Source organism: Xyrauchen texanus, chromosome 42 (assembly GCF_025860055.1).
Source record: "Xyrauchen texanus isolate HMW12.3.18 chromosome 42, RBS_HiC_50CHRs, whole genome shotgun sequence".
NCBI classification, from domain to species: Eukaryota; Metazoa; Chordata; class Actinopteri; order Cypriniformes; family Catostomidae; genus Xyrauchen; species Xyrauchen texanus.
The window spans coordinates 31,863,324-31,935,412 of NC_068317.1; the positions used below are offsets into that span (position 1 = coordinate 31,863,324).

Genomic DNA, 72,089 nt, shown 5'->3' on the forward strand with positions numbered 1-72,089 from the left:
AAATATACTAAAAATGCCTAGTATCCTGATAACACATGCTAGCATCGCCTAGCAACGTACTAAAACATGTTAGCATCATGCTAACACAAACATAACACCTACAGGCTACCATCATGAAAAACACATGCTAGCAACATTCTATGACCATTATTTTAGTGCTTAGCAACAAGTTAGAAAATGCTATTTAACGCATTTTGCCACGGCAAGCACCACTCACATTTTCTTCAGGAAATGTACCTATCTAGTTAGGCATGTAATTTAACCCATGGAGACCCAGCGTAGCTGACTCTGATCTGATCCACAACAACAAATTTGGAGGGAAAAAAATGAAATCTGAAGTCACACAACAGACCACTCAAAGCAGGATGTGCTCCATAAAAAGAGCCGCTTCCTAAAAACATGTTTGAAGAGGGAAAATGAAAAGATATCACCACGGTTGGGTCTCTGAGGGTTACAGAGATCTGCATGATGTATTGAGATTACTCCAGACCGTATCATTAGTTTAATTATCTGTTTATATTTGCAGATTGGTTTTGTTTGGTCTTGTTTAGTTTGGTTTGGACTGGTCTTGTTTTGTTTGGTTTTGTCTTGTTTTGTTTGGTCTTATTTAGTTTGGTTTGGACTGGTCTTGTTTTGTTTGGTCTTGTTTAGTTTGGTTTGGACTGGTCTTGTTTTGTTTGGTCTTGTTTAGTTTGGTTTGAACTGGTCTCATTTTGTTTGGATTTGTCTTGTTTTGTTTGGTCTTGTTTAGTTTGGTTTGGTCTGGTCTCATTTTGTTTGGATTTGTCTTGTTTTGTTTGGTCTTGTTTAGTTTGGTTTGGACTGGTCTTGTTTTGTTTGGTTTTGTCTTGTTTTGTTTGGTCTTGTTTAGTTTGGTTTGGACTGGTCTTGTTTTGTTTGGTTTTGTCTTGTTTTGTTTGGTCTTATTTAGTTTGGTTTGGTCTGGTCTCATTTTGTTTGGATTTGTCTTGTTTTGTTTGGTCTCATTTAGTTTGGTTTGGTCTGGTCTCATTTTGTTTGGTTTTGTCTTGTTTTGTTTGGTCTTGTTTAGTTTGGTTTGGTCTGGTCTTGTTTTGTTTGGTCTTGTTTAGTTTGGTTTGGACTGGTCTTGTTTTGTTTGGTCTTGTTTAGTTTGGTTTGAACTGGTCTCATTTTGTTTGGATTTGTCTTGTTTTGTTTGGTCTTGTTTAGTTTGGTTTGGTCTGGTCTCATTTTGTTTGGATTTGTCTTGTTTTGTTTGGTCTTGTTTAGTTTGGTTTGGACTGGTCTTGTTTTGTTTGGTTTTGTCTTGTTTTGTTTGGTCTTGTTTAGTTTGGTTTGGACTGGTCTTGTTTTGTTTGGTTTTGTCTTGTTTTGTTTGGTCTTGTTTAGTTTGGTTTGGTCTGGTCTCATTTTGTTTGTTTTTGTCTAGTTTGGTTTTGTTTGATTTGTCTCCGATCATTCACACTCTTCAAGTGACTTTTGGTCACTTTGTTGCTGTCATTGTACAGTACATGTTGCATCAAACGTAGATAATCTGACTTTGCAACAAAGATGAAAATGTGCAATTTTCTCAGTCGGTTTCTCGAAAATCTCGATAATCTTGAATGCAAGCACTGAGTTTGCTGTCATTTCCGATTTACACTTTACACAACATGAACTTCACCTCATATCATACCAGCAAACACACACAAGAGAACGTGCGGGGCTGCAGTCCAGGTCCGTGGCATCCTCTCTAGCGGGCAGGATTTATTATTCACTGCGATATGAACCTGCGTGAGCCTCTGATGGGCAGAGATGGCATATAACATCACTGGACCAGCGAGCCATACATCAGAAAGAGCTCATCATTCCTGCCATTGAGTGGAAGATGTGGGACGAGCGTCTGAACACCCAATATCTCGAAAAGCCTTCGGCTAAAGGAAACCCTCACATTTTGCTCATTAGTGAGTTATGTTTCATTTAGATTAGAGTTACTGGAAAATCTGTCCATTTTATTGTGTGAAACGACATAATCTCTGTTAAATTCTCAGCTCATTCGCACAGCTCCTCGTGGACACAGCCAGATTCATTGCAGGTAATTAATATGCATATTAATTAACGTATAAGGTTGTGCTGCTAATTTATGAGGCTTATGTTGCTCTGGCAGCACATGAGATGAAGGTTTTAGGGAAATCCAGTTTGGCTGGATTATATTTCATCTCCCCTGCTGAGGAGCTCAAACTTAATTACATATGTGATTAAAGATTTAAAGGCAACATGAAATAATTATGTGACGTATTTCCTAATGAAATGTCACGTGGAATTGATTGGATGGTGTAAAGTGTCTCTTTATGACAGAGGGCTTGATGATGTCATCGGAAAGGATTTCTGTCTGTTTGGATTTCTTCTATGCTACCTTTATGTCCTTTTTGGAGCTTAAAAGTTCTGGTCAACGAATAAGAAGGAAATATAAACATTATCTTGAAGTTGTTTTTTGTGAATGGTGTTTTAGAAAGTAACTTTAATGTAAATTAAGTATCCAGGGCATGCTGAGTGACTCCAGCCGTGTCTCCTTAGCAACCAAATTGGCCCGGTTGCTAGGGAGGGTAGAGTCACATGGGGTAACCTCCTCGTGGTCGCTATAATGTGGTTCTCGCTCTCGGTGGGGCGTGTGGTGAGTGACTCCAGTCAGGTCTCCTTAGCAACCAAATTGTCCCGGTTGCTAGGGAGGGATGAGTCACATGGGGTAACCTCCTCGTGGTCGCTACAATGTGGTTCTCACTCTCGGTGGGGCGTGTGGTGAGTGACTCCAGCCGGGTCTCCTTAGCAACCAAATTGGCCCGGTTGCTAGGGAGGGTAGAGTCACATGGGGTAACCTCCTCGTGGTCGCTATAATGTGGTTCTCGCTCTCGGTGGGGCATGTGGCGAGTCGTGCGTGGATGCCACGGAGAATAGCGTGAAGCCTCCACACATGCTCCATCTCCATGGTAACGCTGTAAAATACATATGCCAAATTTCATATGTATTCTGCATTTCTGAAGTGGTTTGCCAAGTCAGTCAAATCATTTTTAAAAATGATTAAAATGAATTAGAAAGAAGTAAAATGATGCAGTGCAATCAGTCAGTAAATGCAGTTAAACTGACGTGTTTTCAGCTATAATGATACATTTCTAGATTAATTAAAGTGTCAGATTCGATTAGCATTAGCATGTCATGCATGCCTGAGACGGGCAGCGTGCCATTCTAGATAAATCACTGTCACTCGCCGTGCTGACACGGCACATTGTGTTGTCATGTAGAGTCAGTCTGAAGAATAATGCATCCGCTTGCAGAACTGAACAAACCCGCTCGCTCCAGAACCAACATCAGCCGCGACTGCGCGGGACTAAACATCTGTGCTGTCTCTCATTGTGAGAGACAATTAAAGTTATGTTTGACCCGCTCCACCAGGGTATCCCTTTGGGACACTCCACATTTGGTTGATGCAGTTAAAAAGGCTCTGGGGGAAAAGGAGAGCGCACCAGTTTTTAACCACCCTCATGTTGTTCCAAACCCATATGACTTTCTTTCTTGTGTATAGGATATAAAAGAAGACATTATGTAGAATGTCCACGCTGAGGTAAAAGGATTCATGCCTGTCCTTGCCACCTGCCCATCAAGCACTCGTCCCGTGTGTGTGTGTGTGTGTGTGATACACCTATAGACTGGTGCTGAGTTCACAAACTTGACCGCCGGCGCTCCCATCAACAGGAGCGCATGATGCAAGCGGACAGAGGCGAGGGCGACGAGACATTGACTAGCATACTACTACACATAGTGTGCATACTGTGCATAGTGAATCCACGGAACGTCCGCCTGCGTTTTGGTGGACGGTAGGTGTCTCCCCCGCCCCTGGCAGCGGTAACCGCTCCAAGCGGTTGGTTGGGAGCCCCTCCTCCCCTCTCGGTCGGCAGCCGTTCCTCCGCTTACAGGCGGCCGGTCTCCTCCGTCCTTCACCGGATGGCAGCGGCTGCTCCTTTGGGGTGGATGGTAGCGCGAGAACTCCACTATGGCGCATCCCTCCTCCTTCCCGGGTTTCGGCACCAGTGTAAGGGGATTAAGGGAAAGGAGGAGGCGAGAACCGGCATGAGGACAGCTGCCCGTAAACGTGCTCTCTCTCTCTCTCTCTCTCTCTCTCTCTCTCTCTCTGTCGCACCACCGTCCGCAGTCCGCCTTTATCCCTCTCTGAGGCTTGATTAGCCTGATGTGTGTAGACCCAGCCCCGCCCTCCGCCCTGTCACAGTCATGTGACAACAATTTAACATATCAGCATCTATTTCTGAAAGTCTGTTAAACAACATATTATACAGTCGTTTTAAGGTTTATGGCGTTGTCATGGCAACCAAGTTGTAAAATTGTCTATAAATTCACACAGATGCGGTTAGCAAGTGATTTTATCACGCTAAAATCACATATTGTTTACGTCTTGTGTCTATACTTTTGAAACAGTGAGTATTTTAATGTTTACAGATTAAACCCCATTGACTTACATTGTAAGTGACTCACTGGAACACACATTTGTGATTTTTTTTTTTTTTTTTAAGAAAATGAGGGACGAGTCGAAATACATTTTTTCAATCATTATTTTTGTTATTATATTTGTAAATGCTAGCGCCATAAAAATGACTCCCTTTGCCTTCCTCTGAAACTTCCCTCGGGTCTTTGTGTGTTTGTGTTTGCAGGTCATTTGAAATCGAGGGACAAACATCCATCACGTCTGATCACTGTCACTCCTGTCAGCGTGTTTCCCGGGCACGGAGGACACCCGCTCTGGATCCCGCGGACGTATCTGTGTCTGACATGATGAATGTCTGTAGTGTGCTGTGTCATAATGGCGGTCATTACCGGGAGAGTGTTTGACTTGCCGTGCGTTCCCCCGCTCCATTTCATAACCGGTCAGCCGCCGGCGCATTAAGACAATTAAGACGGCCCGTAACCTTCTCGTCTGCTGCCCTACATGAGCAGAATGAGTTTCATCACCGCCCCGTGTGACTGATGACACCAGACGGCCATTATCAGAGGTAACGGCGGGACCTCACCAGATAGCTTGAACAACGATCGCCTGTGATGACCGCTAGCGTGTGTGAAGCTGGTTTGGTCTTAGCTGGTGTCCTTGCTGGAGCTGGGGGCGGGGGGTTCAGCAGGGGCATCGTAAAGCAAAATGTCTTGACTGACATTGTGTCGTGTGTGTGTGTGGTTTATGAGGGGGAGATTGGCATTAAATTTTCACAAGATTGTGGAGTTTCTTCACTCTCTGTGTTTGTGGTGGACATTTGCATCATTAAACTTTCATGTCACCGCTGCATCGAGGAAATTGGCTTTTGTGTTTTTATTGGACGGTGCAGGAGTGTACGGCCTGACTCATACTATCTATTAAGAGTGTAGAATTGCTTTACGCTTATGGCGTCTCCCTGTACAGAATATTAGAGTTTAATCAAACCCGTTTGCACGGGTGTTTATCACTCGGTCTCAGTCAGTGTCATGAACACCAATGTGACTTTTTAGCATCTTGACTGTGTTTTAATGTGATGTGAAGATCGTATCACACCAGCACTGTATCAAGGACACGATTACACGCCCGCACAGTTCTTTGTTGGTTTCTTAAAGTCACAAGACTGGTCCCATCTCATTGCTTTGATCATGTAGAGTCTAACGGTATCCATTTTTCCATGGTCGGCCATATTGCTTATCCGCCATGTGCAATTTGAACGTAAAGTTCTGTATATTTGCAACGCTTTGGTTAATTGAAATGAAAATTGGTACGCATCATCAGCACCATGTCCCGAGCCAACCTGAGCGGTTTGGGGACAGCACCACCTATTGAAAGTTTTATTCTCAACTTTTAAAATAATGGCCCAGTTGTCCCAATTTTGGTTCAGATGATCTGTAGACCATAGCGAAGCTGACAATGTCCAAAAGTGTGTGTTCATGCATCACAGGAGATTTATGTCATTTATGTCAAATTCTGTATAAGTCAGATGTTTACACACACTTTGTTATTATTTGTTAGCATTGCCTTTATATTGTTTAACTTGGGTTAAATATTTTGGGGATCCCTCCTCAAGCTTCTCACAATAAGTCGCTGGAATTTTGTCCCGTTCCTCCAGACAGAACTGCTGTAAATGTGTCGGGTTTGTTCTATGGGATTGAGGTCAGGACTTTGTGATGCCGCTCCAATATCTTGACTTTGTCGTCCTCGAGCCATTTTGACACAACTCTGGAGGTGTGCTTGGGGTCATTGTCCATTTGGAAGTCCCATTTGTGACCGAGCTTTAACTTCCTGTCTGATGTCTTGAGATGTTGCTTCAATATATCCACATAATGTTCCTTCCTCATGATGTCATCATCTATTTAGTGAAGTGCACCTGTCCCTCCTGCAGCACCCCCACAACATGATGCTGCACCCCCATGCTTCACTGTTGGGATGCTGTTCTTCAGCCTTTTCCCGCCAAACATAACGATGGTCATTCTGGCCAAACAGATCAGACCAGAGGACATTTCCCCAAAAGTCAGATCTTTGTCCCCATGTGCACTTGCAAACTGTAGTCTGGCTTGTTTATGGTGGTTTTGGAGCAGCGGCTTCTTCCTTGCTGAGCACCGTTCAGGTGATGTCCATATAGGACTGGTTTTGCTGTGGATCTAGATACTCGTCCACCTGTTTCCTCCAGCATCTTCACAAGGTCCTTTGCTGTTGTTCTGGGATTGATTTGCACTTTTCACACAAACTACGTTCATCTCTAGGAGACAGAATGCGTCTCCTTCCTGAGCGGTGTGATGACTGCGTGGTCACATGGTGTTTATACTTGTGTACTATTGTTTGTACAGATGAACGTGGCACCTTCAGGGGTTTGGGAATTGCTCCCAAGGATGAATCAGACTTGTGGAGGTCCACAATTGTGCTTCTGAGGTCTTGACTGATTTCTTTTGATTTTCCCACGATGTCAAGCAAAGTCCACAGGTACACCTCCTATCAGAAGCTAATTGGCTAAAGGCTTGACATCATTGTCTGGAATTTTCCAAGCTGCTTAAAGGGACAGTTATCTTAGTGTATGTGAACTTCTGACCCACTGGAATTATGATATAGTCAATTACAAGTGAAACAATCGGTACGTTTTTCATGTTAGCACCTGCAGTCTTATATTAACAGCTTTGGGTGGTTAATATGGTGCAGTCAGTCAAGCTCCACTGATAGTTGGTTAATATTTCTAACTTGAGCAACACATACAGTATTAATGCTAATGGGGCTGGCAGACGTGTGCTCCACATCAGCTTAATGGACATCGGAGTCTTGACATTTAATTTTAAAGTTCACAAGAAAAAGGTAATTGCTTTTGAATGACCTATTAGAGCTTTTAGAGAGCAAAAGAAAGCCTTTCTAACATTAACTGGTAATCTAATGCTGGACAGCAGAATCATTATTGTTTAATATTCTTTCAGACATGAATAATACATGCATGTAGTTCTTGGCATGGATGTGACTCATATTTTGTCATCATTTAAACAAATGTAATCTTTTCCATCGCTATGTCATCAGATATTAAAGGTCATTAATAACATTTTCAAAGGGAAGTGTTTGAGTATTAATAGTGCATGCTGTAGTTGGATGGATGTTGTGTTATATTGCATCAAAACATAATAACCAGCTATTAAGTGTGACATTTTGCAGGCATGATCTTTGTTAATGGATGTTAGAATGTTTCCTTTTAAAACACTTTAAAATCACAGCTGCTTGGGCGATAATAGTCTGTAAAAACTCGAAGACAAAATGACAGTTTGACTATTGTGAGTGACAAAGTGTATGTCTGAGATTGTGTGCCTGTGACAGGGTGGAGGGCGGGGCCGTACCTCCGCTTCCAGGCGGCCATGCCCTTTCCTATGTTTGGGAAGTAGGCTGCGGAACGCTGGAACCGGAACGAAAAAATACTGTTTCTGCTCACAGTTCAAAAACAGTTTTCGTCCCTAGTAGCAGGGCTGGACTGGTAATCTGGCATACCGGGCATTTTCCAGGTGGGTCGACGCACTTTGGGGCCAATCAGGGGTGGACTGGTAATCTGGCATACCGGGCATTTTCCCGGTGGGTCGACGCACTTTGGGGCCAATCAGGGGTGGACTGGTATTCTGGCATACCGGGCATTTTCACGGTGGGTCGACACACTTTGGGGCCAATCAGGGGTGGACTGGTATTCTGGCATACCGGGCATTTTCACGGTGGGTCGACGCACTTTGGGGCCAATCAGGGGTGGACTGGTATTCTGGCATACCGGGCATTTTCACGGTGGGTCGACGCACTTTGGGGCCAATCAGGGGTGGACTGGTATTCTGGCATACCGGGCATTTTCACAGTGGATCGACGCACTTTGAGGCCCATCAGAGGTGGACTGGTATTCTGGCATACCGGGCATTTTCCCGGTGGGTCGACACACTTTGGGGCCAATCAGGGGTCAACTGGTAATCTGGCATACCGGGCATTTTCCCAGTGGGTCGAAGCACTTTGGGGCCAATCAGGTGTGGACTGGTAATTTGGCATACTGGGCATTTTCCCAGTGGGTCAACGCACTTTGGGGCCAATCAGGGGTCAACTGGTAATCTCGCATACCGGGCATTTTCCCGGTGGGTCGACGCACTTTGGGGCCAATCAGGGGTGGACTGGTATTCTGGCATACCAGGCATTTTCCCAGTGGGTCGACGCACTTTTGGGCCAATCAGGGGTGGACTGGCCAGCGGGGGAACCGAGTGGGCCGATGGGTCGGCCGGGAAATGGTCCGAATGGGCCAAGATAAGCTAAAATGAGCCGCCGCATTATGCAGAACGGACCACAAAACGATGCCACGATATGCAGAAAAGAACAGCAAGCAAGTTGTGGGCCAGTAAAATCTCAGGCCGTATTCTCTTCCCAGTCCAGCCCTGCCTGGTAGTAACCATGGCTAATTAAGTGGTTACTATGGTTTTACCACAAATACCACGGTTAAACTATAGTTACTCTAGTGGCTAATTTTCTTACAGCAATGTCTAACTATCAAGGAACCAGCAGGAGTGTAGAATGAATTTCTTCAGCATTAAGATTTACATGCAGCTGTCAAAATCCCCCTTGAAGAAAAAAGGTCATAAATGGCTCTAACGTTGACAAGTGGGCAAATGCAGTGCCGAAATGAAGCATTGTTTGAGCTCCAGCATAGTTTCATGATCACAAGTTTCAATGGAAAATCAGAGAGGATCACACACACACACACACACACACACACATGTTGTGTTTCCATGTTTTATGGGGACTTTCCATAGACATAATGGTTTTTATACTGTACAAACTTTATATTCTATCCCCTAAACCTAACCCTACCCCTAAACCTAACCCTCACAGAAAACATTCTGCATTTTTACATTTTCAAAAAACATAATTTAGTATGATTTATAAGCTGTTTTCCTCATGGGGACCGACAAAATGTCCCCACAAGGTCAAAAATTTCGGGTTTTACTATCCTTATGGGGACATTTGGTCCCCACAAACTGATAAATACACGCTCACACACACACACACACACACTCACACACAAAGGCAGTAGGTGCTTGCTAAGTCTACAAAGTTCCTGCTCTTCTGCAGCGGCATTATTTATGCATGCGGTCACAACACGTCCACTTTGTGAAGAACGTGACTTTGACTTTTTCCTCCTGAGTCAAGAAGGACCTGATTTCCCAGAAGTGTCGTCTCATCTCAGTCTTTCTGTTTGCTCAGCATGCAAAGGCTCCTGGAGAATTGGATATCTCCTGGCATAAAACACATGTATTGTTATTTTCTCTTGAAGGCTGATAAAATAAACGGCATTGTGTGTTTAAAGCAGCGGGAATACTAGTGTAAATTCAGCCTGATTAAAGGTAAATAATGTCTCCGATGTGTCGAGTGTCTCCTGCAGTCATGATGGGGGTGAAGACATCACAACAAATCTTCCTGTGTCCGGTTTAATGTCAATTACACTAAACGTCTCTGTGTCTCGTGAGTGACTGCAAATTTAGTTTCTTTCAGGTTAACTGACTCAAATCATTATTATTGTAATAAATGAAATAAGTGAAAGTAACATTAAAGGGACAGTACACCCAAATATGTCAATTCTCTCATCATTTACTCACCCTCATGCCATCCCAGATGTGTTTGACTTTCTTTCATCTACAGAACACAACGTAGATTTTTAGAAGAATATATCAGCTCTGTAGGTCCTTACAATGCAAGTGAATCGTGACTGGAAATTTGAAGCTCCAAAAATCACATAAAGGCAGCATAAAGGTAATCCATGTCTTCTGAAGAGATATGATAGGTGTGAGTGAGTAATAGATCAATATTTAAGTCTGTTTCGTATTATAAATCTCCACTTTCACTTTCACAGTTTTTTGCGATTCACATTATTCATGCATATCACAACCTACTGGGAAGGGAGGAGAATTCATAGTAAAAAAAAAAGGACTTAAATATTGATAACAAAGCAAACGATCCTTTTAATTACTGACATGAATATTTTTGTATTATTTAGTTAATTATTTTTAAATGTCTCCCCAATATGTAACGCCCAATTCCCAATGTGCTCCAAGTCCTTGTGGTGGCGTAGTGACTCGCCTCAATCCGGGTGGCGGAGGACGAGTCTCAGCTGCCTCCGCGTCTGAGACCGTCAATCCGCGCATCTGATCATGTGACTTGTTGAGTGCGTTACCGTGGAGACGTAGCGCGTGTGGAGGCTTCACGCGATTCTCCGCGGCATCCACGCAGAACTCGCCACACGCCCCACCGAGAGCGAAAACCACATTATAGTGACCACGAGGAGGTTACCCCATGTGACTCTAGCCTCCCTAGCAACCGGGCCAATTTGGTTGCTATGGAGACCTGACTGGAGTCCCTCAGCACGCCCTGGATTCAAACTCACGACTGCAGGAGTGGTGGACTGACAAATGATTAAAAAAAGGTATTTATTTAATGCTTGCAACTCATCTTTATCAATTTTACCTTTTTCTTCTTGCAGAAGTGTTTGGAATGGGGCGATTTGTCTTTGATTTTCTATAATAATAAAAAAAACTATAGTGATTGGTTTGATTTCCTCATTTGATATGAGCTCTATAATCTATATTTCACTGATTAAAGCACCTTCAGATGATAGCATGTGGTCGACATTAATGCTGTTATTGCGGATCAGATGTATAAACCTATACTTTATTGTAGCTCATATGCAAACTCAATCTGTATTTCAAACATGCAGATCTCCTGTAGCTCTCCGGTTGCACACGTCTTAAACATGTTACGTAAGTCACACATCTGTGTTATATAAGCATTCTGAATAATGACGGATGGGGGTGAGGGGGTGCAGGAAATGTAAATTAGTGTCTGCAGTGACATTGCCCGTGTGTTAATGTATAGAAGAGCTGCAGTAAAGCCCTCTCCTCCACCCAGACTGAACTCACATGGGTAATCCATTAAAGCGTGCTGTCTTTTTCCTTTCAACACTCATGTGAATGAAGAGATGGAGAAAACTACATGAAAGGTTTATTGTAATATATATATATACATACATATATAGAGGGGTCACCCAAAAATCTGAAATCCAAATCTAGGATTCAAAGTCTCATTTTCATTTTATCGATACGAGCAGCGGAAAAGTTCCTAGATAGATAGATCGGTGACGCGTTTTGGCCGGCGGAGCCTTGGAAGATGGAGCCATGAGAGACTCGAGGGGCCAATCTGGAGAACTTGGAGCCCGGAGAGTAGCCGAAGGCTCGAAGTGCCAGGGTGGAGCCGGAGGCTTGGAGGACCAAGGCGGAGCTGGGGGATCGGATGACTGTGGAGGAGTCGGTGGGGCTGAGGACCAAATCGATCATGACGTGGGACCCTGGCTCGGCGATCATGACGTGTCTTGTTTGTGCAATATCACATGAGCAAGAGTGCGATATGGCTCTATATCAGCACTGCTGTGATTCGGCCGCAGGAGTGCTGATATAGGGTCATATAGCACGATTGCAAGTGTGATATTGCTTATATACAACAGAAAGAACCGCTCAATCTTTTCTTTGTTTTTAAAAAGACTTCCCATCAGTGGCGGAGCTAGGGGATGTCCAGGGGTGGGCGTGGCCACCATGGACTGAAGCCTAGCCACTCCATTGGCCACCCCAAACGCAATTGCTGTTTTTGAGCACAAGGCTTTACATGTACTGTCCGAAAATATCTGTGCCACCACAGACCGATCGCTGATCGCCACTGCCTGGCCACCCCTGTGAAAAACTCATGGCTCCGCCCCTTTAACTTTAAAGAGCTTATTTGATTCCAGCTCTTCCTAAAACCACAGGAGTTTTCCCCTAGATCTTGCCAAGTAATTTCTTTAATTCCACGTCTAATCTCAAGCTCACGACAGCATCGGCGGTGATGTAATTCCATTATCGATTTCTCTCACCGGCCTCAGGGTGGTTGTGTATTGACAAGCAGCTAAATGAATGTGTGTAAGTCTTATCATCCACACACAGCTGCAGAGCAACACAAACCCCAACAATCCAGTCCAGCCCGTCCTGAGTGTGTCGGTCCATCTCAGGGACCAATTAGTCTCGACTTCAGCCCGCCAACAGGTCATCTGATGTGTCAAGCTCTCGTGTTTCAAGTCTGCGTCCAAAAAATACGTTGCAATGTTTGCGAGTTTGTGTCAGAATCCAATTTTAGGATTGCAGCAACGGTTGAGGAAGAGCAACAGGAACCCCATAATGTGCTGAAAGCACTTGGAATGATGTGCATAATTTATGATAATGATACGCGTGATGTCACTTTAACAAAGCTGCATGAATAATGCATGAGAATTATTTGAAACTTAATCAAACAGTTTCAGAAGTCTGCCGCAGCCTCTCCGATTCATCGTGATAACAGCACCTCCGTAAGAAACGGACAAATGCACGTGTCCTGCGGCTGTTCGAAGACGGCGATTAGTAAACGTTAACCTCATGTGGCGGCGTCTCCGTATCTGACTCGTGAAGCTTCAGACGATTCCCACAATTATGGCTTTGCTTTTCACGGCCTTTCAATGAGTGTGAAGTCAATATAGTGTGGGCAGATGAATGTGTGCGAGACTCTTTGTGCGTTCATGTGAACTTCACATGCTGACAGCTGGAAGGTCTTTGTGTTTGACCTTTGACCTGCAGTGCCCCTGCCGTCACATCACCACGACAACGGCTTAGAACATCTGCTGCAGTCTGGCCACCGTTGACACAGTCTAACAGCGTTAGATCATCTGCTTTTGTTGTTATTTACTCATTTAATCGTCCTTGTGTTGTTCAGAACTCATAATACGTTCTTTCTTCCACTAAAGGAAACATTATGAAGAATGTCCACACAGCTCTTTTCCAAAGTATGCCCAATTTCCAATGTGCTTCTAAGTCCTCGTGGTGGCTTAGTGCCTCAATCCGGGTGGCGGGTTGCGTCTGAGACCGGCAACCTGCGCTTCTTATCACGTGGCTTGTTGATCGTGTTGCCATGGAGACATGCCATCCACCGTGGCATCCACGCTCAACTCACCACGCTCCAAACTGAGAGCGAGAACCACATTATAGCAACCACAAGGAGGTTACCCCATGTGACTCTACCCTCCCTAGCAACCGAGCCAATTTGGTTGCTAAGGAGACCTGGCTGGAGACACTCACCACACGCCCCACCGAGAGCGAGAACCACATTATAGCGACCACAAGGAGGTTACCCCATGTGACTCTACCCTCCCTAGCAACCGAGCCAATTTGGTTGCTAAGGAGACCTGGCTGGAGACACTCACCACACGCCCCACCGAGAGCGAGAACCACATTATAGCGACCACAAGGAGGTTACCCCATGTGACTCTACCCTCCCTAGCAACCGAGCCAATTTGGTTGCTAAGGAGACCTGGCTGGAGACACTCACCACACGCCCCACCGAGAGCGAGAACCACATTATAGCGACCACAAGGAGGTTACCCCATGTGACTCTACCCTCCCTAGCAACCGGGCCAATTTGGTTACCCCATGTGACTCTACCCTCCCTAGCAACCGGGCCAATTTGGTTGCTAAGGAGACCTGACTGGAGTCACTCAGCACGCCCTGGATTCAAACTAGCGAAGGAGCGAACTCCAGGAGCGGTTGCCAACATCTTTAGCACTGAGCTACCCAGGACCCGAAAGGGCGTCTTTGACCATTGCGTCGTGTCTCGCTGTTATATTCGTTACATTTCATCTAGCTTTTTTTAATTGCGTCGAACGTAACGTGCATCCGTGCTTGATCAATGAGCAAGAACACAGACCTGAATTGTGTATGCACAGAATCCCATTATCAAATGATTCAAGTTTAATTACCTTGTTTATCTGTTTAGCAATCTCCCACTCATTTATGGAGCATCATCGGTTAATGAACTTGACTTTGATTAGCCTGATAAAGATTTCATCAGCAATCCATTAAGAGTTTTGTCCACAGGGGAAAGAAGATCTTCCACGGATCATATCTGTTGTTTCGCTCTTGTTTACTGAGAAACACACCCAAAGCAAATCTGCACCATGCTACACAATAAAGCTGCACAAATACAGACTTAAATGTGCACACCGCCAGTGGGTGTTTATTCAGTGGGAATGTCAAACGTAGCACTGTTTAAAAGCACAAGGACGAAAGTATTCGTATAGCTGAATATGCATGTGTTGATATTACACAAACACTTTGTTTACTAAGACAAAAATCACTACTGCTCTTCTTTAATGTTTGGAAGCTTCTGTTAACAGGTGTACTGTTGTTGAGCGGTTGATGGTGTCGTGTTGGGCAGGAGAAGATGAGACGGGTCAGGTCGGGTCATTAGAGAACGGAACGGAACATCGGCCCCTATGGATGCCACCTGATGAGTGCACTAGATTATAAATCAGACACAGCACAGCTCTGAGACGGGACACAACAGTCTATCTGTGTCGGCACTCTAACAAATGCACACACACACACACACACACACACACACACACACACACACACACACACACACACACACACAAACACATAAACACACACACACACACACACACATTAACACACACACACACACGCACACACATACACACACACACTCACACACACACACACAAATACTCACTCACACACACATAAACACACACACAAACACTCACACTCACACACACACACACATATAAACACACACACGCACACACATTAACACACACACACACACACACACACACACACACACACACACACACACATAAACACACACACGCACACACATTAACACACACACACACATACACACGCACACACACACAAATACTCACACACAAACACATAAACACACACACAAACACTCACACACACACACACTTAAACACACACACACACACACACACATAAACACACACACACACACATAAACACACACACACACACGCACGCACACACACACACACACACTCACACACACACACACACACACAAATACTCACTCACACACACATTAACACACACACACACACATACACACACACACACACACTCACACACACACACACACACACACAAATACTCACACACACATAAACACACACACACACTCACACACACATAAACACTCACACACACACTCACACATAAACTCACTCACACAAAACACGAAATATTTCGCTTCAAAAAAAGACTGCACGGGGTGCAAGTGAATCAGCAAATCATTAATGTGCAGGGCTGGACTGGTAATCTGGCATACCGGGCATTTTCCCGGTGGGCCGACGCACTTTGGGGCCGATCAGGGGCGGACTGGCCATCGGGAGAACCGAGCGGGCCGGTGAACCCTTTGAGTGTGCGCATGCCTGTGACATCTAGCTACAACTCTCTCCTTGCAGTTACATTTTCCCTTCCCTCGCAGGCCACAAGGGGGCAGCCTATAACTGTCTACTTGAGCCATAGCAGCTGCTTGAGTCTTACTTGCAGCTTTCAGTATATCAAAACGTACAAAACACACAGCAGCCTTGCTTTACGGGCCCTGCTGGTGGCTCGGGGGTCCGTAGCGGAGTCTTGTAGCTAGAAACGGTCCTGCTACTCCCCGACACTTCCAGATTCACACACACAGGGAATGTGATGAAGCTTCTTCTGTTGCTGTTCAGATCTGTGGCTCTTGGCAACAGGGACTCGTGATCAATGCGTCTCTACGAGAGAAACCGGGCCAGTAATGGTGGCCAAGAAAAATCTGTCTGAGTGTTGGGCTTTGTGTTGAATCATGCGGCCGGTTGTAATGGCTCTACCCAGGTTGTCATATTTTTTATTTGGCTAAGTGCTGCTTGGCAGACCTACTTAGCGGAGTTTTGGACGGGCTACAGCATCTCATCTTTCAATCTTACTCGGCCGGTGTCGTTTTAAAAGTGGCCGCTCTCAGTTACTCTAATGCCTCTGCTGTCACAGTGAGAAATAAGCAGCGGGACGGATCTGAGCACCACTGCGCTAATGCAGATTTATTAAACGCCGATCAAATGGGCTGATAAGGTGCCACATCCATATGCCTTTAAAATGGTTAGCGTTTATACCTCTGTTAGATTATTGCTTTTGATTATTTCAGAACACTACATATACCAAAGCGAACGCTGCGCATTTGTTACAATGAGGAAGCAATTATATATCAACAGTGATGACTTTATATTTAATGTGGCATTCATAGCAAAGGCAGAAGTTAAGCTCAACTAACAGTATTTGTGGTATAATGTTGAGTTGTGAGTTTGAATCCAGGGTGTGCTGAGTGACTCCAGCCAGGTCTCCTTAGCAACCAAATTGACCCGGTTGCTAGGGAAGGTAGAGTCACATGGGGTAACCTCCTCGTGGTGGTGATTAGTGGTTCTCTCAGTGGGACGTGTGGTGAGTTGTGTGTGGATTGTGGAGAGTAGCATGAGCCTCCACATGCTGTGAGTCTCCTAAGCAACCAAATTGGCCCGGTTGCTAGGGAGGGTAGAGTCACATGGGGTAACCTCCTCGTGGTCGCTATAATGTGGTTCTCGCTCTCAGTGGGGCGTGTGGTGAGTTGGGCTTGATGAATAGCGTGAATCCTCCACATGCGCTACGTCTCCACGGTAACGCGCTCAACAAGTCACATGATAAGATGCGCGTATGGACATTCTGAGACGCGGAGGCAACTGAGATTCGTCCTCCGCCACCTGGATTCTCTACGAGGACTTGGAGTGCATTGGGAATTGGGCGTTCCAATTTGGGGAGAGAAAAACTCCAAAACAAAATAAACAAAAAAAACAATGTCAGGCACTCACAATGGAAGTCAATGGGGCCGATCCGGAAATGTTTATAGTTTATAAGTCAATAAGAAACATTGTTTACAAGCCATTAGCTCTATAATCAGATGTATTACCAGTTTTAGTGCTTGTCTGTAATCTTTGAGGCCCTCTATATGTGCGTGTACTCTTATAAGCTGACAAAATAAACTTTTAGAAGATATACACATTCAAAATAATTTTTCCACTTGGAAAATTGGCACAACATATGGATGACATCATTTCCCGCTCAGTGGTGGTGTTTAACTTGTTTTGAATCTCAATAAATATGTTATATATTGCATTTAAAAAAATTACATTATTTTTAGTATTTTTACATGATCATGACATCAACTCAGTTTCCTCATAAATTGTCATTTCTGTTATGCATTCCCTAATAAAATGAGTCATTCCTGTACTTATTTGCAACTTAATGTTGTTGGCTCTATGGCTTTTAAGACACCGTGCAAGTTTGTGTGTGTATATTTTTGGAAATTGTGTTGTTTGAGCATATGGACTCGACTCGAGCTTTGCATTCTCTCTTTGTGTTGCAACATCCGGGTTTCCTTGCTGCGAAATTCCCAATCCTACTACGGTGTAGAGGTGACTCATGAATGTTAATTAGATCCAGCTGACGTCCTCGGCAGCCTTCTGGAGCGTGCTGTCGTCAAACAAACTTAATATTCATGAGCCAGCTCAATCCAGTCCTGCCAATTCGCCAGCTCACTCTGTTCCAGCCAATGAGGGAGCGGTACTCATTAATATTCATGAGCTCAGCCTTAGTTGTAGTAGGATTCGTTATTCGGGATCTCTGCTGGTTGCGTTACGTTCTCCGAAGCCATTTTGGACTCTGTTCCGTTTCATGCATGTCAGAATCGGACCCTGTCCAGCCATACTCTCTGTGCACTGGGGAAAGAAGCTTTGCGGAGAGGCTTTGCGCGGGAATCCCTCGGCTATCCGTGTTATTTGACGCTGAATTCAGAGGAGGGCGTTTCTGTGGAATACCGGCGCTTCCCGATGGATTTGTCCGTGTGATAAAGTTTTATTCAGCCCGAGCGGCGGGGTGGACGGACGGACGGACGGACGGACGGACGTCGGGCCGACGGTCTCTCGGGCTCGTTGTGGGTGTGTGTGTCTTCCCCGATCATTTTAAATGTTCTCGAAGCAGAAGACGCCGGAAAGGAGCAAATCTGGGGTGTATTTGGATCACTAGAGGAATATGTTCGCTCCCTGGCTGACTTTTGCACTTCTTCTGGGAACTTTCTGTGCAGGTGAGCGCACATTTATATCGTTTGTGCCAAAAGTTGGGTGAGATTTGCATAAATCCTTCATGAAATGCTGCAGATATGAATATGTGCTGTTGTTTTCCCGCTGGTTTGGGATGAACTGTTCTGAAGTGGCGAGGAGAGTCACATTGTTACATTGTATCATTACACGTTCCATTTGACTGTAACGCTGTTACAAATGTAACCTGTCCTCACTTCAGTGACATTCTGAATCCCTCACGCATTAGCACTTAACAGCCCTGTTTGTAAAGTATTTGCATGAGAAAATATGTTAATTAGGGGTATATTTGCATTATTTCTGCATGTATTTAAAGATCTGTGATTGTTAGTTGATATGAGTGGAAGGATTCATTCATAAATGCAGATACTCTCACATTTCTATGGAATAATAACACAAGGACGGTTCCAACTGTTTGTGTTTTCAGTTCAAGGGTTTTTATTGCTTCTCTCACATCGTTTCATTTCTGAATGTGTCCGAGGCGTTTGATTCAGGTGTGAATGCTTCAGATGGGATCTTCTGTGCATGCACGGGTGGTTTCATGTGCTTTTATATTCCTGTGCAGAATAAGAGAAATGCATACATAGGATTAACTTTCATCTATATGCCTCAAAACATTCACATGATCCTTGAGAAATGTGTGTTTGTCTGCTTGTGGACTGGCTTTGTTGTGGTTTTGTGGGGGGGGTGAATACATACAGCTCATGATCATGCTCACTTGAGATTAAATAACATAATTTAACACTTTGATAAACATCCCAAAGTCAGATTTGTTTCAGAAGCTGAGATTTGAATGCACACTGTTGATGTTTCTTTTGAGTTGTTCAGATGTTCTTTGTACTTGACCGTGTAAAGTTCCTGTTTGGAGAACGTGAGCGTTCAATTGTGTTTTACTTCAAAGTGATCAAGAACTTTTGGCGTATGCGCTGCAGTGTTTGTTTGACTGTCGTTTTTAGAGGTAGACGGATATATCGGGGTTTTACCGATTAAGCGGTGCCGATAGGTTGCTTTTTGGACCGGTAACCGGCCGGTCAGCCTCACGTGTTACCGATTCCAAGCCGGTCCGTTTTGTTGCCAGCGGCGCAGGCAATAACATCACAGCCGCATGTAAACGTCATTGGCGTGGGAGATCATCACTGTGAGTGAAGAATACATAAAGTTCGAAATGTGCGACACACATTGCAAGAGGCGTGGGCGTTATCGATATGGCTTCGGGATATGAAATTCAATTCTTTCATCCAGTTGTTGTTAAATGTACATGTATATTTTGTTTTTTTCACCGGAGCACCAGCTGAGTCTTCTCCTCCCCTCTACCAGTGATGTTTGATTTAACATCCCGCGTCTACTGCCTGCGCAGATATCAACAGCACAAATGGGTTTTGGTTGCCAGATTGAGGTCATAAATGATTTGTAATATGTATGATGTGTGGATTGAGTGAGTAGGATGCGTTTCATTCAAGATCTGGCAACTGGACCACCTTGGAATAACATATTGATGTGATTATTCATATAACGTGGTTTGGGTCATACAAATTACGGGAGTTTTTTTGGGAGAAATAACAAAACGGGAGACTCCCGGGAAAAACGGGAGTTTTGACAGATATGCAAGCCGTTCCCGAAGCAGTGCTCAGTTATACAACTGATATTTGGACATCTAACGTAAGTTGAGCGTATTGGACACTTCAGTTTTTCAGATCTTTGGAATTGTTTTGTTAGATGAGTAATAAAGAGAAAAAGGTCCATTTATAAAAATAGTGGGAAATGACATCTGTTATATAAAGCAACTCATTTGCAGTTAATTGTTATTTCTACCTCTTTCCAGTTACAGAGCACTTTATTTTGAGAGATGTTTAAGTGAGAGAAGATCCTATAACTTAGTGCAGTTTTTGGGAAATTGTAATGTTTAATATTTTATTATGAAAATAAAATGTTGCATTGAAGAAAGGTAGATTTTGTTTGTATATGTGGTCAATCGGTATCGGCAGGTCACACTTGCAAAAAATCGGAAATTGCAATCGGTGCATCTCTAGCTATTATAGATATTTAGGTGCCTCTTTTCACCCTAAAATCAAGACAAATGTTAGACATTGTATTCTACATGTTGACAATGAAGCCTGTTTTGGGAAGATTAAGATTTTCTGCATTGTGACATCATGACCGTTAAACACTATAGATGAGTCAACCATTATGCAGAAAACCTCAAGTGATATATTTAATAATATGCATTTGTAATATTGTCCTGGCTTGTTCTCTGATTGGTCAAATAAGGTCAAATAATTTGACCATATACTGTATACAGTTGAAGTCAGAGGTTTACAATCACATTAGACAAATACATTTAAACTCAGTTTTTCACAATTCCTGACATTTAAATGTAGAAAACATTCCCTCTCTTCGGTCAGTTGGGATCACAACTTTATTTTAAGAATGTGAAATGTCAGAATAATTGAGAGAATTATTTATTTCAGCTTTTATTTCTTACACTTTGTTAGTATGTGGCAGCATTGTCTTTAAACTGTGTAACTTGGGTCAAATGTTTTGGGGATCCGTCCTCAAGCTTCTCACAATAAGTTGCTGGAATTTTGTCCCGTTCCTCCAGACAGAACTGGAGTAACTGAGTCAGGTTTGTAGGGTTCAGATTGAGGTCAGGACTTTGTGATGCCGCTCCGATATCTTGACTTTGTCGTCCTTTAGCCATTTTGACACAACTCTGGAGGTGTGCTTGGGGTCATTGTCCATTTGGAAGTCCCATTTGTGACCGAGGTTTAACTTCCTGTCTGATGTCTTGAGATGTTGCTTCAATATATCCACATAATGTTCCTTCCTCATGATGTCATCATCTATTTAGTGAAGTGCACCTGTCCCTCCTGCAGCACCCCCACAACATGCTGCTGCACCCCCATGCTTCTCGGTTGGGATGCTGTTCTTCAGCCTTTTCCCGCCAAACATAACGATGGTCATTCTGGCCAAACACATCAGACCAGAGGACATTTCCCCAAAAGTCAGATCTTTGTCCCCATGTGCACTTGCAAACTGTAGTCTGGCTCTTTAATGGCTGTTTTGGAGCAGCGGCTTCTTCCTTGCTGAGCACCTTTCAGGTGATGTCCATATAGGACTGGTTTTGCTGTGGATCTAGATACTCGTCCACCTGTTTCCTCCAGCATCTTCACAAGGTCCTTTGCTGTTGTTCTGGGATTGATTTGCACTTTTCACACAAACTACGTTCATCTCTAGGAGACAGAATGCGTCTCCTTCCTGAGCGGTGTGATGACTGCGTGGTCACATGGTGTTTATACTTGTGTACTATTGTTTGTACAGATGAACGTGGCACCTTCAGGTGTTTGGGAATTGCTCCCAAGGATGAACCAGACTTGTAGAGGTCCACAATGTTTTTCTGAGGTCTTTCTTTTGATTTTCCCATGATGTCAAGCAAAGTCCACAGGTACACCTCCTATCAGAAGCTAACTGGCTAATCGTCTAAAGGCTTGACATCATTGTCTGGAATTGTTCAAGCTGCTTAAAGGGACAGTTATCTTAGTGTATGTGTTCTTCTGACCCACTGGAATTATGATATAGTCAATTACAAGTGAAACAATCGGTCTGTAAACCGACTCGTGCACAAAGTAGACGTCCTAAACGACTCGCCAAAACTACAGTTTGCTAATATGAAATCTGTGGAGTGGTTAAAAATGAGTTTAATGATTTCATCCTAAGTGTATGTAAACTTCTGACTTAAACTGTATATATTGTCCAGACAATATTATTGTATGCATTACTGTAATGAGAACTAATTATCATGAAAATTATGCTACAATGCAATAGATTTCTCTGTTGAAAGATTTTTGCCGATCATTGTTTTAAGTAATGTTTTAAGCACAATTTTGGGGGTGAATTTTAAATGTTAGAATTTTTGTGAATATTAAATAATGTCACAACAATGCAAACAACAACAAACATTTAAAGACTACATTTTTTAATGCAAATATTATTTCCTATTTCTTTAAGTTTTTGGCATAAAATATGACCAGGACGTGTTCTCGACTGACTTGCTGCTCTGTGTGGCTCTTGTAACACTTGGGGTGTGTGTGCGTGTGTGCGTGTGCGTGCGCGTGTGTGCATGTGTGATGGTCTTTGCGGAGAGCATTCCAAGATTCCACTGGCCAAGAGGAGGGTGCCGAAAAAATGAAAGCGGGGTAGTGTGGCTTTTAAACACTATTCTATTGTTGAAAACAATGGGGGGCTCGCTGTTCCCTATACATCAGTGTGTTGCTCCATGTGTTTGTGGTGAATGGTTTGGAACGTTCCCCTCGGAGGGCCATGGAAGCACTGACATCGACATGGCTTGTATGTGGTTTGTGTATGCGGTGTTTGGTTTGTTCAAAGGATCGGCCACATAGTTGTTGGGGAGATGGGAGCGTGGTTGGGATTCCTCCCTGGAATGAAATGTCCAGCATTTAGTCCGCTGTTCAGACCAGATGAGCCTTTGAAGAGCTTCCCGCCGCTTTACGGAATCATCTAGAGGGATGGATGGGGGTTGCGAGCATGAGAGAGAGAGAGAGAGAGTATGGAGGGGGGGCACTGTGGGAAATGGGGGATGGGTCGCCTCAAGCAAGAACAGTGATTTAAAGAGACAGTAGGTGATTTCTTTTATGTGAGGTCAAGCATTTCTATGGACTATGCATAGTCACTTCCGTGCTTTGCAATACGATTTTGGCTTCCAGCGGTTATTAAAGCGAGAGAGAGATAAAACGATTGTTATGCCGCATTCTGTTTAATGACAGTGAGTGAAACACCCCGGCATTATATCTTTAAAGCATCCTTAAAGTTCAAATTATGTGAGCTAACTTTTCCATGTGAAATGTCCATGGAGGGGCGCCAAAAGCGGGTTGTTTAGTATGGGTGTAAATCGGACGCTTCATCACGATAAAATCTTACAATACATGTTACAAATCTCTTGGCCTGCGATCCGATATTTGCTGATACTTCAAAGTCTTCCACGATACAATTTCAGTTTGATTCGATTGAAAGTCCTGCGAGCGTAATTCCGATATTATGCGCCTATTTTACACAATCAGTACATATTGTTTTGCCCTCAAACGCAACCAAAATATAATTGGAATTTTCTTTTGAGCTCTCCGAGAAGTGCAAATTTAGTATCGACATTGGGACATCCACAACAAAATAAGGTACTTCAGATGTTGAAAAAATTATACAGATAATAATATAAAAATCGCTGGTCTGGAGCTCGCGTTTCCCGGGAAGGTCGGCTGACGTGCTCGCACTGATCGTGTCGCTGGTCTGAAGCTTGCGTATCCCGGGAAGCTCGGCTGACGTGCTCGCACTGATCCCGTTGCTGGTCTGAAGCTTGCGTATCCCGGGAAGGTCGGCTGACGTGCTCGCACTGATCGTGTCGCTGGTCTGAAGCTTGCGTATCCCGGGAAGGTCGGCTGATGTGCTCGCACTGATCGTGTCGCTGGTCTGAAGCTTGCGTATCCCGGGAAGCTCGGCTGACGTGCTCGCACTGATCCCATCGCTGGTCTGGAGCTTACGTTTCACTGGTAGCTCGCTTGACGCGCTCGCACTGATCCCGTCGCTGGTCTGGACCTTGCGTTTCCCGGGAAGCTCGGCTGACGTGCTCATGCTGATCCCGTCGCTGGTCTGGAGCTCGCATTTCATGGGAAGCTCGGCTGACGTGCTCGCACTGATCGTGTCGCTGGTCTGGAGCTTGCGTATCCCGGGAAGCTCGCTTGACGCGCTCTCACTGATCCCGTCGCTGGTCTGGAGCTCCCGTTTCACTGGTAGCTCGTTGACGCGCTCTCACTGATCCCGTCGCTGGTCTGGAGCTCCCGTTTCACTGGTAGCTCGCTTGACGTGCTCGCACTGATCCCGTCGCTGGTCTGGAACTCGCGTATCCCGGGAAGCTCGGTTGACATGCACGCACGGATATCGGAGCACAATTTGGCTTCACAGACCCTGCACACATCCTTGTCCCACATGAAAAGCATATTTAGCGCTCAAAGAGCAATGAATGTAGTAAGGTTGCTTTATCGGAAATGCGTACAGACGTTGCTGACATGAGTATTAAAATAAAGGTGCATCTTAAAAAAGAAAGGTCTATCGATATTTACGCATTGTATAGATAACATTGGATCGTTGGTCATTGGATCGATGGACTACTGTTGGTTACAATTGATTAAAAATGGTCTGATAAATGCGTGCGATTCTACGATACCGGAGTTCTCGTAAACAACATGACGATTTCTCATGTGATCATGTTGCATTTTCTGAAGTGTACAAAGATTTTTTACCTTATGATAAACGTTCATGTGCATGATAGAGCGGGTGTTATACCACTGAGGATGCACCATGATATAACACCCTTTATCTGCTATATTGAAATCTCTTTTAATACCCTTTCTGTTCTTTACAGTCAGTTATTAGTCAAAAATAATTACAAAAAAGCATTTAATTGTAATCATGCATCGCACAGATGAGGTAAAGCCAATCGAGTCCTCTCTAGTTAACATGCGCTCATTTAAAAACGCAGTTTACAGAAATGTGTATTTCTTAAAGAGACAGTACCGGTTTTGGCACGTGTTCAATAAATCAATTTAAATACTTGTAAATGGTACAAATTATGCAATTTATCAATAAATATGTAACAAAAATAATATGATGAAATATAAAAACTTATTGATTGAACACATTAATTATTTTCATTTTTAAAAAGCCAAAATGTCACCAAAATGTTGAAAAAGTAATCAAATGTAAATATTTGTTTTTGGCCCGGGATTTTACATGGCAACTGGCCCAAAAGTTGTTGAGCGGGGGTGGGGTGGGGGGCGACCCACCGGTCCGCTCGATTCTCCCGATGGCCATTCCCGCCCCCGATCGCCCCCAAAGTGCGTCGGCCCACCTGGAAAATGCCCGTTATGCCAGATTAACAGTCCAGCACTGGCTAGGAGATTTGAGCCAGCCCTAATAACAAGCAAATTTTGTTTATGAATTTAATTTAACTAAAAAAAGTATACGGTAAAACGAAATATTGCTAAAATAAAATGTTTAGCAACATTCAGCAACACAAGGAAGCATTTTATAGAGAGTTTAGCGTGTTGTGCTGCTTCAGGTCTTTGCACTAGAACATGAAATGTCATCCAAACCCCAAATTTATGCGCTGGGATCCGCTCAAATTGCCTGTAATTGACTTTCGCCCTGTGAAGTTTCATGCATTTCATGAATGTGCAGTTTGCTCTTGGCTTTCATTTTAATCCGTTGCAGATCCTCGAATCCCACGTTTCAAATCTGTGCTAATATGATAAGTGAAGATCACACTGTTGCGTTCAGACAGAATGTCTTTGGCTGCTCAGTTTATTACTCGTACAACAGAAAGTCATTTGTGCTGTATTTCAATGATTTCGGCTAGAGGATCTATACGGGCAATAATGGGCAAAACAAAGAGATTTATTTAAAAGCAATTGTTCTCACAGCCCAATTTAGATGCACAACTGTGTCCAGAAGCTTGTACCTGAATGTATAATAAGGATTTTAAAGGACCATAGATGATTGTTAACTTTATTTGGTATGTTGTAAAGTTTTTTTGTGTTTCTTAGTTGTTGGATTAACAAGCTGATGTCCAGAGTGCAGGGTGGCTGATAGGCCGATTCAATATAACATCATTTAATATAGTAAATAACCTTAACATAAAATTTCTAAAAATATATAAACTGTTAAGCATTAAATTTACTCAATTTCACAAAAAATTTTACTTTGTAAAAAAGAATCTAAAAATACAATTGTATTTTAAAAGGAAGTCCCATTCCTCTGGCTCCCCTTTATGTCTTTCTCCTGCTGTTTAATTGACTCCACAACAAACGCCTGACACGCCGTCGCCTGGTCCCCTGACACGCCTGGTCCCCTGACACGCCTGGTCCCCTGACACGCCGTCGCCTTGTCCCCTGACACGCCTGGTCCCCTGACACGCCGTCGCCTTGTCCCCTGACACACCTGGTCCCCTGACACACCTGGTCCCCTGACACGCCTGGTCCCCTGGTCCCCTGACACGCCTGGTCCCCTGACACGCCTGTTCCCCTGACACGCCGTCGCCTGGCTCCCTGACACGCCTGGCCCCCTGACACGCCTGGCCCCCTGACACGCCGTCGCCTTGTCCCCTGACACGCCGTCGCCTTGTCCCCTGACACGCCTGGTCCCCTGACACGCCGTCGCCTTGTCCCCTGACACGCCTGGTCCCCTGACACGCCTGGTCCCCTGACACGCCGTCGCCTGGTCCCCTGACACGCCGTCGCCTTGTCCCCTGACACGCCGTCGCCTTGTCCCCTGACACGCCGTCGCCTGATCCCCTGACACGCCGTCGCCTGGCCCCCTGACACGCCTGGTCCCCTGACACGCCGTCGCCTGGTCCCCTGACACACCGTCGCCTGGTCCCCTGACACACCGTCGCCTGGTCCCCTGACACGCCTGGTCCCCTGACACGCCTGGTCCCCTGACACGCCGTCGCCTGGTCCCCTGACACGCCGTCGCCTGGTCCCCTGACACACCGTCGCCTGTTCCCCTGACACGCCTGGTCCCCTGACACGCCGTCGCCTGGTCCCCTGACACGCCGTCGCGTGGTCCCCTGACACGCCGTCGCCTGCGAGTGCAATACCTGCCCCGATTCTCTGGCCAACCTCCCGCTCCATTGTCCCCTCACTCGTGAACAAGACCCCGAGGTACTTGAACTCCTTCACTTGGGGCAATACCTCCTTCCCTACCCGGAGTACGCACTACATCGGTTTCCTGGATATCTCGTTTAAATGGATGTAATTCACGAACCTCACAAAAATCCCTTGTTGTCTTCCCATCGAGCACTCGTTTAATATAAATGGTCTCCTGTCCCGCCACTAAAGGTCTTACTGAACAGAGTAACTCGGTCGATTTTAAATCAGCTGTTAATAAGTTTGAATATTGAATATGCCTTATTATTTACTGAACGTGGATTAATAAATGAAGCAGTAATTTAGCAATAATTTAATGTATTCTGTACCATCCATTTAAAATATGTTTTTATTTGCCTTACCATTATGATTTTTGCTCTACTCGTTCGGCCCTCGGTTATTCTGTGGAATATTCATTGCGTCAGTCGCATCAGAAACGTAGAGCTTATCGGTTTTGGGGGTTTCTCAGTTTCATCCTGACATTGAGTCTATTGCTCAGTGGTCATGTCTGTCTGTGGTCTGCTCAGACGGTCCTTGTTTGTTGCAGAAGTTTCTTTCTAGTCTGGATAGAACTGCTCAGAAACGGGGCAGGGTCACGGTGGGCCCCATTCAGCGTACGATTGATGGCTCTTATGTTGTGTTCTTGAGAATTAGTGAGCTCTTGTGTGTGTGTGTGTGTGTGTGTGCATGTCTGTGTCGTGCCTTTGGAAGCCATTTGTCTGGGGTGTTGGGGCCCCGTCTGGTGGAAGGGTCCCGACCCCTATGGTAGCTCCCCCTTAGCTTTTTGTGTGTCAGTCTGTGTGCTGAAATGGGGTTGTTTGTTGAGCTCCAGCCCTCTTTGACACACATCCCTCTGACCCATTTGGTTGTCTTTTAAAGAGACATTTTATATTGATTTATTACTTATCCATCCACTTATTATCCAATGATAAAGTTAATGAAGCGAGAGGCCAGACAATACAGTGATTTCACCATCAGTTCAGACTGTCAGTTTCAATTAATCACCGTCACTCAAACGTTCCTAGTAAAAAATATATAGGGCTTGTTGAGTAGATTTTCTCTCCTTTCTCCCTTCCCAATTTGGAACGCCCAATTCTCAATGCGCTCGAAGTCCTTGTGGTGGCGTTGTGACTCGCCTCAATCCGGGTGGCAGAGGACCTATCTCAGTTGCCTCCGCGTCTGAGACCGTCAATCCGTGCATCTTATCACGTAACTTGTTGAGCGCGTTACCATGGAGACGTAGCGCGTGTCGAGGCTTCACGCTATTCTCCGCAGCATCCACGCACAACTCACCACACGCCCCACCGAGAACGAGAATCACATTATAGCGACCACAAGGAGGTTACCCCATTTGACTCTACCCTCCCTAGCAACCGGGCCAATTTGGTTGCTAAGGAGACCTGGGTGGAGTCACTCAGCACGCCCTGGATTCAAACTCGTGACTCCAGGGGTGGCAGTCAGCGTCAATACTCACTAAGATACCCAGGACCCCTATAAAAAGTGATCTTTAAGATTCTCTTTATTTTTGTAGTTCTTCCCTGGTAAATGGTCTGCACTTAAATAGTGCAATTTTTAACCTTAGAATTTACCAAAGCGCTTTAAACTGTGACTCAATCAAACTCGCGCTCGTACACCAATGGCGGCAGAGCTGCATGCAAGGCGCTAGACTGCCATTGGTAGCAACTTGGGATTCAGTGCCTTGCCCAAGGACACTTCGGCATGTGGAGTCATGTGGGCCGGGATTCGAGCAGCCGACCCGCTCTACCACCTGAGCCACAGCCGCCCACTTTCTCTTTCTTTTTGCCTGCTAATGAGAGTGGCGATTCAATCTAGTTTTAAGAATCAATGTCACGTAATCAGGTTCGAGAGATCCGATCTGTGTGTGTGGAGTCATTATTGTGTGAGTGGAGATGTGGCAGATGTTTCCTCCTCGCTCCAGATGGAGGAATGTGGTGGTTAATTTGACTCCCAGGCTCCTCTCCTGACCTCTGCATGTTGACACGCAGCTGTCGCAGACATCAGCGGCTGTCATCTGCGCACACGCTCCACGCCCACTCCTCACTTCTGCCACTCACAGCCATGAAAGACAGTTTTCACTGTAACACTTTAAAAGACTGGTACAGTTATGAGAAGCATACTCGTACTCAAGGAACACTGCAAGTAAAACGTTGTTATTTTCAAAGACAATGTCTTATTCACTGGCGACACAGTTCAAGTTTGGAGTAATTTACAGATTTTGCTCTTATGGAAAGAAATCAGTACTTTTATTCACCAAAGTGGCATTCAACTGATCACAATGTATCAGTCGGGACATTAATAATGTGAAAAATTACTATTACAAGTTGAAAAGACTGTTCATTTACATTTATGCATTTGGCAGACGCTTTTATCCAAAGCGACTTATTACAGGAACAATCCCCCCGGAGCAATCAGGAGTTAAGTGTCTTAATCAAGGACACAATGGTGGTGGCTGTGGGGATTGAACCAGCAACCTCCTGATTACCAGTTCTGTGCTTTAGCCCACTACGCCACCACCACTCAGAACTGCTTAAAATCCTCCAAGTGCAACGATGACAGCTTTGCAGATCCTTGTTATTCTAGCGGTCAGTTTGTCCAGATACTCCGGTGACCTTTCACCCCACGCTTCCTGTAGCACATGACCTCTCACCCCACGCTTCCTGTAGCACATGACCTCTCACCCCACGCTTCCTGTAGCACATGACCTCTCACCCCACGCTTCCTGTAGCACATGACCTCTCACCCCACGCTTCCTGTAGCACATGACCTCTCACCCCACGCTTCCTGTAGCACATGACCTCTCACCCCACGCTTCCTGTAGCACATGACCTCTCACCCCACGCTTCCTGTAGCACATGACCTCTCACCCCACGCTTCCTGTAGCACATGACCTCTCACCCCACGCTTCCTGTAGCACATGACCTCTCACCCCACGCTTCCTGTAGCACTTGACCTTTCACCCCACACTTCCTGTAGCACATGACCTCTCACCCCACACTTCCTGTAGCACTTGCCATAGATGTGACCGTCTTGTCGGGCACTTCTCACGCACCTTACAGTCTAGCTGATCCCACAATCGCTCAATGGGGTGAAGATCCGTAACACTCTTTTCCAATTATCTGCTGTCCAATGAAACTGCTGTTGAGCGGGTAGAATTCAATGAAGCTGTCAGCTGAGGACATGTGAGGCGTCTATTTCTCAAACTAGAGACTCTGATGTACTTATCCTCTTGTTTAGTTGCACATCTGGTGTTCCACATCTCTTTCTGTCCTTGTTAGAGACAGTTGTGCTTTGTGTTTGAAGACTGAAATCTGAAATCTGCAGTTTTTTGGCAATTTTAATTATTTAATTCATTCCTCAAAACAATGATTGACAGTTTCTAGAGTTGATGAGTTTGTCCAATTTTGACCTCATATTGACCTGAAGACATGCCAGTCTATTGCATACTGTGCAACTCAAAAACATACACAAAGACAACGTTAAGTTTCATTTAATGAGCCAAATATCTTTCAGCTGTGTTTGATATAAAGTGATTTTCTTGCACCAAATGATTAATTGAGCATGATTACTCGAGGATGAGGTGTTGGAGGATGGCTCTTGTGTTTATGCAGCTTTCACTTGATGTCGAATCTTGAAACGTCATCTTAAGTCAACAGAATAATTGGCTTTCAGTGGAGTTTTGCGCTCATTGTTGGAGTGATACTGTGTGAGAAACGGGTGGGATCGTGGGGTGACTGAGGTCACGCTTTTGTTATGGAAAACCCTGACCACCTGCTGTGAGGAGGCCCGTCCGCGACGGCTCACGGGTTCATGGGAAACGAGTCTGGGACAATCTGTCGTATTCAGTATTTTGTCTTGATTCGTCGTTAGTCACAGAGTTTGGCTCTTGAGGTGTGTTGAAGGGCTCAAAGGGAAAAGAAGAGTTAAGGGAAGTGCATGCTTATCCAGAATAAACCGGCACACCATCGCCTCCAAATCATCAGTGTGATATCCCAAAAAGCTGCACGATTGATTGGTATCAAAATCATCGCGCTCCCTTTCTCATATAAAACAATCACTATTTTTGTCACTTTAGCTTTTTGTTGTTTGAGGTGTTTTGTGGTGTCGGCTTTTGCAATGATGCCACAATATGATTTCAAAACATGTTACAAAGAGAAGACGGAGTAATATTTTTGTTACCCGCCATTTATTTCAAACATCACAATTCAATAAATCAATAGAATACATTTATAAAAAATTCAATTTAAAACCGTGTGCGCCTGCGTCTGCGTGTGCGTCTGTGCCTGCATCTGCGCCTGCGTCTGTGCCTGCGTCTGTGCCTGCGTCTGTGCCTGCGTGTGCGTGTGCGTCTGTGCCTGCGTCTGTGCCTGCGTCTGTGCCTGCGTGTGCGTCTGCGTGTGCGTCTGTGCCTGCGTGTGCGAGCGTCTGTGCCTGCGTGTGCGCCTGTGCCTGCGTGTTTCTATGTGTGCGCGCGCGTGTGCATATGTTCGTTTTTTTGTGTGCACACGTGTGCGCACATGCATATGTTTAAAAATGTTTTGCGTGTGCATGTGCACGCGTGTGCGCATGTGCATACGTTTTAAATTTTTTGTGTGTGCGTGTGCACTTGTGTGCGCATGTGCATGTTTTTTTGTGTGTGTGTGCACGCGTGTGCGCATGTGCTTTTTTTTGTGTGTGCGCGCATGTGTGGGTGCGCGCGTGTGTGTGCGTGTGCGCATTTGCATATGTTTGTTTGTTTTGTGTGTGTGCGCATGTGTTTTTGTGTGTGTGTGTGTGTGTGTGTGTGTGTGCGTGCAGTGTGTGTGTGTGTGTGTGTGTGTGTGTGTGTGCGCACATGTATGTGTGTGCACACGTGCATATGTTTGTTTTTTTTTGTGTGCGTGTGTCAAATCAAAATCAAATGTACACAAGTGCAACAGTAGGTGAAAGGCTTGTGTGCAGTTCCGAGCAACATAGCAGTCACGACAGTGACGAGACATATACCAATTACAATACAACATACTTACACAACACAATATACATATCAAATGTACACATACTTACACAACACAATAATTATATACCCACCTCAATCCGGGTGGAGGAGGACAAGTGTCATGCCACGCATCTGATCACGTGACTCGTTGTGCATGGCACCGCGGAGACTCACAGGTTACCCCATGTGTCTCTTCCCTCCCTAGCAACCGGGCCAGTTTGGTTACCCCATGTGACTCTACCCTCCCTAGCAACCGGGCCAGTTTGGTTGCTAAGGAGACCTGACTGGAGTCACTCAGCACGTCCTGAATTCAAACTAGCAACTCCAGGTGTGATAGTCAGCGTCGAGACTCGCCGAGATACCCAGACCTTAGTTTTGTTTGTTGTCGTATTTGTGTCAACCGTGAGTTTTAATACCCTCATGATGCTTGCCTTTTATCTTTATCATAAGTGAGGATTTATAAAACAGTGAAGTAATTTAATTGAGGTTAACACTGTGTGGATGAGACGTCAAACCTGCTTTTCCCTCGCTAACGGTCTCTAGCTGGATTATTATAAATATTGTTCCTTGTGGGTTGCATTTGTGCCAACGTCTGTAAATAGATTTGTGTTGGATTGTCTGAATACGGAGAGCTTCAGCGCAGGAAACACTGTTTCTGGTGTCCAGATGGACGGCTGCCAAACAGCAGCGCTCGAGTGTTTTTGAGGTGACTGACTGATGAACGCAAGTGTTTTTATCTTTTGTGAACGGGACGATCGTGGATGTTGTCATCAGAACCTCTCTAGACCCAGTGAAGAGGCGTCTTACAGAATTAAATACTACATTTGTTAAAGGGGTCCCACATTAATGGGATACCTTGAAATTTTAACCTGTTGTTGAACGCCCCCTTTTTGAGCACAAACCATGACAATGACCTGAAGTTAAATGGTTGTATTTAAGGGACCCTTTGGAGTTTGGACACAGTTGTACATCTTTTGAAAGAGACAATTTGGACTTTATTTCACAAGTTTCACAATTAATATTTGTTGTTATTTATTAAAGTTAGAGAAGCTGAAGTTTATAGTAATGGAAATATTTTGTGCTGAACATGTTTTTATAATCTAATAAAACAATAATAAAAGTGCCAGAAACACAATGTTCTCAAAGTCACGAGTCTAGAGAAGTTTCGTTTCTAACCTGAAGATGATTTAATAATAAATGAGTTCCTGCAGCTTTAATCTCTGTAAAATCTCTGGAAGTGTTCAGAGTAAAATTAAGCTCCGCCTCTCAAGACGACACTAAATCTGACGGCACTGCTCGACTATTATGAATTAAACTACCCCACATAGGCTTCACGCTATTCACCGCGGCACAACTCGCCACATGCCCCACCGAGAGCGAGAACCACATTATAGCGACCACGAGGTGGTTACCCCATGTGACTCTACCCTCTCCAGCAACCGGGCCAATGTGGTTGCTAAGGAGACCCGGCTGGAGTCATTCAGCATGCCCTGGATTCAAACTCACGACTCCAGATGAAACTCACGATGAAGATAGCCAAAATATTTCAAATTGTACTTGGCAAAGAATACAATGGTACTACCACTGTATGGGTCCATTTTTGGTACCATGCCTAAAAAAACTATTGTTTTCTGCAAACATGTCAGCTTTCAGAGGTTTTTGGGGGCGTCGGGACAGAATACCCACTAAAATTATGTATAAATTGCTTCGTGTCTCCAATAAGTCACTCGTACACATCCCTGTGCGTGATTGATCGTGAATCCAGTGAGTTAAACGTAATTAGCCAGATGTCCGGTGAACTGTTCCTTGTTTTGAAACCTCTCTTGAATATGCCGAGGGTAAAATTCATCCTTGACCTAAATGTGCCTCCCGTCACGCTGCAAGGTTCCCGGATGGCTACTTCGGCTCTCATGTGCTCCAGGATTTAGGAGCAGGCAAATAAAACAAGCCAAAGTCCTCGTTCGGCTCCTCGACAAAGCTCCAGAGATGTTGGTCTGTGCATTTATGTTCTGTATGCTTTAAATCCTGAGTTTAGTTCTTGAGTGTGCCGGCATCTCCATTGGTTTTATGCACTTTTGGGCAGCTTTAAATTGGATTTCGTGAGAATTACCCGAATGCATGCAGTTGACATGCTAACAATTTCAAGCATGTTACGGCTCGACTCGCTTTACTTTTCTGAGCTTGCTTTTCCACTGCAGTTTAGTGCCGCCTCAACGTGGGCGGGATTATAGGCTGATCGTCATAGTTGCGCCGCCTCTACTGCCGTGACATCATCTTAAACGCGATAGCAAAACGATAAACAATAACACGAGCGCTAGCTGTTAGCTGCTAGCTCATTGTGCTGCATAAAGCAGTTGTTGATGCTGATTTTACACAAGTGTAATGGTTAAATTGGGCTGGTTGATTTAGAAGCTTCCAGTAGCTGCTCAACTAAATAAAGCTTTCAAGCGACGGGGACGGAGGAGCCCGGCTGTCGACCGCGAGGGGAGAAGGGTCTCCTAGCCAACTACCATGAGCGGTCAGGACCACTGCCTCCATCGTGGACTCCAACAACGCCGTGTCCGAGTCCAGCGCACTCTCCCTCCCATTGCTCGCCGGTCTAGATAGCGTCCGTTTGGTCGAACCGCTTCCACTTTTCCTTGATGGTTCTGTCGTCACTTACGTTGTATTTAAGTTTTCGCTACACTGTTGTTCGGTCCGGTGGTAGCCGAGTGCGGCCATCAGCTGAGACACATCCTGAAAGAATTGTACGTTTTGCGTCGTTTCGCTCAGTTCCGCTCATCGCTAACGAGTGGACCGTCTGCACCTCGTTTATTGACCACGGCGTGGTTTCGCGCACAGACATTTCTTTCTGCAATTCGAAAGTCGCGTGAACAAATGATACCGCTATCGCTGTAGCTAACTTTAAAACTAGCGGGTTTGATGTCCCGTGACGCCGGTAGTGACCAATCAGTGATCTGCATGGTTTTGACGTCACATTTAGTATCGGCTCGGCTCGCTTGGAACCTCGACCCGAGGTGGTACTAGCTACTATCCACAGTGGAACCCCCCCATAATACGGATGTCTGATTCACTTTATGCCTCCTACACACTACACGAATTTCAAAGACGTCGAATTGTGGTAACGTTCATATTACACGACTGTCTGTCTTGTCATATAAGTCGTAGCGTTTTCAAATTACACGAGGAATCGGCGACATTGGTGAACACATTACAAGACATTTCACAATTGACGAATCCCCGACGACTCTGCCTGGACTCCAAATTACGTTACAGAGTACAGGACGCGAGAAGTGATACGAGATACGAAAACAAACGCGTGATCGTATGTTATGCATTTCAGAATATGATGTGTATGTTTTTAATCGCCTAAAGACATTTAGCGACTCATACTTAAAAATCAACCTATTTGTGTACCTGACGGTCCGAGAGAATTGGCGATTTCTCTCCAGCTCTTCTCTTTCTCCACCCGGTTGTGGGACAGTTCAGAGGAAACCTCAAATCTGGTGCTCCTGCCAATCTTTCCTCCATTTCTTCGGTCCAATGAGACTTTCTCGGTACCGCAGCCTGTTCCTGATACATCAAGACTCCTCCCACTGAAACTTCCCGCCTGTTTCTTGCTCTGTCATTGGCTGTAGCTCAACGCTGCAGTTGTATATAGTCGAAACGTATTTCACATTGCGCGATTTGGAATCGCCGACGGGTCCAGATATTAAACATGCTAAATATCTCGCTGACATCAGCGACACGTCGGCGATTCTCTCCAATCGCGTCTTTGATATTTCATATGTTGCGATCGTCGTTCATGGTGTGAGCTTTGATTTGCCTACGATTTCGTGCTTTTGTCGGCGATCACCACAAAACTGTCGCCGAGGCTTAAAATCGCGTCGTGTAAACTCGTTCCCTTAGAGTCCAAAACTTGTGTTATTAAGTCCACTTATCTTAGTGTTCATTTTGAAGTATTAAAGTAACTAGATGCAAGTTTTGCCATTTAAATATTTTTGTATCTACGTAATTTAAGTTGACTCAAATGTGACCTTTCAAGTAATGGAGTGGTGGTGGTGTAGTGGTCTAAGCACATAACTGGTAATCTGGTAATCAGAAGGTTGCTGGTTTGATCCCCACAGTCACCACCATTGTGTCCTTGAGTAAGGCGCTTAACTCCAGGTTGCTCCAGGGGGATTGTCCCTGTAATAAGTGCTCTGTATAATACATTGGTAATCAGAAGGTTGCTGGTTCGAGCCCCACAGTCACCACCATTGTGTCCTTGAGTAAGACACTTAATTCCAGGTTGCTCCGGGGGATTGTCCCTATAATAAGTGCACTGTAAGTCACTTTGGATAAAAGTGTCTGCCAAATGCATAAATGTAAATGTTTACTTAAGACGACTTAATTTTCCCAGTAAAGACAACATTAGGGTTTACAGTACTGATGAAACAGATGGTGCAGATTTGCATGCATTTATGTCAAACATTTAAGCATAGACGTCATTGCATCTGGTGCAAGTCCATACATGCGTTAAAATATCAGAACCAACTCAAAGGTTGAGCTGTTGTGTGTTTACTCATTGATATGATCACAATCTTTCACTCATAGTTTGCTCGCTGTGTGCTAATATCTTAGCTGGGTTGAATAGCGTGCTGTCAGTTCGCTGCTTCAACGGTGTCAAACGGTTTCGGAGTTATTCATCCAGCCGCTGGAGAGGACGGTCAAAGGCCTGTGATGTGAATCAGATCTTTGTAAATGTGCTAATAGAGTCATTCTGGGATAATACAGAGCAGTCTGTCTCACTGTAATCGGTCTGAAACGGCACAAAGACAGATTCTGCTAATTAACGTCTCATGGCGTTGTTGTTAATTGGCTGCTGTGATGAATTAATACATTGTTTAACGGTGAAGAATCGTGATGAGAAGTGTGTCGAGAGCCTCGGAGGTTATTAAAGGTCTCATTGTGGGTTTTTGGCTTTTGTTGAGTTGTTTAACTGTACGTAATGACTCCCTTTAAGGGCGTGTGTTTATGGATGCAGCTCATTATTTATATATATATAGGTGATATAAAGTTACGCTGCATCGCGAATATCGCAACGTTTATAATGCACATTTTATTTGGCCGTTGCGCCGTGTCATTAGATGTTCGTTCTGAGACTCTTGTTGCACGAGGTTTTAATTGCGTCTCTGATTGAAACTACAGGCGTGTGAAAAAGTAAGTACACCCCCTTGAAATCTGTGCTTTTACGAATCAGGATTTAATACAAATCATAGTCTTAAAATGAGGGAAATACAACCTCAGATGAACAACGACACATGACAGAATACACCGTGTCATGATGCCAAAGTGGAGAAGCCATGTGTGAAAATGTAAGTACACCCTTACTGCGTCCATAGGCATTAACGGGCTAAGTTGTAGCCAGGTGCCGCTAATCAAATGCCCTTAATTAATTGATCATCAGCAAGTGTGACCACCTCTATAAAAGCCGCAGTTTGCTGGTCTGGAGCATTTGCATTTAATTTGTCTTCAAGGTTAATATGGAGTTCATCACATTATGTGTGTGTGGTCTGTTGCACGGCTCATTTCAGCACACACGTGTTTCACAAATTCACTCTGGAAGACCGATCGGAAGCTTGAAATCTCCTTTATTTGTTCAACATGTGGAAGAACAACTGTTGTTTTTAAGGTTTTCTGCGTCTGGTTCTAATTACGCTCGAGGTCCCGTCAGGAATGTGGAGGTGGATATTCAGGGTTTGTGTTCGAGTGTTTTGGTGGTTACGTTAAATTAGATCCAGACCAACGCCGGCGTCTCTGCGCAACACGATTAGTTTGATCCTGAGAGTCTCTTCACATCAAAGACAGGGCTACAAATGTGTTTTTAGTTTAAATACAAACGGCAAAGCTCTTTCCAGTAATGGGGTTTGACTATAAAGTCGTAAAAACCGCATGTATCGTTTTTTTTTAGCGATTAATCGGTGCCGATGGAACTATCGGTTATCGGCAACATTATAGTTGCCGTTATGGCCGATATTTCAAAATAAGTGTCCCCTTGGTAATTCGCGTTTGTTTATTAGAGGTCGACCGATAACTGACGTGTTTGGGAAAGGTTGATTAGCCGAATATATTTCTTTTTATTTAATTCAGTTAATGTCATTTAGAGTGTCATTTATTTTTAAAAGATGATTTTGTCCTCTTTATTGTTAGTAAGTACGTTTAATGCACCCTTTTAAGTCGGGGCACAAGCGGAATAATCAGTTAAGAGCGAACGATTAATCGTTGCAATAATCACCGAATAGTCGTTAGATTAATCGATTATCAAAATAATGGTTAGTTGCAGCCCTATTGTTCACGTGGGACTTTTAAGTATATACTATCTTGAAACAGACCGGGGACTCTTATTTTGAAATTATAAAATGACGAAAGAACGAATGGCAACTATCGCAATCGATTTTCACCGATAACGATAGTTCCAAAAAGTAACTATCGGCACGATTAATCAGTAAAACGATATATTTCGGAATACCTCTTTTTTTGCAACTAAACTTCATTATTGGGATTTTATCGCCACCTAGTGACATCTCCAGAAAGTGTCACTGAAGTAATCAGTTCATAAAATGTAACAAATGTGTGAAACAGAAGCCTCACCAAAATACTCTTTGTTTTGCAGCACGATTAGATGAAGCTAAATGTATTTTCCTCCATACAAGTCTGCCATGGGTGGAACGGCAAGCTCATGTAGTCACGCCCCAACTCGCGCTATAGGCTGAGCTAAAGAGGGATGGGTGAAGCCGAGCGGGTCGCTCAAAAATATAAATGTTTAGATAGTTCCTGGGAGGCTGTGTTTATACGTTTGGAGGAAACCCACTAATGGTTTCCTTTTATAGTTGTCAATTAACAATAACGTAGAACACCAAAAAAGTTACGCACTTCCCCTTTAAGAACAGTGACACTTTGAGCAGCCGAACTACCGCAGCTGTCCGGCGGAAGTGTAAACAGATTGTTTCCGTCCCGCTGGCTCTGCGATTTCCATGACAACCACAGCCATTCATGCACGCACAATGTCAGGTGGCTTTAAAAAGTAGACTGTAGCAGGCCGGCCATATACGGTTGCTGTCGGAATAATTAGCATTGCGTTTAGTTACTGGGTTTCGTAACAATATTTTGACAATGTTGAAATGGTGTGTGTTTGTGGGCGGGACTGTTGTTTGTTTGTCCAATGGCAAACGAGGAGAGTGGTTGAACATCGATGCGTGTAATATCAGAGTTTACATGATACATTCCTCATATTCAATATTTTAAACCATCATCTAATCTAAAGCATCACAACTGCATCATGTCCCGCATATTTCTCCAGCAACTTTTAACCACCAACTGAACTTGATTATCATCTATAATTTATTTTAGCTTCATAATGCAAATTATATTTTCTGAAGAAGCTGCAAATGCGATCCGAGGTCAAGAGGATTAGATTTAAAATATTTAAACGTTTTAAAATGTTCAAAAGCTCATTTTCTGAAAGTGAACTCAACATTGGACAAAGAGTTATTATAGGTTATAGTCTTAAAGTCTAGAACATTCTGAGAACGTCATTCAGCCGACTTTATTCATCTACAGAACAGGGTAAAGCTCATTTAAGTTTGAGAAAAAGCATATATAGGTCTAAAAATATATATTTTTTTCGTTTGGTAATTTATTTTTATTTAATGCTTTTTTTCGTTTGCTAATTAATTTTTTTAATTTAATGCTTTTTTTTTCGTTTGGTAATTAATTTATTTAATTTAATGCTTTTTTTGTTTGCTAATTAATTTATTTCATTTAATGCTTTTTTTTGTTTGCTAATAAATTTTTTTAATTTAATGCTTTTTTCATTTGGTAATTAATTTATTTAATTTAATGCTTTTTTTTGTTTGCTAATTAATTTATTTAATTTAATGCTTTTTTTGTTTGCTAATTAATTTATTTAATTTAATGCTTTTTTTTTGTTTGCTAATTAATTTATTTAATTTAATGCTTTTTTTTTGTTTGGTAATTAATTTATTTAATTTAATGCTTTTTTGGTTTGGTAATTAATGTTTTTAATTTAATGCTTTTTTCATTTGGTAATTAATTTATTTAATTTAATGCTTTTTTTTGTTTGCTAATTAATTTATTTAATTTAATGCTTTTTGTTTGCTAATTAATTTATTTAATTTAATGCTTTTTTGTTTGGTAATTAATTTATTTAATTTAATGCTTTTTGGTTTGGTAATTAATGTTTTTAATTTAATGCTTTTTCATTTGGTAATTAATTTATTTAATTTAATGCTTTTTTGTTTGCTAATTAATTTATTTAATTTAATGCTTTTTTGTTTGCTAATTAATTTATTTAATTTAATGCTTTTTTTGTTTGGTAATTAATTTATTTAATTTAATGCTTTTTTGGTTTGGTAATTAATGTTTTTAATTTAATGCTTTTTTCATTTGGTAATTAATTTATTTAATTTAATGCTTTTTTTTGTTTGCTAATTAATTTATTTAATTTAATGCTTTTTTTTGTTTGGTAATTAATTTATTTAATTTAATGCTTTTTTGGTTTGGTAATTAATGTTTTTAATTTAATGCTTTTTTCATTTGGTAATTAATTTATTTAATTTAATGCTTTTTTTTTGTTTGTTTGCTAATTAATGTTTTTAATTTAAAGCTTTTTTGGTTTGGTAATAAATTTGATTTAATACAGAGAATTTTGCCAGTATTTTTTCAAAAGTAAAACTAAACAATACTTTAATGGAATTGGGCTTTAAGTGTTCCAAAAAACAAGCACTGATGCTTTTCTCCAATTATTGTGTATTTATTCTTAATTTAAAACATCTTTACGCACAGAAATAGTTTTTTGTACTGCGGGCTAATTTCATGACTGCCGTCTATTATTTTGAATGGTGTGGAAAAGCAACTTTAATAAATAAACGGATTGATACTGCTAATCACAAACAGCCGTAAAGATCAATCCATAATCATGTACAATATACTGGCTTTCAATACTGTCGTCATGGTAACACAGGTTAACGATTGGGGCAAAACTACATTTTTGCATTAATGCCAATTTTATCGCCAAAGTGTTTCCAAACCAGTTTTTCACAACATTTGACGTATCGACATATCGAGTTTATGCGCTTGAGTTAAACGGAAAAATATCATGTCGACATTTGTGACATTTTAGCGATAACGTGCGTTTCCATCCGCTTAATTTTGAGGCGCTAAAACTTTTGTAGCAAAATATCCTTGCAATAGAAACGTAGTATTTGTCAATTTTGATTTATTGTCACATTTAAAAATATTAAACGAGTTCTCCTGTAGTTTTTGGTGCTCATTTCTGTTGAGGAGTGAGAAGAGAGAATCTGAGCCAGATTATGTTCCTAAAATGAGGCCAAAAAAGCAGTTACGCTAAATTTATATTGCAGACATAATGTTGATGCTTCCTGAACTCGAGCACATGTGCTATTGCCATTAGCCAGTATTATCCCTAGCAGCCTGTAAATTCAGCCGCTTCATGCTGATGAGCGTGCTTTAGTATGCACTTGTAGTATTGGCATCGCCCGCCCTCGTGAATGGCACAGCGCCATGCTGTTAGTATGTATCGGATATGTCTAGAGTGAGTGTGCGTGTATGTGTGTGAGTGGCTGACTGAAAAGGGCTTTGTCTATGGAGATGTGGAAAGGCCCTACATTCACATTCACTGTTGCTTAGCAACCACAATGCACAGATTGGTGGGAACATCTGTCGTGGTTGCTGCTGCCAAATCTGTGTTGTATAGTAAACAAGGGCGCAGGGCTCTCCGGATGCGGCCAGTCGGAGTGGAAGGGGCTCATGCCACGCTGTTCTTTTGTGCTCGACTCGGATCAGATTCGCAGCTCCCACGACCCCAAACGAGACAGGAGAAACTGTTCCTGTGTCAGTGTGAAGTCCTCTCTTGACTCATGCTGGACTCGCTCGCACACAAGGACGTGAGGACCTTGTTAGCCGTTATCAGTTTGGCTACAAAAAATGTCAATGTTTTTTATTTTGGCCCCAGTAATGATCGACTGAGCACGGATCTTTAGTTTATGTCCTGCTTGAGGTTAAAATGTCAGATTGATTAGCAACACCAACTAGCGTGCATGACAAGATCTTTATGCGCCGTTCGCTGCTAGAGATTTGGCGAATTGCGGTCTGACGTTACTGACCGACTCTTGTGTCCGTGCAGACCCCAGCCATGGGGAGGTGGAGACGCGGGAATGCTTGTACTTCAACGTCAACTGGGAGATCGAGAAGACGAACCGCAGCGGCGTGGAGCGATGTGAGGGCGAGAAGGACAAACGCTCGCACTGCTACGCCTCCTGGAGGAATGACTCGGGCAGCATCGAGCTCGTCAAGAAGGGATGCTGGTTAGACGACTTCAACTGCTATGACAGGTCAGTCACATGACTCATGACTCATAACCGCGGCACTTCCCGCAGATTTTTTCCCCCCACTTGAAATGTTGAATATAAAATGTGCGAATAAGGAAAAACATTTGCCAATCGTGATTAAATTGCATTTTATGGACAGTTGAAGACCATCCGGCTGACATGTGAAGTGGTCAACCACCGTTAGCTTTTTTTGCATGCTAAGCGGCAGGTTTTCTGAAATCGTTGATACCGGAATAATACACCGCAATAAAGGCCGAAACGTACTCTACGCAAGTACGTAAGCGCAGATGCTTCTAGCTACACAAGCTCGGTTTTGCACGTCGTTGTGCAATTCATAACCCAAAGCAAGTGTGCGTTGCATTCTCAAAGTTGCCACAAGAGGCGCTATAACGGATCGTGATCTGTCCGCTTCTGCGGCGAGCTTTCTATTTTAAGTCAACTACTGTCATATTGCTGAGCAAGTGAGTTAAAGTCAGTATATTTATTATAGCAACTTGCCTGAATAATAACACAGCTCAGATATTTGAAGGAAACTCTGTCGCCCCCTTGAGTACGGAGGTCACCATCACAGTAGGCAAAAACGCACCTTAAAGGAATATCTCTGTTTCAAAGTCACTCGACAGCTTTTGTGGCATAACGTAACATTATTTATTTATTTGTTTATCCCCTTTTCTCCCAATGTTGGAATGCCCAATTCGCACTACTTACTAGGTTACTCGCCGCAATCCGGGTGGTTTTGGACGAGTCTCAGTTGCTTCCGCGTCTCAAACCGTCCATCCGCGCATCTTGTCACGTTGTGCATGACACCGCAGAGACTCGCAGCATGTGGAGGCTCATGCTACTCTCCACGATCCACACACAACTCACCACACCCCCATTGAGAGAACCACTAATCACCACCACGAGGAGGTTACCCCATGTGACTCTACCCTCCCTAGCAACCGGCCCAATTTGGTTACTAAGGAGACTCACAGCATGTGGAGACTCATGCTACTCTCCACGATCCACACACAACTCACCACACGCCCCATTGAGAGCGAGAACCACTAATCACCACCACAAGGAGGTTACCCCATGTGACTCTACCCTCCCTAGCAACCAGGACAATTTGGTTGCTAAGGAGACCTGGCTGGAGTCACTCAGCACATTCAAACTCGTGACTGCAGGTGTGATATCTCTTGATACTCTTGATATCAGTGAGATATGATCGAATTAAACATTATTAAAACGCTGGATGTCACCAAGTGATCATTTCAATCGCCATTAAAGCGCCAATTAAAAATATGAAGTCAAACCAAAATGAATGTTCAAGGTGAATGTAAAGTAAATTCGACTATTACTATTATATTAAACAAATCGTGTTATTTTGAGAACGCACTTTACATTCCAATCACAATTCCCATTTTAATGCCCAAATAAGGGAATTTTATAATATTTAAATGCCGTCATTTTTCAATAAAAACAAATATAATTTCGATATTTGAGTTCCAATAAAACAACAACAGTGTAAAACTAAAATTGACCAAAACTAAAGCTGACCAACAAGAGAGACATATTTTAAGTATTAAGAAATAGTTTGACATTTAAAGTATTATTTTTCATGTCATATCGTTTTAAATCCTTAAAAGGAAGTCATGTATCACCATTTTATTCGTTGATTTACATATTTGAAGTTAAATATGTGAAAATGACTTCTTAATGTCAGGGACGGTTTATGACTTGCAAAGGCCCTGGGGCCAATTATCTCCAAGGGCCCCCCTCCACCCAAAAGTTGTTGAGCTGGGTAGTATGGCGGGGTGTTGTTCAAAAGGGTTTTCAAGTGGGGGGGGGGGGGTCACCAAACTAGATCGCGCAGCCTTAAAGAACAGGACACCCCCGGGCAGTCAAGGGCCCCTGGGCACTGGCCCCATTGGCCCAGTCGGTAATCCGTCCCCACTAAGGTGTGTAAAGCACACATGCACCTAAAGAAATATAACAATTAATCACGAAAGCCCTAAAAGATATAATCGCAATTATTTGTTCGACAAGCAAGCGCCATAATCGCAATTATTTGCGTGACAATCAATCACAATAATTGCAATTATTTTCGATAATTATTCGGCATAATCACAATTTTTTGTTCGACAAAAGCGCCATAAATAGCAAGTATCTGTTCGGCAATTAATCGACAAAAATTGCAAGTAGATGGGCGACAATTAATCGGCATAATAGCAATTATTTTTTCGTCAATTAATCGCCACAATCGCAATTATTTGTGCGACAATCAAGCGACATAACCGCAATTATTTGTTCGACAATTAATCGCCATAACCGCAATCATTTGTTCGACAATTAAGCGCCATAAGCGCAATTATTTGTTTGACAATTAATCGACATAATCGCAATTATTTGTTCGACAATGAAGCGCCATAAATGGCAATTATTTGTTCGACAATCAATCGCCATAATCGCAAGCATCTGTTCGACAATCAATTGCCATAAATAGCAATTATTTGTTCGACAATTAAGCGCCATAATCGCAAGCATCTGTTCGACAATCAATCGCCATAAATAGCAATTATTTGTTCGACAATTAAGCGCCATAAATAGCAATTATTTGTTCGACAATTAAGCGCCATAATCGCAAGTATCTGTTCCACAATCAATCGCCATAAATAGCAATTATTTGTTCGACAATTAATCACCATAAATAGCAATTATTTGTTCGACAATTAAGCGCCATAATCGCAAGTATCTGTTCCACAATCAATCGCCATAAATAGCAATTATTTGTTCGACAATTAATCACCATAAATAGCAATTATTTGTTCGACAATTAAGCGCCATAATCGCAAGTATCTGTTCCACAATCAATCGCCATAAATAGCAATTATTTGTTCGACAATTAATCACCATAAATAGCAATTATTTGTTCGACAATTATTGGCCAGCCAAATTGCATGATAGTAACGGCCTTAAATTTAACCATTCAAATAATAATAATAATAAAATCAGTATTATAATAATAAACTTGATTGGGACCCACAATGTTAATTCCCAAAATTCAGCAATAAAATTATATTCAACTGGGTTCCAAAAAATGAAGTCAATTAATTTCTGGTTCTTGCACATGCTTGTTTATTCACTAAAATATTTGTGTTAAAATTATGTATTGTTATATATTGGCGCATATAAATCTTTGTGGAAACCTTCATTATTCATATTAATCAATAACTAGATTAAGTAATTCATGAATTATTTTTATTTTTTTATTTTGCTACAATGGCTGTTTAGTTGAAATGATGGTTCCTCTGATTAAATTAAAACCATTTAAGCCATATTGATGATTTTAGTGTTCTTTAAATCAAGCCATTTCAAAGCAAACATGTTAAACCGTGTTAGGCGTGTAATAAGCGTGATATTGTACAATCAGCTCGTCATTAGAGCAAATATATCCCTTCAGGGTGAGACAAGAGTCGGGTTTATTCTGCGATAACGACGGCTGACTGTACATTATCCCTTACATATTACTTGACCTTGTGTGCCTTATGAAGGTCATGACTTCTGCCCTGTGCTCGGGCCGAACCGCCTGTGTGCGCGGAGCCTGCTGGAGAATGCTCGAGCGCAGCAGGCTCGCTGTGACCCGTTTAGAGCACACAAAGTGGACAACAATGGGCACAATTGTATAGAAATGTAATTAATTGTATCTTAAATGGCATTTTAGCTATTGCTATTGAGGTGCACTTTATAATGTTAATTAGGCCTGTCGCGGTTATTTGAGAACATGATTATTGTGCACCTTAAAAATCACATTTTTTTAAATGAATGTGTGTGTTTGAGGGGGTGTTTAAAAACAAACCTCTTGTGAGAAGCACTCATCGGTGCGTCTCAAATCTCTCGTTAGTGCTCTCAGAGTGTCTCGTTTGTCTCTCGCCATCACAGACAGGAGTGTGTGGCCACAGAGGAGAACCCTCAGGTCTTCTTCTGCTGCTGTGAAGGAAACTTCTGCAATGAGAGATTCACACACCTGCCCGACGTCAACGGACCAGGTGAGATGACCCCCCCCATTTCTGTAATTGTGCACATCGGAGGCAACTGAGATTCGTTCTCCGCCCCCGGATTGAGGCGAGTCACTACGCCACCACGAGGACTTGGAGCGCATTGGGAATTGGGCGTCCAAGAAAAGGGGAAAACATTAGTTTAACTAAAAAGTTCTCTCTGTGTCTAACTCTCTCTGATCCATCAGAAATCAAGCCGCCTCCTCCGACGCCTTCTCTGTTGAACGTGCTGGTTTACTCGCTGTTGCCCATCACTATGTTGTCCATGGCGCTGCTGCTGGCATTCTGGATGTACCGTCACCGCAAACCGCCGTACGGACACGTGGACATCAACGAGGTCAGAGGTTTTTGCTTTATTATTAATCATATTAATAATCAAAATAACCTGTTCTTTTGTCAAATATAGTTCATTAGCTGTATATACTATATATATAAATAATATTTTACTCTTGCACATCCTGGTGTTTTTGTAGGACCCTGGTCCAGCGCCCCCTTCGCCGCTTGCGGGACTCAAACCGCTGCAGTTACTGGAGATTAAAGCTCGAGGGCGCTTCGGCTGCGTGTGGAAAGCACAGATGATGAATGAATATGTAGCTGTGAAGATTTTCCCCATTCAGGTTTGCAAACACTCATAAATCTGCATCATGCTGCTCTGTTTATTAAGTCAGTGAATTAACAGTGTCATTTCTACACAGGACAAGCTGTCGTGGCAGAGCGAGCGCGACATGTTCTCGACGCCAGGCATGAAACACGATAACCTCCTGCGCTACATCACCGCTGAGAAACGCGGGACTAACCTGGAGACGGAGTTCTGGCTCATCACTGAATTTCATGAGAGGGTGAGGGGTCAAAGGTCGTAAGACTTGCATCACTGTGTTCCATGAAAGGGTGAGGGGTCAAAGGTCGTAAGACTTGCATCACTGAGTTCCATGAGAGGGTGAGGGGTCAAAGGTCATAAGACTTGCATCACTGAGTTCCATGAGAGGGTGAGGGGTCAAAGGTCGTAAGACTTGCATCACTGAGTTCCATGAGAGGGTGAGGGGTCAAAGGTCGTAAGACTTGCATCACTGAGTTCCATGAGAGGGTGAGGGGTCAAAGGTCGTAAGACTTGAATCACATGCGTGAGCTGCTTTTATCTTAGGGGACGTTTGGGAAGGTGTGTTGTTGGGTAAGAATAGTTTCAGACCGCTCGAACACATGCAGCTTTTGCTTTTTTAGCTGCATTTTTTCTAATATAGCATTTAAGTTCTCTAGATCGAATCCCAGGGCGTGCTGAGTGACTCCAGTCAGGTCTCCTTAGCAACCAAATTGGCCCGGTTGCTAGGGAGGGTAGAGTCACATGGGGTAACCTCCTCGTGGTCGCTATAATGTGGTTCTCGCTATAATGTGGCTAGTTGTGCGTGGATGCCGCGGAGAATAGCGTGAAGCCTCCACACGCGCTACGGCTCCGTGGCAACACGCTCAACAAGTCACGTGATAAGATGCGCGGATTGACGGTCTCGGACGTGGAGGCAACTGAGATCGTCCTCCGCCCCCGGATTGAGGCGAGTCACTACGCCACCACGAGGACTTGGAGCGCATTGGGAATTGGGTGTCCCAAATTGGAAGCAAAAGGGGAAAAATTCCACAAAAACTAAATTTAAAAAATATTGCATTCAATGTTATAGTACGAGTATCGAGTGTTTTTAATTGCTTTGTGGTTTACAGGGTTCGCTGACGGACTATCTGAAGGGGAACGCTGTGAGCTGGAATGAACTGTGTCACATCGCTGAGACGATGGCGTGCGGTTTGGCGTACCTTCATGAGGATGTTCCTCGATTTAAAGGGGAAGGACCAAAACCAGCGATCGCTCACCGGTGTGTTTTTTTATCGATGCATGTTGATTCTAAGAGAGTGCAAATAATGTTAGAAATAGCCGTTTGTTGTAACCACACTCAAACCTTCAACCCACAGAGACTTCAAGAGTAAAAACGTGATGTTGAAGACGGATCTCACAGCTGTGATTGGTGATTTCGGGTTGGCGGTTCGATTTGAGCCGGGTATACCGCCTGGAGATACACACGGTCAGGTGAGACCAAAGTTTGGGGCAGGATGTGGGTAGTTAACATGAAATTCTGAGAGGTTACACCCATGCTAACAAGCCATTGGTGCCGAAACCCGGGAAGGAGGAGGGATGCGCTGTCATGGAGTCCTTGACACTGCCGTCTGCCTAACGGAGCAGCGGCCATCTGCGGTGGACAGAGGAGTCGCTGCCGGCCGCCTGGACAAGGAGGAACGGCCGCTGTCCGCCAGGGGTCGGAGGACTCACTCTAGTCCATCCGGGGAGGAGCGGCTGCCGTCCGCCAGATGGTTGAGGACAATTCGACGGCATGTCCTTTACCGGTCCTCTTTTCCCTCCCCTTGTCCTCCCTCCCAGGTCTCAAAAGGTGGGGAAAGCCTGCCGGCAGGAGCGACCGGTGAGGCAATGGTGGGTTGGGGGGCCTCCCCAATGGTGGGTTGGGGGGCCTCCCCAAAGGAGGAGGGTGACGAGGAGGAGGGCGGGGCCAGGTCGTGAGTGCTCACCAATCAGGCTAATCAGCCGGATGCGGCAGTGAGAGAGAGAGAGAGAGAGAGCGAAGCGAGCGCCACACCCATCTGCCGTGTGTGTTTATGTTTCTATCTTAAGTTTTCATTAAACATAATTTAGACTGTTCAGCCAGTTCCCGCCACCTCCTTGCCCATTTTTACCTTGTTACATTTATATTTATGCTAGAGCTGCAACAACTTATCAATAAAATATATCCAGCAAGCACAGAGAGGCTCCACCAATGGCGTCTCTGATGATTTAAGTGTTTTAGATGGTTTCCCCTCATCATGTAAGTGCATGTGATACAATGAGTAACGATGCGAGAATGAATCCGCATTGGGTTTACAGATGCTTGCACTGTATTATACAGCTGTTAGTTCTGGTCCTCGAATCTGATTGGATAAGAGACGTTCCGTGAGTACTGGTGTCTCACCGCGCATCTTATCACGTGGAGGTAGCGCGCGTTTAGGCGTCACGCTATTCCCACAGCATCCACACACAACTCACCACGTGCAACTCACCACACGCCCCACCGAGAGCGAGAACCACATTATAGCGACCACAAGGAGGTTACCCCATGTGACTCTACCCTCCCTAGCAACCGGGCCAACTTGGTTGCTTAGGAGACCTGGCTGGATTCACTCCATGATCGCTCGGATTACTACTACTACATCACAGCTGGGAAATCCAGCTTCCCAGCTTCCCATTCCCATAATTCCCATTATCTAACACGACACTACAGCTTAAGAGTCGTGAGACACGCAGGTAATCGCACAAACTCTCTCTCTCTTAAACACACACACATCTTTGCTTCTCCAATGACTAGTAGTAGTAATAAGTAGTAATACAATTATTCATACGTAAGTTTTCACGATTCAGTCTTTAAGGTGAATTTAATACCGTGAATTGAAATGTATCTTTAATTATTTTAGTTTTTAAAAAATTACATTTTCAATAAAATACAGGAAATAAAATTTGTATCCGATTAATCGAAGATGAATCATTAAATTGATCGGGAGTTGCAGCCCTATTTCATGCAATGTCAGGATGTTTTGGGTTGTTTCTAGGGTGTTGCTAGGGCATTACTTAATGGTTGCTAGATAGACCCATTTTCGATGGGAGTCTATGGCTATGTAGTGACTCGCCTCAATCCGGGTGGCGGAGGACGAATCTCAGTTGGCTCCACGTCTGAGACCGTCAATCCGCGCATCTTATCACATGACTTGTTGAGCGTGTTACCATGGAGACGTAGCACGTGTGGAGGCTTCACGCTATTCTCAACGGCATCCACGCACAACTCACCACACGCCCCACCGAGAGCGAGAACCACATTACAGCGACCACGAGGAGATTACCCCATGTGACTCTACCCTCCCTAGCAACCGGGCCATTTTGGTTGCTAAGAAGACCTGGCTGGAGTCACTCAGCACATCCTGGATTCAAACTTATGACATCAGACAGTAATTCCACTAATCACGACCACGATGTGGTTACCCCATGTGACTCTACCCTCCCTAGCAACCGGGCCATTTTGGTTGCTAAGGAGACCTGGCTGGAGTCACTCAGCACGTCCTGGATTCAAACTTATGACTTCAGACAGTAATTCCACTAATCACGACCACGAGGAGGTTTCCCCATGTGACTCTACCCTCCCTAGCAACCGGGCCAATTTGGTTGCTAAGCGTTAATATCAATGTTAATAGTCAGCTTTCAGTGTCTTGTATGAACATGTTTCAAATTCCAAACATGGCCTTTGTAATTAATGGTAAGTGCTTGTATCTTTGTGAATGTCTGTTTCTGTCAGGTTGGCACGTGGCGGTACATGGCACCGGAGGTGTTGGAGGGGGCGATTAACTTCCAGCGAGACTCGTTCTTGCGGATAGACATGTACGCTATGGGTCTGGTGCTGTGGGAGCTGGTGTCACGCTGCAAAGCATCCGATGGTGAGGGCACAAGTCTTTCTAAAAAAACAACAACATCGTTTATTTACAACTAAAGCTGCAGTGCTGAGGTAAAGAAAAGATTTGATGCGGGAGACACGAAGTTGAAATGGTTACGATAAATAATGTGCATTAATAAAGTCAGCTCTAAAATATTTAATAGTCTTTCTGCGATGTGCTCTTTCAGGTCCTATAGGCGAGTATATGCTGCCATTCGAGGAGGAGATCGGACAGCATCCGTCACTGGAGGATCTGCAGGACGTGGTGGTCCATAAGAAGTTGCGTCCGGTGTTTAAAGACTGCTGGTTCAAGCATTCTGTGAGTGCTGAATACTTCTGGAACACTCCCCTAAAAATCGATTTGCCCATAAAGTAGTGCGATAAAGCAACTTATAAGTTATTATTTTTTATTATTTTATTTTTTGGTCACTCCAATTTAGTTGTATTGAAATATTGGTAATTACCAGTGCTTGGTTGTAACCAATTACATGTAATGTGGATTGCATAATCAGATTACAAAAGATTATAATAACCTAGTACTTGTAATCAGATTACATTACATTTTCAAATACTTGTAATTAGTTACTTTTGTATGAATTACATTGTTACATATTAATCAGGCAATGACACGTAAATTGTTTGTATTAACTTTCTATTCCACTTTGTAATTTTATGTCAGAAATATTACGAACTAGCGTGATTTAAATGCATGTGGCATCAAATAAGCAAGTGTTAGGTCAGAAGTAATCCAAAGGTAATCTGAATGGATTACCTAAAAATATATTTCAAGGGATTACATTTCTAATTACAATTTTAGTCATGTAAATTGTAATCAATACCAGATTACAATTCCAAAGTAATCTACCCAGAACTGGTAATTATCAGCGGTATTCGTAGTTTTATTGGTAATTCTAGTTTGTTTATATTTTTATTTTAGTTACTTTTTAAAGGTTTCTATTTTTATAATACAAAAACGTTTGACTGTTAATTGATTATAGTGTCGAATTTTTATTTTTTTTTATTTTCAATTTGTCATTCCAATTTAGTTCTGCTGGAACATCGGTAATTATCAGTAGTTTATAGTAGTTCTATTTTATTTTATATTTTATATATATATATTTTTTTAGCTTTGTTGTTTAAGAGGTGTAAAAAAAGAATTTTTTTACAACTTTTTTCCCCCAATATTTGTTTTCATTCTTTATTTCAATTAACGAAAATTCTTTCATGTCGTTTCTGTTAACCAAAACGACTCTGTTTTACAAAATAAAATAAAAAATTAAACAGCGAATTTTCGGTTTTCGTTAACGACAATAGCCTTGCTGTGGCATTGCATCTTTTTGGTGTTGAACGATGTTTTTTGTTTTCTTTGTTTGGCGGTGGGACAGGGTCTGACGCAGATGTGCGAGACGATAGAGGAATGCTGGGATCACGACGCTGAGGCGCGACTGTCGGCCGGTTGCGTGGAGGAACGCATCTCTCAGATCCGCCGCCTGGTCAGCGCCACTACCTCAGACTGCCTGGTTTCCATGGTGACGTCCGTCACGAACGTGGACCTTCCGCCCAAAGAGTCCAGTATCTGAGTCACGACGCAACGCTCGACGTGGAGCGAAACGAACACGAAGCAAACAAAACAAGCAAACCCTCGTCTTTCCAGACTCGGTGTGAATCTCAAACATCATGAAACCAGCTGCTATTTTATCCTAGCATTTTTTTTAAACTTTATTATTATTATTATTATTATTTTTCTGATCGGATCAAAACTACCAGCACACTTCTCTACTGTATTTGTATCATTAGAGCAAACGCAGAGATTTTAAAACAATACAAGCCGAGAGAGGACGTCTTGACGTGCATTCAGGTACCGACGTATGAATGCTGACATGTGCAGGTACCTCAACGTTTCAACGGTTTTACTTCTCATAACCACGACATCATAGTTTCATATTCGCCGCGTCGGACATTTCAACAGTGCTGCAAAACCTGCGAGAATCATTATGACTGTTACACGCGCAATTGAACGCTCACGCAGGATCTCCGTTTTTTCCTCTCCGACTGTACATACGTAAAACATGTCTTTTACGGAACTAACGGGTGTCGGAAGAGCACGGGAAAGACATCTGGACTAATTCCTTTGTTTGATTGGGCCTTTTTCTGTGCGTGGTATTGAAGTGGGTGACTGAAAAAGAGTTGGGTTGGGAATTCTCTGGGTGAGATCTCAGCCGTGGAGTGCGTTTGGAAATACCGGAGGTCATGTGAGCATTTAGTTCAGTATGGAAATCTTTCTCAGGTATCCAGTGTCACGGGGTTTTGGGGTCCATGACTGCCTTCCCACATCACATTAGGACAGTAATGTAATGGTGACCATGTGAATTTAACTCTAATCATCAAAACAGAACATGCAAGACTATGATGTGTATGAGTGTGTGCGTGCGTGTGCGAGTATGTTTGCGTGTGTACGCGAGTGTGTTTGCGTGCATGCGCGTGCGAGCGTTTGCGCGAGTGCTTGCGCGTGCGAGCGTTGGCGCGAGGGCTTGCGCGTGCGAGCGTTGGCGCGAGGGCTTGCGCGTGTGTTCGCGTGCGTGCTTGCGCGTGTGAGCGTTTGCGCGTGCGAGCGTTTGCGTGCGTGCCTGTGTGCATCCATATAAAGGTTTGGCTCATGTGGCCGTCTAAACAAAATTGTTTGTTTTTCCTGTCTGTTTGCTTTTGTAATAATGAAAGGTGCGTTTCTGATATCTGGAGCTTTGGAGCAGAATCCTGACTCGGATATTTCACTCCAGAATCAAAAGTAAAAGTAAAATATAAGAAATGATATTTTGCAAAAAGAAAATGAAGCCTATTTAAGGATCGTTAACATCTTTATTTTAGCAGCAGATTTCCCCAAAATTCTCATTACCGTAATGCGTCCAGGCGTTCAACTGGATTCTCATTTCTCCGATACAATCATTTTAACACAGTGATTCACTTTTATATTTAAATCTGTGTAAATTAAAGGCAGTACAAAGAAATACTGCCCCCAAAATGTATTCCCTGTTTTATTTGGGACTTGTAAGTTAATAGCTACGGGTGCAAATAATAATAATGAAAATGCGATTTTGGGACGGGGTGCTCATTCTTCATTAAGAAAATGTCATAATGCACAAAATCGAAATGGCACCAAAAATAAGCTTCATTTTCGTTTAAGCAAAATGTAGTTATTATTATTATTATTATTATTATTTTTGTTTTGATTTGGTGGTGGAAAATAACCATGACATGTTCTTGACAGGGTTGTCCGATCCCAACAGGAAGTGTTTGGGTCTGTGTGTGTTTTGTCGGGTCCCGTCATGTATACAGGGACCAAATCTGAGATATGACCCAGCGGTAGCAAGACCTTCTTTGGGGGCTAAAAATGCCAATCGAGCGATGTTGAACTCATTTAGCAAAGAGAGTCAAAAACACACAGACGATAATCCGCATATGCCATAATGCAAGAGCCAATTTCGGTATCTTCTCCGTAACACTCGTTCTCAGATTTAACCGCACCAGAACTTCAAAGGCTTCCGAGATGAAATGGCGCAACTCGAAACAATAACAATAACATTAGATGAGAAAACAAGGCGAGAGATATTATTCATGAACCACAGATCACCTCAAACCAGAAATACCTCAGATTTTCTACGTGTTTGACTTCTGTTATATATATTGTTAGTTGTGTTGACTTGTAGTACGTATATTTTGATGTACGTTGGCTTTTATGATTAAGTAAGTGGTTTTGGAGAAGTAGTAAAAAAAATAATCCAAAATCTTTTACGATTGCTACCAAGTTCTGTTGTATATATGTGAGAACCCTTGATGTAAATATCTGTATACAGTTCTGTGTGTCCAGGGCATTATTCTTCATTTGAGCTGCCGTCTGTTACTTCACGGGACATTGAACCTCAACCGTTTGGCGCTTCTTCCCGAAACTCGAACATATCGCCCCGTTTTAACTTGCACAATTTTTTACGCATACTTATGAATTATTCGCTCAGAGCGTTTGCGTGCGTGCGTGCGCAAGTGTTTGTGTGCATGCATGCACGTGTGAATACGCGTGCGCAAACGTTTGCGTGCGTGTTTGCGTGTGTGCGCGAGTGTGTTTGCGTGCGTGTGTCCATATAAAGGTTTGGCCCATGTGGCCGTCTAAACAAAATTGTTTGTTTTTCCTGTCTGTTTTCTTTTGTAATAATGAAAGGTGCGTTTCTGATATGAATTATTCGCTCAGAGCGCCCTTACTAAACGACCTTCGCCCAAATTGTATCAATGCATATTTACGCTCGTGTGATTCAAAGATGTTCCGATGGAGCTTTTATTTCAGGGCCAACTAGCGGTTTGGTGTCCCGCTGTCTTTCTGTCCCATTTCAGTGTCTGCTGTCTGTACTCCTGATGCACTGCAGCGGTTGCTTCTATTCCCCGTCAAACTCGGCTTTACGTTTTCTATTATGGTGCCATATATATAATGTCTGCGCGGAAACTGTACTCTCATGTGCGCTTTGCTTGTCTGCTGTTTTCGGTGAGGTTTAGTTAAATATACGGTGACCCCTAAAGCGACTGCCTTTCGTGCAACGGCAGCCGCTAAGATGCGAATAGTCCGCGTGCAGGCTAGTGCATGATGCGTCTGCAATTAACTGTGCTAAAAGAGTAAAGCTTATGAAACACTTCGTTTTCCCGCGTGCTGTTCCGTCATTGCATAGTATGCTCATTTGACCGCTAACGAGGGTTGCACACCGCTAATTAGCACTCCAGGTGCATGCAACGATGGCGCGCAAAGACACGGACTAGTGTCTAGGAATACTTGGCTGCATGCATCAGTCTGCACGGACTGTGAGGATGATGCAATTTACGTCCGGGCGGACTGTGCGCGAGACGTAGCGGTCTCGGACAACTGAAGTGTACTATTGGCCGTAAGAGGAAAGAGTCTGGACTTAATGTCGTACGCGGGACCGTGCACGGGTCAAACTGGCCTTTTACGTCTGTAAATAACTTTGGAACCACTCTGAAGATGAACGATGCTCTGGCTAGCCTTATTGTTGCATATGTAGCATGCTTGAAAAGCGTTGTGGCTTTCTAAACGCGTATTGCTCTCAGAGCATTCTTGCTATTTATGAAACGGTGAAACGAGCGGAAGTGCCGCCCTCTGCCAAAGTAGCGCGCTTGCCGTTAGAGTGCTTTTAGCCAATAATGGGTGTGCTATAATTAGCGTGCGTCCCTTTTCCATCTCGGATGTTATACTTCAGGAATATCACTTCGTCAACCAGGAAAGTTTGGATGGGTCCAATTGGCTCAGACGATGTAGCAAGCAATATCTCCAGCAATAGTTTGCAATCGGGGCATTGATATTGAACTTCAGGCGACCTACCAAAATCATTGTACACATGAGATGCTGTTGATTACATAGTAGTGCCATGCTTCAATAAACTGACCATGTCTTTGTTTTTAATTCACATACGATATGTAGCCAAATCCCTTGCATTACTTTATCTGCAAGAGCATAACCAAAGGCTTTTATTATTTACCCGCATTGCCACGCTGTGAGTGTTGTACGTTTACGGTGTTGGCGATGTCCAATGAAATTGAAGTATCTTTTCGGTTGATTTTATGCATCGTATTATAGGCAGTTGACCGTTTTAATTACTGTACTGTTAACGTTTCTCGTCTTTTGGAGGGTTTTTTCATTCGATTGACGGTTGAGTGACAGTTTTGCATAATGAGACGTGATTTATGCAATACACTTTTACAGTTCGTTATGCACTAAAACAGTCCAGAGCTTCTGTCGTCACTTCTGCTGTTGTGCCAATCAAACAAGATATCAGCCTCACAATTGTGTTTAATGGGTGAAGACAGTATATTTTGCATAAGTGAAGCTTGCTTTAGGACCATTCATATTTTTTAACAGTATTGTGACATTTTTTTGACAATTAAGTATTTTTTACCATAATTCACTCTCACACACTCTCTCTCTTTATATATATATATATATATGTGTGTGTATATATATATATATATATGTACACACACACACACGTGTATATATAATGTACATACACAAATAAGTATGTATATATATATATAATGTACACACACACATATAATACACACAAATATTTGTGTATATACAGTGTACACAAACACATATATAATGTACACACACATATATAATACATACACATGTGTATATACAGTGTACACACACACACGTGTATATACACATATAATGTACACACACACATAAATACAAACACATACATGTGTGTATATACAGTGTACACAAACACATATATAATGTACACACACATATAATGTACACACACATATATAATACATACACATATATGTGTATATACAGTGTACACAAACACATATATAATGTACACACACACACATAATGTACACACACACATATATAATACATACACATATGTGTGTATATACAGTGTACACACACATATAATGTACACACACACAAATAATACATACACATGTGTGTATATACAGTGTACACACACACACATATATACATATACAGTGTACACACACATATATAATACATACACATGTGTATATACAGTGTACACAAACACATATATAATGTACACACACATATAATGTACACACACACATATATAATACATACACATATGTGTGTATATACAGTGTACACACACATATAGTGTACACACACACACATATAATGTACACACAAATATTTGTGTATATACAGTGTACACAAACACATATATAATGTACACACACACATATATAATACATACACATATATGTGTATATACAGTGTACACAAACACATATATAATGCACACACACACATAATGTACACACACACATACGTATATATAATGTACATACAAAAATATGTATGTATATATATAATGTACACACACACATATATAATATGTACACATATATGTGTATATACAGTGTACACACACACACGTGTATATACAGTGTACACACACACACATATATAAATATGCACACATACATGTGTATATACAGTGTACACACACATATATAATACACACACATATAGTGTACACACACACACATATATAATGTACACACACACATATAATACACACACATATGTGTATATACAGTGTACACACACATGTATAATGTACACACACATATATAATACACACACATGTGTATATACAGTGTACACACATATATATATAATACACATATATGTGTATATAGTGTACACACACACACACACACACACATATATATGTGTATATACAGTATACACACATATATAATGTGTACACACACACACATATTTATATATATAATACACACACAATGATTTCTTTATTGTAATAAATACTGTTGTGCTTTGCAATTATTTATTATTATTATTATTATTAAAGTCAAGATACTTCCATGATATATTTTTAAATTATAAATATAATTTATAACAATTTTATCTGTTGTGATTTCAGGGTATTGTTCATGAAAATAATGACAAAATGAAAAATAAATGAGTTAATAAAAATAAAAGAATATACAATAATAATAATAATAATAATAATCAAAATCTATATTTTATGGTCCTAAAAATAGGCTTTGATTTTTGGGTGAAGATTGAGCGGGACATGCGAGTGTTTGAGATTTGATGGTGTGTGAGTGTAAAGATGGGAAATATTTATATTAATATTCAGGAACCTTTAAAACGGATGTTTTCTTGCGATTACAGAAGCGACCGCTGCCGTTCTCATCATGTTCTTTCCGTCTTTCTCTTCCTCTTCTAAGTGTCTGTACCTTGCAGAAAAAGCTATATAAAATAAATAAATATATATGAAGATATGAAACTGTACAAGTGACCAGCTGTAACTCTGGATGCAATCGATGATCCAGGATTTCAGGAAGCCGATACCTCAGAACTCACGTGGAACGGTGTTGTTTAGCTGGACATTCGTGACACTATAGAGCAAACGTACACTATCGTAACACTAACCACAAACCTCTTTTATATAGGCGTGACGTGTGTGACGAACCCCTTGACAACCGGACGACCTCTTGCATTTCTTGCCACCCTGCAGATGTTAAACATTGTTATACTAGTGTTTGCCCCGAACAGGGACGGATTATGACTTCAAAGGTCCTGGGGCATAATCATCTCAGAGAGTTTGTGGTTCATGCCCAAAATGGCTTTCGTGCAGGGGATCACCAAACTAGATTGCGCAACCTTAAAGCCCCCCCGGTAGTCAAGGTCCCCCCCCGGTAGTCAAGGTCCCCCCTGGTAGTCAAGTGCACGGGCCCTCCCCCCGGTAGTCAAAAGCTCACCCCCCCCCACCCCCCGGTAGTCAAGAGCACCGCCCCCAGGGAAGTCAAGGCCCCCCGGTAGTCAAGAGCACCCACCACCCCTCCCCGGAAGTCAAGGGCCCCTCCGGTAGTCAAGAGCACCCGCCCCCAGGGAAGTCAAGCCCCCGGTAGTCAAGGGCACAGTAGTCAAGAGCACTCACCACCCACCTCCCCGGAAGTCAAGGGACCCCCGGTAGTCAAGAGCACCCCGACCCCCGGAAGTCAAGGCCCCCGGTAGTCAAGAGCACCCCGCCCCCCGAAGTCAAGGGTCCCCGGTAGTCAAGAGCACCCCGCCCCCCAACCCCTGGGAAGTCAAGGGCCCCCGGTAGTCAAGAACACCCACCACCCCCTCCACCCGGAAGTCAAGGGCCCCTCTGGTAGTCAAGAGCACCCCGACCCCCGGAAGTCAAGGCCCCCCGGTACTCAAGGGCCCCTCTGGTAGTCAAGAGCACCACCCCCTCCCCTGGTAGTCAAGGGCCCCTCTGGTAGTCAAGAGCACCACCCCCCGTAGTCAAGGCCGCCCCACCCCGGTAGTCAACGCCCCACCCCGGTAGTCAAGGGCCCCCCACCGTAGTCAACGCCCCCCCCCGGTAGTCAAGGCCCCTTTGTCCCGGTCGATAATCCGTCCCTGGTCCCGAACTGAAATAACTGGATGTGTTATAACCAAACGAACCAATGTAAATAATGCTGTAGCTCCAGGTCTTCTCCATTGTGCCGTTCTGTATAATTCAGGTGCTTCTACGTCAACGGTGCTGGAGAATATGAAATGAGGGGTGTTCGCTCACACGTGTTGTCGGGGGGTTTCAGATTTGAATTGCTGTTTCTTTACCAGAATATGTGAAATGTACATGTTGTAGGTTCTCTTTCACTATTGTAGCTGAAACTGTAGATCAGGCTTTTACTACTGATTTTAACATAAATATACTAAACAAATCTGTATAAGACGAGATGTATACGGAGAGCGTGTTGTTTGGACTGAAGAGTATGTTAAAGTTTATCTATCAAAGGCCCTGGTGAAATCCATCGTATTGCCGTCACGAATGGAGGATTTCCTCGAGCGATCATTGTAACATAGTTCTTTCATTTGCAGTGAATCATTGTTGATTTTGACTGTGGTGATTCCGAGTTTGACTTGAGTTTGAGTTGTTTAGACGTCGGGATGTGGCTGTTTCTTCTCCGCATTGGTGCCGGAATAAACCAGTATGAATGTAGTATTTGCCCAGTGTGAAACAGCCACACCACGACCAGTAGAGGGAAAAAGCTAGAAAGGATTATTTCATTATTTCTTTTTGTATATGAAAGTAAACAATAAAAGTGATAAAGCATCATGTGATCCTCTTGTCATCTTTTATCTCTCAGACAGTTTTGATGTTGAAGTTGCTGATAAGACTGAAGATAAATGACACGTTTATTTCATTTGTGAAGTTTGTGCATGAGAGATGTTACTGAATGGTGACAGACAGACGGGTAGAAAGATCGACAGACAAGCAGACAGATGGGTAGAAAGATCAACAGACAGACAGGGAGACAGACAGACCGATAGAAAGATCGACAGACAGGCAGACAGACAGACGGGTAGAAAGATCAACAGACAGACAGGGAGACAGACAGACCGATAGAAAGATCGACAGACAGACAGACGGGTAGAAAGATCAACAGGGAGACAGACAGACCGATAGAAAGATCGACAGGCAAGCAGACAGACAGACGGGTAGAAAGATCAACAGACAGGGAGACAGACAGACCGATAGAAAGATCGACAGACAGACAGACGGGTAGAAAGATCAACAGACAGACAGGGAGACAGACAGACCGATAGAAAGATCGACAGACAGACAGACGGGTAGAAAGATCAACAGGGAGACAGACAGACCGATAGAAAGATCGACAGGAAAGCAGACAGACAGACGGGTAGAAAGATCAACAGACAGGGAGACAGACAGACCGATAGAAAGATCGACAGACAGACGGGTAGAAAGATCAACAGGGAGACAGACAGACCGATAGAAAGATCAACAGGAAAGCAGACAGACAGACGGGTAGAAAGATCAACAGACAGACCGATAGAAAGATCGACAGACAGACAGACGGGTAGAAAGATCAACAGGAAGACAGACAGACCGATAGAAAGATCAACAGGAAAGCAGACAGACAGACGGGTAGAAAGATCAACAGACAGGGAGACAGACAGACCGATAGAAAGATCGACAGACAGACGGGTAGAAAGATCAACAAACAGACAGGGAGACAGACAGACCGATAGAAAGATCGGCAGACAGACAGACGGGTAGAAAGATCAACAGGCAGACAGGGAGACAGACAGACCGATAGAAAGATCGTCAGGCAAGCAGACAGACAGACCGATAGAAATATCGACAGACAGGGAGACAGACAGACCGATAGAAAGATCGACAGACAGGCAGACAGACAGAGGGGTAGAAAGATCAACAGACAGACCGATAGAAAGATCGACAGACAGAGGGGTAGAAAGATCAACAGACAGACAGGGAGACAGACAGACCGATAGAAAGATCGACAGACAGGCAGACAGACAGACGGGTAGAAAGATCAACAAGCAGACAGACAGGGAGACAGACAGACTGATAGAAAGATCGACAGGCAAGCAGACAGACAGACGGGTAGAAAGATCAACAGACAGGGAGACAGACAGACCGATAGAAAGATCGACAGACAGGCAGACAGACAGACGGGTAGAAAGATCAACAAGCAGACAGACAGGGAGACAGACAGACTGATAGAAAGATCGACAGGCAAGCAGACAGACAGACGGGTAGAAAGATCAACAGACAGACAGGGAGACAGACAGACCGATAGAAAGATCGACAGACAGGCAGACAGACAGACGGGTAGAAAGATCAACAAGCAGACAGACAGGGAGACAGACAGACTGATAGAAAGATCGACAGGCAAGCAGACAGACAGACGGGTAGAAAGATCAACAGACAGACAGGGAGACAGACAGACCGATAGAAAGATTGACAGGCAGATGGGTAGAAAGATTAACAGGCAGACAGATGGGTAGAAAGATCAACAGACAGACAGGGAGACAGACAGACCAATAGAAAGATCAACAGACAAGCAGACAGACAGGGAGACAGACAGACCAATAGAAAGATCAACAGACAAGCAGACAGACAGACAGATAGAAAGATTGGCAGACAGGTAGACAGGCAGATGGATAGAAAGATAGACAGACCGATGGATAGAAAGATTGACAGACAGACCGATGGATAGAAAGATCGACAGACAGACAGACCGATGGATAGAAACATCAACAGGCAGACAGACAGACGGGTAGAAAGATCAACAAGCAGACAGACAGGGAGACAGACAGACTGATAGAAAGATCGACAGGCAAGCAGACAGACAGACGGGTAAAAAGATCAACAGACAGACAGGGAGACAGACAGACCGATAGAAAGATCGACAGGCAGATGGGTAGAAAGATTAACAGGCAGACAGGGAGACAGACAGACCAATAGAAAGATCAACAGACAAGCAGACAGACAGATAGATAGACAGACAGACAGATATCATGCATATTCATTTTTGTATGTACATGTTAATTACTGATCTGTTAACAGTTTCATAACTTTGTGCAATGTTTTACTAAATTAAATGAATAAAACTTAAAATATTTACTTCAATTTGATTGAAATGTGTCAATCATAAAATGTATGTTTTATTGATGAATTAATGCTTAATGCAACTAATGCTCGGCTTGTTTATTATGCATGATTGATTACACTAAATATTTCTTCAATATTTCTATAATTCCTAACAAAATTCATCAGATTGAATTGTGTAACGTTTAGCTAAATTAATAAATTTGAATTATTTTAAATAGTTTAGCTAAATTTACACTAAATTATATTTAAAAAAAAAAAAAAAAAAGTTAAATAAGACGTCAGCGCGTCATCACCGTGTGTAAAGGGTTTTCAGATGCTGTTGTTGGTTCTATCCGCTAGATGGCGCTGTAGTGAACTCTCACTGATGATGCCGCGCGCTTCTTCGCTTACACCACGCGTGTTTGTTTGTGAAGATAATGTGATGAATGGTGATTATTATTAATCTGATCTGATTATATTAATGCGATTGTTCTGATTGATTGATGATGAGGTCTCGGTTTATCAGCGGGTTTGTGTTCGGCGCGGTGTTCAGCACGGGTTCATGTATCGCAGCTCTTAAACTCTATTTACATGAAGAACAGAAAACACACAAAGGTAAAACTAATTTATTATACTTCTAAATCACTTTCATCAATGATGATATTCAATGCAAACATTAAATAACGCACAACAGATCATTAGCTAATGTACTGCACATTCAGATATTAATAACCGGGGCAGGTTGTCACTATTTAATCCAGTGAGTATTTATCAGGGTGGGTTTAATTTACAAGTACATTTTTGTACAGACACAAACCTTTAAAATATTGACTACAACAAACTAGAGTATTTCTTTCGTTATTACCAATGGAAAAAAATTTTTTAAACACGTTGACGCCCTTTACGGGGCATGTTGTCACAGTGGGACTTGCCATTAAACTGCCAAAATTTTACTGTTAGACAAGTATAAAATGGCAATTATATTTGTTGGCCAATATTCGTTACACACACACACACACACATATATATATATATAGCATAAATGTGTGTTCTAGTGAGACACTTCCAATGTAAGTCAATGGGGTTTAATCTGTACACATTAAAATACTCACTGGCACATAAACGATATGTGTGTTTACATGATTTTACTGTCATGTCTGATGTCCAGAAAGCCCCGCCCATCGACTCATCGAGCGCTTTGGCCTCCCACAAACCGGCGCTGAGACTCGATTCTACATCAACCACATCCTGTCGTACGATCAGACCCGCCGGACTCCCCGATGGGTGGCAGAGCATCTGTCCGATCAGAGGTTATTGGGTGAGTTCCCGGTCCGATGTGTGAAAGTATCGTTCGACTGAAGATCTCCGACTGACGGCGGGTTTGATCTCTGACAGGTAAAGCCAACAGGAAACACTGCAAATTCAAACCAGACCCCGACGTTCCCGAGCCGTTCACAGCGCGGAACGAGGACTATCTGCGCAGCGGCTGGTCGAGAGGTCACATGGCGCCCGCCGGCGACAACAAGATTTCTGAGGTGAAGCGCTCTTCCGTTCAAAGCATGCCATAGGTGGTGTGTTGTTTACATTAAATTGGACTTTTCTCTCTGGACAGCAAGCGATGGCAGAAACCTTCTATCTGTCCAACATCGTCCCACAGAACTACGAAAACAACGCTGGATTCTGGAACAGGTGTGTTGAATGATAAACGCTTGTGTGTGTGTGTGTGTGTGTGTGTGTGACTCGGTTGATTAAAGCGGATGTGTCGTAAGGTTGGAGATGTACTGCAGAGATCTGACGCAGAGGTTCGGTGATTTGTGGATCGTCTCCGGTCCTCTCCTGCTGCCACAGGTGGGAGACGACGGCAAGAAAACCATCTCTTATCAGGTGAGCGGTCTTCCTTTTGCCTGCAATTTTCCTACATGTTCTGGTCACTTGACATCTTTGTAAACGAGCATTTTCACTTGGCAAACTCTCCGAATGCTTCTTAAAGCGATTGCTTATCAATAGTCCTGTAAGCAGCAATTCAAGTGAGGTAGCACAGAGATATGGCATTTACATTCCTGTCTGTTATAGCGCCACCATGTGGCATGGGGACGCAGTGTTTTTCGTGTGTCTTAAGATTGACCTCCTACACAAGTGTCCAAAGTTTGGTGATGATATCTCATTCTGTTAAAGAGTTATAACCATTAAAGTAAGGTGGCCACATGGATTTCGTGCGTTTGGCATGTGGTTTTGAGGATGAGTATTTAATGAATGTTTTGATTGATGGGAATGGTTCTTGAGGCAAAGTTGTTCAGAAAGAGGAGATCTATCATATGATATGCGACTGTCCTCAAAGTCCTTGATGGCACCTTGGACAAATAAACTGCGTGCAAAATTTCATGTCGCTCGGACCAACGCTTCTTTAGTTAGAGCCGTTTTTACATTCGTCATTGGTATAGCGCCACCAAGTGGCTGAGTTGCGCAATTTTATCCATGTGACCTCAAACTGACCTCCTTCATAAGCATCTCCGATTTGGTGGAAATATCTCATTCCGTTCAAGAGTTATGAACATTTAAGTAAAAGAGGCCACGCCCACTTAGCATGTTTTAGTGTAGCGTTCAGACGACGAATCGAAAGTTCACAACGTTTTTGGGATATTATTGATATTGGGAATCCGGTGAATCTTTCTGCGCTGGTTTCGATCGGGTTCGAACTTCGGACAATTATTATTATTTTTTTTAAATATGTCCATAAAAGTAGGAAGTCAAGAGGGCGGAGCTAAAATTTGACCGGAGCATTTTGATTCGTCCTGACTCTAGGAATCACAGGAAAACATTATACATAAACAACATGTGTGTTTACATGATTTTACTGTGATATAATCACTTACTAAATGCATCTGTGGAAAGATATAGACAATTTTATAACTTTGTTGCCATGATGACGTAACGCTGTAAACCATATTACATTAAAACAATTATTTAAACCACTTTATAGTTCAAATATTACACAAGATTTATCAGAATTAATGTAATTATACTATATCATTATATTTTATAAGATTTATAAAATTATAAGCGTCACATTTCTGTCTTTAAACCTCCAAAAATTGGCCCCATTGACTTCCATTATAAGTGTCTCACTGGAACAATCATTTAAAGAAAAGGAGGGACGAGTCGAAATAATATTTTTCGCAAGTCTAGAGTGCGCAGCAACAATTTGACCGGAGCATTTTCGTTTCGTCCTGACCCAAAGAATCACAGGAAAACATAAAAATAAATATATATAAATATATATAATAAAAATATCAAAACAAATAAAATGAAGTGCCACATTAAAAGCAAAGTGAAATTAAGAATAGTAGTAAATAAATAAAAATAATAATAAATAATAAAAACTAAATAAAAGCTAATTAAATAATAATAATGAAAAAATAAAAGCTAATTAAATAATAATTAAAGTAAAAGCTAATTAATAATAATAATAATAATAATAAAAGCTAATTAAATAATAATAATTAAAATAAAAAAGCTAATTAAATAATAATAATAATAATAAAACTAAATAAAAGCTATTTAAATAATAAATAAAATAAAAGCTACTTAAAAAAAAAATCAATAAAGAATAATTATATTCAGGGCTCAACATTAAGCATTTGTTCTGCTGCTCGGCTCGTGTCATTGTCACTGGTAATTTCGATAAAACCTCGTCTGTTAGCCAGCTGTTATCTCTGTGACTATTATATCTGCTCAATAATAATGATGCATCACAGATAATTAAATGGCATATAAACACACAAATGTTACATCACACAAGAACTATTGGAAAGAAATATCTCACTAATGTCCAGCAGGTGTCACCGCTGCTCTTCAGGGATTCTCCATTCGGCTTCAGTTAGACAGATCACAGAGAGACAGACAGACAGACAGGTGCCCTCAGAGCTTGTGCTAATGAGGTGAGACAGAAGTCACGTTACCTCCATATAAACACACAGGAGGTTCTCCGGGGAACAGAGCGAATGTGCTTCTCCGCCTCTCATTTTCATGGAATTATGTGCTTGTGTGCGGTGAGGAGGCGACTGGGAATTTGGGAATATTTGAGAACGCTGAACTGAGAAACTGTGGAACATTCTGGATTTGCTTTGTCATTGTTGTTTTGATGAGTTGATGTTTAGAAGAATATTCACGCAGCTCTTTTCTCCTCATGATTTTGAATGGTGACTGACTGTCAAACTTCAAAGACAACAAAAAAGAACCGGAAAAGTGTCATTTTTGGGCGAACTAACCCTTTAGGAAATGTCTTTATTTGTTTTTTTATTTTTTAAGCTGTAACATCAAGGATCAGTTTCAGATTTATTTATTAAAACTAGGGCTGTTAATTATTTTTTTTTTATTTAATTTATATGTATTTTTTGTATTATTTAAATATTTTGATTAATCAAATTAATAACATATATATCAATATTTGCTGAAAAAGGCCTTTTAAGTTAAAAAAATGCAATATATAATATTTTAAATCATTATTAAATTTACATAATAAATATAATTCAAACCAAAATGTGAATCATGACCAAAAAGAAGAAATAATAATAAAGTGTCATTTTTGGGTGAATTAATCTTTAGGAAATGTCTTAATTTTTCTAAAAAAAAAATATGTTTTTAGCTGTAACATCAAAGATCAGTTTCAGATTTATTAATTCATACTAGAGCTGTTATTATTTTTTAATTTAAATGTATATTTCTTATTATTTAATTTATTAATTAATACTAGAGCTGTTAATTATTTATTTTTTTATTTAATTGTATATTTTGTATTTAATTTATTAATTAATACTAGAGCTGTTAATTATTTATTTTTTTATTTAATTGTATATTTTGTATTTAATTTATTAATTAATACTAGAGCTGTTAATTTATTTATTTTTTTATTTAATTGTATATTTTGTATTTAATTTATTAATTAATACTAGAGCTGTTAATTATTTATTTTTTAATTTAATTTAAATGTATATTATTTTATTATTTAATTATCTCAATCAAATTAATAACATGTATATTAATATTTGCTTAAATTGAGAAAATTCAATATATAATATTTTAAATCATTAATAATAAATATAATTCAAACACAAATGTGAATCGTGACCTAAATAAATAAATAATAAAGTGTCATTTTTGTCTTTTTTTTTTTTTTTTTTTTTTTTTACATTTTTATCATTGGTTTCAAATTTGTTTTTTTGTTTTTTTTATGAACAAGTGCTTTCAATTAATAATTTTTTTTAAATTAAATTACATGTAATGTTGATTAATCAAATTAAGTCAATATTTGCATAAAAAGGCCCCTGAGTATTGAAAATCCAATATATAATATATTGAATAAACAATATTATAAATATGATATAATATTATAAAGGTCATTAAAGACATTATATTATTGTAGCAAACGAGTAAAACACAATTCAATAAAAGTGGCTTTAGAAGTTTCGATATTTATTTAATTTCAGTATCATTGACCTTTAACCTTTAGCTGGCCTGCAGTCCACAGAAATGCATGTGTCTGATGTAGGAGACGTTCTTGCACGTTTGGTCACATCACGTTTCACTGGTTTTCATCTGTAGCGGTAAATGTCCCGTTAAATGTGTGCACCTGCTGGACGTTCATAAATACTAACATTTGAAATTCCCGTTTACTCGTGCAGCTGATCGGACCAGATGACGTCGCCGTCCCCACTCACCTCTATAAAGTCGTCCTGGCGCAGAAGGACTCGTCTGCGGACTCTCTGGCTCTCGGGGCGTTTGTGGTTCCCAACGCTCCGATCGGCTTTGACCATCAGCTGACGGAGTTCCAGGTGAGTTTGCCCGAGTTAGAGCGGCTGTCCGGCCTCACGTTCTTCCCCAAAGTGAGCCGAACAGAACACCTGCAGAACTTGTGTGATGTGGACTCCTGTCAGCTCATGGACTTCAAACAGTTCACGCTTTACATCACGGGCCGTAAGGTCACGAGCGCTCGAACGCTCGCGCGGTTGGAGAAGGTGATGGCGGAGCTGAGAGATGCAGGTATCCCACCTGACAACTACCTGAACAACCTTTACCTGGAGAAGAAAGGAGAACTTGTTAAGGGAGAGGAACCGGAGAACAAATCTGATGCTTGAGCGTTCTGGATTCTTGCATTAGTAGTTTTTAGCGGATTTACCGAATGTTGCAGGAGTTCGTCTATAAGCTTGCTTGAAATATTCAAGTTTCTCAGTGTTATCTGTATTTCTTCTTGTGTTAAAAGCATTTCGTTTCTTGAGTTTTTACTTTTTCAGGCTTGAATCAGTTGACAAAAATAATACAATCTTAAAATGTCTCAGGCTCATCTGTGGATAAAGTATTTCTGATTTGAGTAAATATGGTGTGTTTGAGTGTTATTTCAGCTATTGGATTTGTGTGATTTATTGTATATACAGGACGAATCTCAGTTGCGTCTGAGACCGTCAATCCGCACATCTGATCACGTGACTTGTTGAGCTGTTACCGCGGAGACGTGGCACGTGTGGAGGCTTCACGCTATTCTCCGCGGCATCCACGCACAACTCACCACACGCCCCACCGAGAGCGAGAACCACATTATAGCGACCACGAGGAGGTTACCCCATGTGACTCTACCCTCCCTAGCAACCGGGCCAATCACTCAGCACCTCCAGGATGGTATTCAGTGTACATTGATAATCACGTCACAGGAAGTGGAGAGGGAAATTTACCCACCAGTCATTGCAAACCAGCAGAATACTGACGTAATATGGCTGAAATTAATGCTAAAATCAAATAAAGGAGTTTGAGATGCTCTCAGACAGACAGACAGACAGTTAGATAGATAGACACACAGACAGACCGAAAGAGACAGATAGATAGACAGACAGAGATGGATAGATAGATATAGACAGACAGACAGACAGATATAGACAGACAGACAGACAGATATAGACAGACAGACAGACAGACAGAGATGGATAGAGACAGACAGACAGAAAGAGATAGACAGATATAGATAGATAGACACACAGACAGACAGAGATAGATGGATAGACAGATATAGAAAGACAGACAGATATAGATAGGTAGATCGAGACAGAGACAGAGGTGCACTTTCTCCTTTACTGCCCAAAATGTAAAAATACAAGGGACATTTATATGCATAAATTAACACACAGCATAGACAAATTTATAACAATGACAGAACAAGAACAAATGAACATAATACTTGGAGAGGGACACACAGCAGCACTGGCTGAAGATACGTTTTAACGTGTCACAGCCTGAGAGACAGTGGGTGAATCTGTGTTATGTGTTTTACCCCCGTGTGTCACCCCAATATTCACCACAGTGACCCTCAGTGTATGTGTGTATATTCATTTATGTGTCAGTATATGTCAGTTCTCTTCAGTTATTTAAACACTGTGGTCTTCAGCAGTTCTGATCCTGTTTTGTATTTATTTTTATTATTTATTTTTATATTTGTTAAATTTGTTAAACTAAATGTATAGATTAATGTGTAGTTCTTTTTTACACAGCCTCTGCTTTGGCAATACTGTATCGATTATATTCATGCCAATAAAGACCCTTTGAATTGTATTGAATTGATAGATAGATAGATAGATAGATAGACAGACAGACAGACAGACAGACAGACAGACAGAGATAGACAGACAGATAGATAGATAGACAGACAGACAGACAAATAGATAGATAGACAGACAGATAGATAGATAGACAGATAGGCAGACAGATATAGATAGATAGACAAACAGACAGAGATAGATAGATAGGCAGACAGACAGATATAGATAGACAGATAGGCAGACAGACTGATAGACAGATATAGATAGACAGACAGACAGACAGATATAGATAGATAGACAGACAGACATAGACAGACAGATATAGATAGATAGACAGATAGATATAGACAGACAGACAGAGATAGATAGATAGACAGATAGGCAGACAGACTGATATAGATAGGCAGACAGACTGATAGACAGATATAGATAGACAGACAGACATAGACAGATATAGATAGACAGACAGACAGATATAGATAGACAGACAAACAGAGATAGATAGATAGACAGATAGGCAGACAGACAGATATAGATAGACAGATAGGCAGACAGACTGATAGACAGATATAGATAGACAGACAGACAGACAGATATAGATAGATAAACAGACAGACATAGACAGACAGATATAGATAGACAGACAGATAGATATAGACAGACAGACAGAGATAGATAGATAGACAGATAGGCAGACAGACAGATATAGATAGACAGATAGGCAGACAGACTGATAGACAGATATAGATAGACAGACAGACAGATATAGATAGATAGACAGACAGACATAGACAGATATAGATAGATAGACAGACAGATATATATAGACAGACAGACAGAGATAGATAGATAGACAGATAGGCAGACAGACTGATAGACAGATATAGATAGACAGACAGACAGACAGATATAGATAGATAGACAGACATAGACAGATATAGATAGATAGACAGACAGATAGATATAGACAGACAGACAGAGATAGATAGAGAGACAGATAGGCAGACAGACAGATATAGATAGGCAGACAGACTGATAGACAGATATAGATAGACAGACAGACAGATATAGATAGATAGACAGACAGATATAGATAGATAGACAGACAGATAGATATAGACAGACAGACAGAGATAGACAGATAGGCAGACAGACAGAGATAGATAGATAGACAGATAGACAGACAGACAGACAGAGATAGATAGATAGACAGATATAGATAGACAGACACACACAGACAGACGGAGATAGACAGACAGACAGATAGACAGATATAGATAGATAGATAGACAGACATAGGCAGACAGACAGAGATAGATAGACAG

The 72,089-nt window shown here is 42.4% G+C and overlaps 3 protein-coding genes across 6 annotated transcripts in view; 2 read left to right on the forward strand and 1 right to left on the reverse strand.

Moving 5' to 3' along the window:
• Window positions 1–2,658, reverse strand: part of LOC127635186 (keratin-associated protein 5-1-like) — a 505,876-nt gene extending 503,218 nt beyond the window's left edge. For all 4 annotated transcript variants that reach the window (XR_007969444.1, XR_007969442.1, XR_007969443.1 and 1 more), the window contains exon 1: window positions 2,588–2,658. The gene's annotated coding sequence lies outside the window, so the exon portion shown is untranslated. The remainder of the gene's footprint in view (window positions 1–2,587) is intronic.
• A 15,429-nt stretch (window positions 2,659–18,087) lies between these two features.
• LOC127635180 (activin receptor type-2B) lies at window positions 18,088–57,690 on the forward strand. Its single transcript, XM_052115043.1, has 11 exons — window positions 18,088–18,541; window positions 42,466–42,673; window positions 46,592–46,698; window positions 46,896–47,044; window positions 47,181–47,324; window positions 47,403–47,546; window positions 48,415–48,563; window positions 48,661–48,775; window positions 51,078–51,216; window positions 51,401–51,531; window positions 52,598–57,690. The coding sequence occupies exons 1-11, from the start codon at window positions 18,490–18,492 to the stop codon at window positions 52,790–52,792; spliced, it is 1,533 nt and encodes a 510-aa protein (XP_051971003.1). The 5' UTR covers window positions 18,088–18,489; the 3' UTR covers window positions 52,793–57,690.
• Window positions 57,691–63,565: 5,875 nt separating this feature from the next.
• On the forward strand, window positions 63,566–70,808 carry LOC127635185 (nuclease EXOG, mitochondrial-like). Its single transcript, XM_052115049.1, has 6 exons — window positions 63,566–63,796; window positions 64,350–64,499; window positions 64,577–64,716; window positions 64,794–64,870; window positions 64,951–65,065; window positions 68,863–70,808. The coding sequence occupies exons 1-6, from the start codon at window positions 63,685–63,687 to the stop codon at window positions 69,313–69,315; spliced, it is 1,047 nt and encodes a 348-aa protein (XP_051971009.1). The 5' UTR covers window positions 63,566–63,684; the 3' UTR covers window positions 69,316–70,808.
• The last annotated feature ends 1,281 nt before the right edge of the window (window positions 70,809–72,089 follow it).

Excerpts from the sequence above, each read along its gene's own strand:
- LOC127635180 (XM_052115043.1), top strand. The coding sequence starts at position 18,490 with ATGTTCGCTCCCTGGCTGACTTTTGCACTTCTTCTGGGAACTTTCTGT. Across the intron at positions 48,776-51,077 it reads CTGGAGATACACACGGTCAG|GTTGGCACGTGGCGGTACAT; the intron begins GTGAGACCAAAG and ends TGTTTCTGTCAG. Across the intron at positions 51,532-52,597 it reads ACTGCTGGTTCAAGCATTCT|GGTCTGACGCAGATGTGCGA; the intron begins GTGAGTGCTGAA and ends GCGGTGGGACAG.
- LOC127635185 (XM_052115049.1), top strand. The coding sequence starts at position 63,685 with ATGATGAGGTCTCGGTTTATCAGCGGGTTTGTGTTCGGCGCGGTGTTC. Across the intron at positions 64,717-64,793 it reads GCGACAACAAGATTTCTGAG|CAAGCGATGGCAGAAACCTT; the intron begins GTGAAGCGCTCT and ends CTCTCTGGACAG. Across the intron at positions 65,066-68,862 it reads AGAAAACCATCTCTTATCAG|CTGATCGGACCAGATGACGT; the intron begins GTGAGCGGTCTT and ends TTACTCGTGCAG.